The sequence below is a fragment of the Rhamphochromis longiceps genome, linkage group LG15 (assembly GCF_057381845.1).
Source record: "Rhamphochromis longiceps isolate RC_006_pf linkage group LG15, R_longiceps_female_GT1.1, whole genome shotgun sequence".
Lineage (NCBI taxonomy): Eukaryota > Metazoa > Chordata > Actinopteri > Cichliformes > Cichlidae > Rhamphochromis > Rhamphochromis longiceps.
The window spans coordinates 34,278,584-34,350,672 of NC_140571.1; the positions used below are offsets into that span (position 1 = coordinate 34,278,584).

Below are 72,089 nucleotides of genomic sequence, written 5' to 3' on the forward strand. Positions count from 1 at the left end.
CCAGTCAAACCACTCTACCAAATTTCAACTGCCCTTCACTCAGCCCTCACACATCTGGATACTAGTGACTCACTTCAGATCAGAATTCAACAAGATCATTCCCCAGCAACTCATTCACAAAACTGGATCTGCTGGGGATCAGCACCTTGCTGAATTTCCTGATAGGATGACAGCACCAGCATAAGAACACTGAATATGGAGGCTCCCTGTGGATATGTGTTAAGCCCCCTTCTCTTCACTCTGCTGACCCATGACTGCACACCATCACAAAGCTCCAACCAATTCATCAAATTTGCAGATGGCACAACTGTGGTAGGTCACATCAGCAACTATGATGAGACCTACTACAGGAGTAAAGTTAACCATCTGGTCGAGTGTTGCAGCAACAACAACCTGTCCATGAATGTGAAAAGGACCAAGGAGATCATCATAGACTTCAGGAGGATTCATTCCCTGCACACCCCACCAACCATCAATGGTGCTGCTGTTGAGAGGGTAAGCAGCACCAAGTTCCTGGGTGTGCACATCTCAGAAGAGATCTCCTGGTCAAAAAACACAACATCACTGGTCAATAAAGCCCAACTGTGACTCTACTTCCTCCGCAAACTGAGGAGAGCAAGAGCCTTAACCCCCATTATGAGCACCTTCTACAGATGCACCGTTGAGAGTATCCTTACCAGCTGCATCACTGTGTGGTATGGCTCCTGCACTGGGACCTACTGATAAAAGTTACTACTGCATCTGCTTCTGCATAAAAAAAGCCCTTTGCATTCACCTGTTCCCTCTAAACCCCCACCCCCTAGACATACAAAACTCTGAACCTCCAACATTGCCCTTTCACTGACTCCCGTACCCCACTTGCACACGAGCTTCTTACCCTTTTTATCTTTATGTTGTTTCGTGAGGGCCGTGAGAGCACTGCAATTTCAAATTCCTGTGTATGAGCGGTTTTTGACAAGAAAGCTGACTTTGATCACATGCTGCATCTTGTCCTGCACAGAAACTAAACATTTGACAGTATTTCCTGAACACCTCCTTTTGTTTATACTTTTTGATAACATTCACTTTTACAATAACGAATTACACAGCACTGGACAATAAATTTACTTAAATTAAATGTCTTTCTGAAAGTGCTGTACCTACGTTACAGAAGCAATTCCTCCACTGTTGTCATCTTCAGTGCAGAACAGCAACTTAAACTCTCACATAGGATAATTATCTTGTTAACAGAGTCGTATGCATACGACTCTGGGTACTGCAGCTTCTATTAAAAAGCTATTCATTACTAATCAAAGAATATGACCACAAGTTTGTTTTCAGCACTGTTGCCGAGCTGTCAAAATTTCACAAGTACTCCTTTTACCATAACTAGCAATGACTTTATGATTTTCTTCACAAATACAATTTTAACTCTTGGAGAAAACATTATTCACAACTGTCCCACAGAGCTATCATAAGCATAGCAACTTAAATAACCGCTGACATTTACTGACTCTTTCTCTCTTTATGTTAAGAAAGTTAACTTCAAATAATTTCTTCCTCCAAACTGTCAATGTGTCTTTTAGACACCATTTCTAAAAGACTGCTCAAAGAAGTTCACCATTAATAAATGTTTCAAATTTTAATACAAATAATCTCTCTTTATTAACAGGTTTAATACCACATGCTTTTAAGGTAGAAATAATTACACCATTACTTAGAAAGCTCTTACTTAGTCCAGATATCTTAACTAATCATGCACTGATTTCTAACCTTTCTTCTATTCCAAAAATGCTTGAAAGAGTAGTTTCCAAACAAGGAAATGATGATTTGCAAAATAATGGTTTGTTTAAACAGTTTCAGTATCCTGGTCTGTGTGCAACAGGCAGGAATGGAGGACCCAAGTGCAGGACTCAAGACGGCAAAATTATACTCAGAACTCAACTTTATTAGTTGGACAGCAAAAAGACCTGAAAACCAAATAGACTGGGAACTATAACAAGGCTTAACAGGCAGACAGAACAGACAGCTGGGTATGAGGGTACGACGCGACACAAAGCAAGGGCTTAAATAAACACTGGAGCAATCAGGAAATGGGAGATAGGAGGGAAACACAACTGGGACAGACCTAACGAGACAAGGGAAGCAGAACCAGACACACTGCACAAAAGTCAGGGACTATCAAAATAAAACAGGAAACACATGACAAAGCACAGAGGCATGGATTTGACACTTAACGGAGGGAACACAGACACAAAACCTAAGGACTAGAAATCACAGAAAAGAGAACTACTAGAGCTAGAAATACAAAACCATAAACCAAAAGACTAGTAACGATAAACCATGATGAAATCAAAGCTCAACAGTAATACAAAAATCAAAACACTGGGTCACTGATCCAGGAAAGTAACATTCAGTCAGGGTTTATAATGTATTTTAGCACAGAAACAGCTCTAGTTAGGACCTTCTTAAGTCTCTGACAGTCGTTGTTCGCGCTTGTTCTGCTCAGTGCAGCAGGAGTGGTATTGCTGCCCAGGTTAGTGCATGCAAGGTAGTGATGTCAGTTCTCCTTCTCATGTTTAGCATGAACATGCTGTTTACATGCTGTCTGGAGCATACACACACACACACAGGCATTATACTGCCCAGCTTACACACACATAGATACGCACACACACCACTGACAAAATGACAAAGTCATAAAAAACTGAAATGATAGAACACCTGTCAGACATGACATAACTCTGGGGTTGGTAGAATGGGGTTTAATTTTGACTCTGCAATATGTACATTCTGTTAGGTGATGGCAGAAATTCACACATAAAATATCACACATAAAAATTAAACAGATCAATTCAAATTAATCTGTGAAGTATGTCTGTTTCATAGACTGCCATAAGAAAGCCTTAATATCAGTCATAACTAAGTTGACTGTTCCCAACAATTTTTGTTACCAAGCTAAGGTTAACTAGTCTGGATATTAAAGCTTTACCAACAGACACATAAAACTGCTCTTAAGCTTGAGAATAGGAAGATTGTCAAAGATGGTTTGTCTGCTGGCCTGTGTAAAGTTAATCCATTTTTTATGAGATTACAATACTGGCAGCTCAATCAGCATGCAGCACAGCATGCAGGAATGCAGGCTGCTGATCATGCTGCTATTTCTGCTTTTGTGATGCATCTAAAGCTGGCTTTCTAAAGAACACTATATGTTCTGTTTACGTCTGTGGCAGTATTGACTGATAACGTGTTCAAGCGTATTAAATCCAGTGACAGTTCCTGAGGTCAAGGGTTGGAGAATTCACTGCATCCTTGTCAGAGTGGATGATAACCATTTTAAAACTAATATGTTCCAACAGTATGTTTGCATGCAAGTGTTGTGGATAGGTTTGTTACTGAACAAAGCAATGCCATGAACGACATCAAGGAATGTTTGCAAACTAAAGAGAAATCAAGTCTGACTTACTTTGCGGTGTAGGGCTAGTTTTATCTAAAGAACTTCTCTACCCTGCTGTACTGTTTAAGGAGTCAGTATATGTTGCTTTAATAGACTCCCATTAAAGGCAGAGCAGTTTCATTCAAGTAAGTGCTAAAATACTGCGAGGCTAGTGTGCCAAAAAGACTTCTGGAGATATAGTGAAAAGGAATCTGTCATTTTTTTTCTCAAAGACCTTCATTGGATGCACATGATTTGTTCTGGTTACAAATGCTAATTGCATTTTAATGTGTCATTAAAAATAAACCCATAGATCAAATGGTAGGATAGTAATTGGGGTTTAGAGACTTAGTGGCCCCTTAGGATACATAATCTGACTTTCAGAAGTAAGGATGGAGCGTTCTTAACAGTGCTGGATTTTAGTACAAACACTGATAAAAGACTAGTGTTTTCTGTCTAACCACAGTATATCTAGTCAGGTGCTATTCAGCTCAGAGGTCCCAAGCTTATGAAGGCAATACATGATGCAAGCAGAACGGAGGGGATGCAGGATCCTCTGTGACTAAATGCAGACAATAAGAATGCTTCCACTAGTGGAGGTGAGCCAAAATTGTAGGAGCTTTGAGTTAAAATATGTATGCAATCTGTTAAACCAACAGAGCATGTGCAGGTTAAGCTGGGCAGTATAAGCTCTGCGGGTGTGTGTGTACATGTTTCGACATCTTTCTGAGGACAGAAAATTGGCATGCTACTATATTTGTGGAGACCAACAGTCACTTATGGGGACAAAGTGCCCGTGTTTTAAGGCAATTTTGAGGCTTAAAATGTGGTTTTATTGTCAGGTTTACAATTAAGTTATGGTTAGGTTTAGGAAGTGAGGACTGAGCCTGTCTCCAGCCAGAGACAGGAAGGGCACTGTCCGTGCCCCCAATGGGTTGCCCCGTCAAAACCCCAGAAAAAGTTCTGGGAAGAGTTCTTCCCTTGGCAGACCGTGGTCCACTGTGAGGCGCTCATCTCCTCCTGATGAGCCCTGTTTTTTGTTAGTTTTTGTATTGTGTTGTTTCTTGTAGACTTTAGGGTGAGGGCTAGGATTAGGCATTCATTTTTGATGGTTAGGGTTAAGGTAAGTGGCTAGGGAAAGCATTATGTCAATGACATGCCTTGTTCACTGTAATCAGAAGGTCAGTGATTTGATCCTTGGTTTCTCCTGTTCATATCCAAGGGAATTCTTACACGAAATATCCCTAAATTGTTCCTGATGCATCAACCAAAATTTGAATGTGTATGACAATTCAAAAAAGCACTTAAAGCCATACTAAAATAATGAATTGGTCAATTTGGTGTAGCAAACATGTTTTGAGTGTTTAGTTCAGAGTACCAAAGAACTAATATCAGTCAGTTTGTTTTTTAGATAAAGAAATCAAAAACGTCACCAGAAATGAATGGAATGAACACTAAAATGCTCTGTGTCCAGTATACATGTGAACAGACCATTCTTTTTTTAAAGTTACGGAAATATAATAAATTTACACTTTGACAGTATCTAAGTCTGATGTCACAGTCACATTATTTGCCTAACAAAGAAAACAAAAGATACGTATGAGTCACCTGCAGCTGAGTACTGACTAAACAGAGTATTCCTTAAAGAAACTCCCACAGAAAAGCATGTAAACTGAACTGAATGTATGCAGTACTTTCAGACACCATACACAAGTGTTCACAAACAGACATACATAATCAAAAAATCCCATATAGAGAAGAATATATTTTTTCTTTTGCTGGAAAGGTGGGAGATAAGCTTCTGAAATCTTCCCGTCAGACGTGGCTGCCCTGATCTGTTGTTTTAACAGAATTAGGAGGATCTGAGGTGGATTATTGTTGGGGCTGAACCAACACTGTGTAGGACTGCTGGGCTGTACTTAGATGTTTCCATGCATTTTATACTGTTGTCAGAGTGATGTGACAGGCTATGAAAGGCTTTTCTGTGCACACAGGCTGAGATGTGGGGAGGAGGAATGCAGCTTGCTATTGGACTCTGCTGGAGACACAATGATTAAGGAAAAGACATATTACTATTCGCCCTATGAATCCAGGATTAAATAAATTCCAAACTGATTACATTTTGGCAAGAGAAACTTTTTCACTGAAAACTCATGTTCTGTCAATGCCAAGTTGAACTAACTCTGTCATGCAACTGTTGACTGATTGGTCACACAGAGTTCATTTGACAGGGTTGAAATGGAATTAAAACTTTATCCAACAACTTACCTCTTTTTCACACAGATACTTACATTCTGCTGGAACTAAAGGAAAACTCTCCACAAGGAGTTGTGCTGCTCTTACAAACAGCAAATTAGGATTGATGTCTTTTTAAAAATGTTTTTTGTTTAACACTTCCAAATATTATTCTCTTTTCTTTGGCTGTTCAACTGGTATAACTTATTATGTTCCTAGATTAAAGAGAGACCCTGTGGGTATTGCCAAAAATCATTTTGAGAAATGGAGGACTTCACCACCCGAGGTCAATCCAAGAAGAGAGCAGTCATTCCAACAAAAGTAAGTAACTGTACGTTGTATCTGTAAAATAGCATATAATGCTCAAATGTACAATGACTACTAAAGTCATTGTACAGTACTAAATGAGTATGAAAATCATTTAGTAATTTTAGTCATTTAGCAAAGGCAAACATTTTTTTCCTACTAGCCAGAGAGGGTGAACTTCTGTGACAGGAAAAATAAGTCATCTTGTGTTGAAGTCTCAGCTCCCTTGCTCTGTGACTGCTGAAAAGACTTACTGGATGAGTTCATGATTGCTAGTATAATCTCAGTGTGAATGCAACATGATATTCATTTACAGAGTCAAAAAGGATAATAACACACCGTATGATCTATTAAAGCGGTCCCCAACCCCTAGGAGTCGTTCGGTGCTGGGCCATGAGAGTTGAGGGTCGGGTGTGAAATTTATGGTTTTCAGGGGTTTTATTGTTTTTTATCATTATTTTTTTTAAAACGTTTTTTATCATTAACTTGGTTTCCCTTGGGTTTTTTCCTGTGTGTTATGAATTAATCTTCTTTTTTGTTGGTACCGGTACTGGTTTTATTTTGTTGTATTTATCCGCGACACCTTAAAGGCTGGTCCATGAAAATATTTTCAGACATAAACTGGTTTGTGGCGCTTTTAGAACTGAAGAAGCTTTAAAGATGAAAGGTGGACCATCCTCATGAAACTTAAAGAAATCCAGACTCCTTAGACTGCGAGAACAGAGAACCTTCACAGACAACAAATACATACTAGACTCCAAAATGCCAACCATCCACTTAACTCATTAGTGTCCCTCCTCTTGGTCCCATTTGTGTGACCCATAGACTCAGCATTGAGACAATTTTACCCAGATTTGAATCTAACTTCTACAACTTCTAATACAGTCTTACAAACGACCATTTAATTTCAAAAATGGATCGAGATCTTTTTTTCTCAATTTTCACTTTGCTTGATTTGACATCGATTTTACGCAGCCACCTCCCACTAAATGGACAGCAGTTTTCTTTCTCTCTAAGGATGATAGTTAACTCTAATAAAATTTTAAAATAATTAAGTATTAGCATGCTGAGCAGGAAGCACAAGCAAGTTTCCAGTAAAGGACGGGTATATGAACTTTTTTTTAAGACTGACAAAAAGACTTAAAAAAATTACTTGTTACACAAATACTGTTTGAAAAGTTGTCTGTATAAGAATTATCTGGTGTTTACTCTCTGTCAGCTCTCTGTCACTGTGTAGATGACCGTATCAGTTAAAGTGCATACTGTTAGTGTAGCAGGTTGGAAAAGGCTACATGTTTATCTTTGTAAGGAAACCAAATACCCCCTTATTTTTTGTTTATTATTGTGACTTATTTTGACATTGTTATGCATTGCCAAACCAAGGTTATATCTCATTATGCCAGTAGATGGTGCTCTTGCATTGCTGTGGAACTACCAGAGAGACTCTAGCTATAGGCTCTGTGCATAGAAGTACGTAAGTAAGCTATTAAGACTAGGCTGTACACTTTTTTCGTGTTTTCCACCAAAGCAATAAGTTCCATTAGAGCAGCCTTTCAACGCCTCTCTCTATCCCTCACTAACAAAGTTGACCCAGACAACAAAGTAAAGCTAGTTTTCGGCTACGAGCCCGACACATAACCCAACACATTAGCCAGAGGTCCCTTTACTACGGTTCAAAGCCACGGACCTGTTATATACACGCGGAATAGTTTTCTACATAAGATCGCTGCAAAACGTGCAGCCTTACCTAATGTCCACTCTACTGTTACTCATTTTATATTAAGATTTAAAACTCTAGTTTAGGACTGCCACAAACAATTATTTTGATAGTCGACTAGTCACCGATTATTTTTGCGATTAGTTGGCTAATCAGATCATGCATTCATTGGACGTAAAACGTACAGCTTATATTCCCCAGCATGCATCTGCTCTTATACAACTGTCATTAGCTTACAGCTTTAAGTGTTTAAGGTATGTACTAACTAAAAATAAAGATAAGATGATAGTTTATTAAGTTTTAATGAAATTTGCAGATTGTTTCGGTGAAGTTTAATAAACTCAGCCGTCTGGTCCTTGCTATCTTGCTACCTCGTATTGTGGATGGATTATCTCAGTTGTTTTCCTGACTAAGTTTGGTCCGTTTATAGCATCCTGCCATGCAATTACATTTGTCCCTAACCACGAGAAACCCTCACGTTAACTTTTATATATTTTAACCATATTAAAATAAATAAATAAATAAATAAAAGGGAGTTTTCCCTTCCCACTGTCGCCAAAGTGCTTGCTCATAGGGGGTCATATGATTGTTGGGTTTTTCTCTGTATCTATGAAGCGCCTTGAGGCGACTTTTGTTGTGATTTGGCGCTATATAAATAAAATTGAATTGAATTGAAAAAAAAAAAAAACTTTTATCAAGTGCAAAAGGGTTAGCGGCCATCCTTTAGCTTCACTGTTCTAATGTTATGCTAACATGGCTGTTTTGCTAGCAATCACGTAGCACATCATTATATATATAGCTCAACTTCAGTAACCCTACAAATGTCACTGCTGTTCAGTCTTCTGTCTTCATTTATGTTGGAAGTGACAGCAGAGCTGTACTTTTTAATTTTTTCAGAAATCTCTCAGTCAGAACATGGCATATCATGTTTAGGTGGAAACTAGCAAGCTAACTTTCTGCTAACTTCTAACTCCGTTAAATTTAATAAATTCTGTTTTCATGGATGCCTGGATGTTAAACTTAATTGTTACACCTGGTGAAGCAGCAACGTTGATCATTTTATTAAAGATGAAAGAATTTAGACAGTTTTCAACTCTCAGTGATGCCGCAGTGTTCGTTTGACTTTGGGACCTGAAACAGATGGAGTTTTGGACCTATATTACTCCGCAAGACTCCTGACTACCTTAGCTGTAATGCTCCGGCAATCCGTCAAACGGTGCACCTTCATATCTTACCAAAGTCATACTGAAACATGTTGGACAGATTTCTGCGAGCGGTGTACTACATAAAATCGGTTAGTAAGCACAACCAGAATTCACAAATAAGGCGCACTGTCGATTTTTGAGAAAATTAAAGGCTTTTAAGTGTGCCTTATAGTGTGTAAAATACGTTATACAGAATAAAAGAATATTCCATGAAAATGGCACAATTTGAGTCCCTCTCACCTCTTATGGTGTATTTCATCTATTGGGTCACCAAACTTTCTATTTAAACAGCTTTACATATATATTGAAATTTACCCTTTAATACAGTGTAAAAAAACTGAACTAATTTTTATCTTTTCATGGGAAATAATACAGTTTTTTCATTTGACACCACCTATTTTGTCATGTCCCTCATGGCCTTGATGAAAGTTTACTTTGAAAATACCAAATAAAACAATTTAAAAAGTCAATAAATTTTGGTATCAACCTAAACATCTATTTGTGCTCTTTTGCTGTTGATATTTCTTTTTTTCAAATTAATTGTTAATTATTCATTAAAATCACAATTATTCCTGTACCTGACTAACCCTTCAACCCCATTACATGAATGATCCCACCCCCATAAATACAATGGTGTGATCCAGAATTTCATATACATCAGGAAGTGACATCACTGAAGTCTTTTGGACAACAGGACCACAGAGACAGGGAAGTTGCTCCCATCTTTTCCTTTATTTTAGTCATTTATCTTGTGATATTGTGGTCGTCAACCTCAATGACTCAACACCGTAACATGAAAAAAAGATATAAAACTATTATTAAAATGCATCACTTTAATATCAAGCAGCGGTATGCCTTCTGCCGTGCGCTGAAGAACAACATGTCAGGGGAGGAGACTTTGATACCTGTTGACTTCTCAGAAAACTACAGCTGTAAATACAGTTTTCAAGTTCAGGTGGTCCACTTTAGGGCTTCACATCAGCAGGCCACCCGTCATACTGGTGTGTTGTATGTTGGTGGACTCTCAGAGCCTGTGTGCTTTAGCACCATCTCCCCCAGTAGACTTAAAGACCCTCCAGCAATATGGCAGCACCTAAATCCTGGGCTAGATTACCTTCAAGGCCAACATCCACAAGTGTCTGTGCTGCACTTTTAAGCCTGTACGCAATACAAACAATGAAGAAACTTCTACCTTTTCACTACAGAAGAGGATTCAAGGCTGGTTCTTGAAATTTTTTCGAGGCCAGTCATGGAAAAGGAGCACCAGATGGTGTCGGGGGAGCCTTAAAAAGAGCAGCTGACATGATGGTAGCAAAGGGGCATGACATCCCAGATGCAGAAGAGTTATTCAGGGCCTTGTCTGAAACAAACACAAGTGTGAAACTGTTCTTTGTGAAAAGTGAAGATGATGAGGAAGCTATGAAGAAAATGCCAAAGCAGATACCAGCTGTTCTTGGAACCATGACAATTCACCAGGTCGTTACTGTAGCTCCAGGAGAACTGATGGTTCGTGATGTAAGCTGCATTTGCACAACACGGAAGCAGTTTAACTGCAAGTGCTTCAACACAGCTGTATTACAGACAGGCAGTGGGGGCGGGGGGGGGGGATCCGGAAAAAGAAATCCAGTGGGAAAGTCCAGAGCTGGTTGGTAAATGGTGTATTCTCAGATATGATGATGATTTGTATTGTGGAGCAGGGAAATTATTTTACTGCTATTGTTAAATAATCATCATTATTACCATTGCATTAATAATATAATCTGGAGTTTATATTGCATTCACGGGTTGAACAGTGTGTGTCTTTCAGAAAGACTAAGTGGCAGGCTGACAGGAAGTTGCAGAGAGTTTGCAGAAGTGAAAGCAGGAAGTTATTTTGAGCAGCAGGCTAAGACGATCATTGCTTTAACAATGTAACAGATAGCTTTAAGATGGCCTTAAGATGTTTATGATGATGTTAAATTTGTATTTCAGGTGCAGTTATGGCTATTTTATACATATTGCATATCTGTGCTTATTTGAGTTGATGTTCAGGTTCATTAATGGTCTAAAGCTTCACTAGTGAGAGTGTCTAGATGATCCATGCTGAGGGAAAACTAGAACATAGAAGGAATTGCAATACATGCTTACACAACAGTTCATTTTAATATCTTTTATATGTTCACATTCTTGTATTAAGCTTTTAGTAGAGGTTCTTGGTTAAAACATTTATTTAGTAGAAGACATACACATAGTCTCAGTGAGCCTCTGGTCTGGTAAAAGGTCAGAAGTGCGAGAGGTGACATAGAGGCTGAGTGAGGTCGTGACACACACACATGAGTTAGAATTATTTATAGGAAAAAGGTTCGTCATGTCTGGTTGGAACTGCGAAAGTGTCTCGGTAAAAGAGGAACCGTCCTTGTTGTCTCGGCAAGAAAGAGGAACTGAAAGGTAGAAAGGAAGTGCCGGCTATGAAAATAGAAGATGATGTTCTTTCAAATTGGGTTAAAAGTCATTGTGGTGTTGATCTGATCTATGTATAAAATGTATCTGTGACGTTAAAGGGGCGTCATTAAATTTAAGCCCTGACAGTATAAAAATCTGTGTATGCTTTGATTAAGTTGAAGACCACTTGCTGTCTGCGTACAGAGTTGTCTTCCCACACGTGTGTGTTCATTAAAATCATTGTTTGACCAAGAGCTTCTGGACCATGGGTGGTTTGTACTCTCCTTCCTCAATTTTGAACCTTAACATTTGGGGGCTCGTCCGGTGGTTGAGGAGGGAGGATTGGAGGTGTAGATGGAGAAATTTGGTCTTAGGTGGTCTGACGGGCAGACATGAATTCCAGTGGTCGAAGTGAGTGGGCATAAGCCGGCTTATCCAAAGGTAAGGCACTACCTGTTGAATTATTTCCAAAGTGTGCCAAATTGGATATGATAAAATTTAAGTCTACTCACTGAAATTACTGGTGGATGTCTGTTTTGATTTTGATGAAAAATCTCATGAGTTGAAGCAGTTAGAGTTCTGCTAAGAAGAAATGAAAGCAGTTAAAGTCTGCTAAAGCAGTTAGAGTCTGCCAGGAAAAGTTTAAATACTGGGTTGAAGTCCCAAAGAAATTGAGTTAGAGTCTCAAGTAGTTTGGTAGGGAATTTGGTCATTTTGTGGGTTAAAGTCCCGGTTGGTCATTAGGTCAGACCTTTGTTGGTCATTTTGTGGGTTAGAGTCCCCATTGTCCATCAGGGTAGATCTGCCTCAGTCATACACTTGTTTTGGGTGTTGATTGTTGTTTCAAAATATTATAAATTATTTTAGGACGGCAGTTAGAGTCTGCTAGGAAGCGCAGTTCTCGGAGGTAACGCTCCCTCCCGGCCTAGGACGCTTGGCCCTGACCTATCGGCGAATAGGGTTAGTACGGTCGGCAACCGGGAAGAACTTGGGAACCTTCAAAATAGCTAGGAGTTAGAGTCTCCTTACCGTTTGGAACGGTAGTCTGCGCTTTTTTGGCCAGCAGAAACCGGGTTTCGGGCGTGAAATCTTAACTTAAAACTTCAGGGTAAGCCTTGGCTGTGTAATGCCAAAAATAGAGCTTCAGGCAAAGTTTGGGTTGGTTAACGCTTATAAATTTATTAAGGAAATAGAAATCGGGCCACGGTCCGGGACCGAGACTGGTTAATTGGTCGCAAAAAACTCAGGGAGTTTATCCGCTGGGCGGTTATTTTAAATTTGTCGAAATTGTGTAGGCGCTAAAGCTGACAGATCTGACAGTGGTTGTAAATATAAGATGTCTTTGTAATATAAAATAAGAGATCTCTGTGTGAAAGGAGTCTGAGGCAATGCTGGAGCTATTTTTAGACGGTGTGTGTGTGAGTGAAAATGCAAATGAGTAAGCAGTGAACTGTTTAAACCACAGTTGGTTTCACAAATACTGCTGCAAACATTGTTGAGTGTGTTTAAAATGCCATTTATGTTTATTAGAGGACTATAAATAAAGTATTGAGTTGCCGTAGTGGATGTATAGTAATTGACTGAGTTTGGATGTAGATATATAAATATATTGAGTGCACTGTATATACTTAAGATTAACATATTACTTTCAGTAGTAACTTTTCTCCAGCATTAGTTGCTGGTGTGGTTTATTTTTTCAATTTCTTGTGTGTGCGGTGAGAATCAATGGAGGTTTCAATTTTTCATTTGTTTGTTTTTGACTTTCTCTTTCTGATTATGACAAGCATGTCTAAAATACTCTTAGGAAAGTGTGTTTTGAGTTATATTCCTCAACTCTAGTCACAGTTTAAGTGTGTGAATGCGGTGACTAGAAGGTTTTGAATGAGGAATAAAGGTGTGAGAGGTATTTCTTTGGTGATGTAAAGTAGGATGTTTTAAAGTTTGAAAGTGTTTTTAATTTGAGAGAGGCATGAGTAATGTTATAAGAGTTTGAGTTTCTTTTTCTTTCAGTTCAAGAACGCATAAGTACATACACTTGGTACACCCGTTTACTCTTTGACTTTATTAAAACAGACGGTGTATTTGAGTCTGAATTTCAGTAATTGTATGTTGATATGGTAATTTAGTTTATGTTAGGTGAAGGAGATGTCCATCTCTGCGTCTTGCAGGATTGAAAGTGAGCACGTTGAAGGTTGTGATGTGAATGCTGTGAGTACTCGATTTGAATGATTCTGTGTGATGTGTACAAAATAATAAATAATAATAACACTATGAAAGATTATAGTAGAGTGAGTGCAAGGCGGTGTGTGAACAGAGGAAGTCTGCAGAGTGTGTGTGCGTGAAATAAGGGTGTATTGTTTTTACATCAAGATTTAGTAGAACTAAAGTAGAACGTTACAAACAAACAGATAAAAAAGTAGAATGAAGAGAGAAAATAACTGACAATTACATTAATGAATAGAAAACACACATACACAAAGTGCCATATGTGAAATTATTCTAGGAAGGAATCAGAAGTGAGATAGTTTAATATAAGATGCAATGAAGGAAGCAGCTTACACTCCTTTAATTTCCAGAGCCAGTGTGTTCCCTCCCCTGCCCACTTGGCCCCCGTATCAGGCGAGTATGGAAGGCTGGATAGCCCATGACGGGTAAGATCCCACCTCGAAACCCTGGGACAACCTAAGGCAGGCACAGTCACGATTACTCGGCCTCACTCAGTCCCTGTGAGCTCAGACTCATGGGTGAGATGAAGTGAAGAAGATGGGACCTCAAGGGTAAAGCCGCTGGGCTAAGGCGAAGGGGGTAAGTGGCAAGTGGAGCCCTACCTTCTGGCTGAGGACAAGGAATGCTGCTATTTAAGGTGGGAAATCAGAATTTGGGTTAGCAAAGTTGGGAAGGAGTAAATTGACTGTTTAAAGGTAAAATTATGAAGGAGTCTGACACACTGCAAAAGCAACATATGCAAATTGACATACACAAACATAAAATACACTTGAGTTTGAAGCTGAGGAAAGTGAGTTATGAAAACAAACGGTGATTAAAGTAGTTTTAAAAGAGTGACTTAGGAGTGCTCTCTCGTACTGAGTGATCAAAACCAGTGATCACTGTAGAAAGAAATAAAATAATTTAATAAGGTGGTAATGTTTAAACATATGTTTCTGTTGTTACAGCAACACATTGAGAGATGACTCAGTATGCAAATTAGTTGAAGTGAGTGGTGACGAAGGAGTTTCCTGTGTGTGTGTGTGTGTGTGTGTGTGTGTGTGTGTGTGTGTGTGACTGAGGCTTTCAGAAGAGGAAGCATAGCAGACAGAAGAGAAGTGCAGATTGGGGTAGGAAATTTATAGTTTAGTGATTATATGTTGTCGTAAGGGGGTCTTATGCTGAATTTAAGTATGTTAAAGAGCATAAGGGGGTGATTTTCTTGTGCAAATTGTGTGGTTTTAACAAGACTTTCGGTGTATTGAGGAGGTGAAATTATGTGGTGGCAAAACTTTTGTGTGTTTAAGGTTGTTGAGGTTGTTGTGGTGATGGGTTGATTCGGTCAGTTAGGTTTGGGTTGTTGTTTTTGTTTTTAATAGAGGGAGTTTTAGGAAACATGGACATGTCTAAGAATTGGCCCATTATTTTGTAACAGTGCACTTAAAGAAAACCTGCCAGGTGATTTTGTTTTGTGTTTTGTGAGCTAATAATCAGCTCTATTTTTTTTTCATTTCTGTTTTAAGCAGGCCTGCAACAGTGAATAACGGCGCTGAAAATTCTCGGGAAGAGCAAATATAAGGGGGCTTTCCAGATTACAATTGGCTGAGGAGAAAGCTACCTGTGGGGACTATTCAGGTCGTAAGTCCCTGTAAAAAGGATTTTATGCGAGTCAATCCAGTCCAAAAGCATAAAGAAATATTTTCCTATGGAAAATAAAAAATGACTGAGCTCATTTTGCCGAGGGTGGAGAATCTGATCTGAAGCTCCACTATTGGCAAATATATGGTGTGACTGCATGTGAATGTGTGGCTGGATGACGGGGGATGAATAAATGTGGACAAACAATTGGCTTTTACTAGAGAAATTTTTTGTTTTATTAAGTGGGGTTAGATTATGGGATTATAGTATATGGTTGGGAGAATGCCAAATGTTAAAGGGGAAACATTTTCTTAATTGGAGGAACACATGACTGATAATTGTTCTGTTTTAAGTTTATTTTTATGACATAGATTGGAGCATGAGTGGGGAAAACTGAGCATTTTAAGTTTTGTATAGTATTGTGACACATGGAATGTGTCAAAATAAAAGGGGGAATTTAGGGTTTAATAATTTAGGATTATTTCAGGACTTTTTGGGGTTTTTGGTCATTTGGATATGCTAAAACTGAAACTGTTATTTTTATGTTAAGGTTAAAGGATTAAAGTGAACTGAATCCTGTTTAGAAGATACAATACCAGGGTTTTAAAGCTGTGTACAAATCTTAGAGGGAAATTGTGGGACACGTTGACAAAAAGATATCCTTTGGGGAAAATTAGTGAGGGTTGAAGGAGGAGAACAGGTTTGATTTCTTTTGATTTCTAGAAGTAGTGGTTATAATGTAGGCTTACACAGACAGATATTACACAGAAACACACATGACAGTATTGATTCCAGGCAAAAGGCCTCAAATTCATTTAGCTTTTAACTGAACTTAAAGAAGGACCAAAGAGGAAGGAAAGCATATATTTTGGTTAAGTCTGATAAACTAGAATTAGAAGGTATTGTTACATTAAAAGGAGCAAAATGAAATAAAAAGGCTATACCAAAAACGGGTTATAACATAGGAAATGTGAGGTTAAAATGAAGTTAGTGTTAACACACAGGAGTTGTTTCAAGGCAGCATTTAGCTATGATGAAATGTATGCAGGAGTAATTGCTTATATGCTTAAACTTAATTGATTAAAGTGGTTATTTTCTTTTGGAGCTTTTAGTAGAATAGGCGCTTATAATGATTTTCTTGTTAAAAAGGTGACTTAAGATTAGAGTGAAGGAACTTGACAGGATGTTGATGATCAGATAAGGGAAAATAGAGCAAGCAACCGGACGTGAAAGCAGCGCTTAAAGGTTTTAAAGTGATGAGTAACGTTGAAGAATATATAAATACAAGTCAATAAGTTAAGAACATAATTAGGATCAGGCTTTTGATTACAGAAGTCCCAAATATGATAAGTTAGGGAGGTGCAGGAAAAGGTGTTTTGTTTCCTTTGCAGAACATCTCGGCGACCACAGGAGGGGCGAGGATCCTGGAGATGTCGAGGCCTCATGGACCACAAGAGAGGGACCGAGAAAACCTAAGCTTACACATGGAGTGTTCTCGAAGGGGAGCTGGTGTTTATTACCGGACCAATTAGATGACATGAGGTTGTCTGATTTGCTGAGCGAGGACACAATGTATTGCGACCTCTGGTGTTCCAGAGGTCGAGAGAGGGAGTGTGGAGCAGGGAAATTATTTTACTGCTATTGTTAAATAATCATCATTATTACCATTGCATTAATAATATAATCTGGAGTTTATATTGCATTCACGGGTTGAACAGTGTGTGTCTTTCAGAAAGACTAAGTGGCAGGCTGACAGGAAGTTGCAGAGAGTTTGCAGAAGTGAAAGCAGGAAGTTATTTTGAGCAGCAGGCTAAGACGATCATTGCTTTAACAATGTAACAGATAGCTTTAAGATGGCCTTAAGATGTTTATGATGATGTTAAATTTGTATTTCAGGTGCAGTTATGGCTATTTTATACATATTGCATATCTGTGCTTATTTGAGTTGATGTTCAGGTTCATTAATGGTCTAAAGCTTCACTAGTGAGAGTGTCTAGATGATCCATGCTGAGGGAAAACTAGAACATAGAAGGAATTGCAATACATGCTTACACAACAGTTCATTTTAATATCTTTTATATGTTCACATTCTTGTATTAAGCTTTTAGTAGAGGTTCTTGGTTAAAACATTTATTTAGTAGAAGACATACACATAGTCTCAGTGAGCCTCTGGTCTGGTAAAAGGTCAGAAGTGCGAGAGGTGACATAGAGGCTGAGTGAGGTCGTGACACACACACATGAGTTAGAATTATTTATAGGAAAAAGGTTCGTCATGTCTGGTTGGAACTGCGAAAGTGTCTCGGTAAAAGAGGAACCGTCCTTGTCGTCTCGGCAAGAAAGAGGAACTGAAAGGTAGAAAGGAAGTGCCGGCTATGAAAATAGAAGATGATGTTCTTTCAAATTGGGTTAAAAGTCATTGTGGTGTTGATCTGATCTATGTATAAAATGTATCTGTGACGTTAAAGGGGCGTCATTAAATTTAAGCCCTGACAGTATAAAAATCTGTGTATGCTTTGATTAAGTTGAAGACCACTTGCTGTCTGCGTACAGAGTTGTCTTCCCACACGTGTGTGTTCATTAAAATCATTGTTTGACCAAGAGCTTCTGGACCATGGGTGGTTTGTACTCTCCTTCCTCAATTTTGAACCTTAACAGTATCCAGGCATCATTCTAAACATACAAACAACACAAGTCCAGGTCAAATGCATGCATCGTGTTGGGTCAAACCGATTGTTCTGGCCGCATCAGGATGATATCTTCTGGTACCTGTTTGATGATGTCCTTGAACTCATTCCACCCCCATGGGCTGTGACAAAGTGTGGAAGTCTTGAAAGAGGTGTGGAACTGACTCAAAAGATGAATTCATGAAACAAAAGGCACATTCATGCATATATACAGACACACACACTGATGCAGGCACACACATGCAAAAACACTCTGACACAGACACATTGAAATCGTTAACTGATTATTATTGTTATTACTTCAACCAGTTCATCAAGTTTAATTGTAACCCTGTTACCATCTTCAACCCTGTTATGCTAGTCTCAACCCTGTCACACCTACATTTTCATATATTATTTTGTTAAAATGTTGAAAAAATAATTTAATGTTTGGGGATTTCTGTCTAAAATATTGAGCACTATCATCTGATCATTGATTTTGATTACAATTCTTAGTTAAACAAAATTTTTGATGAAAAATGACAAGATTGCTTTCATTCATTAGTTACATTTCAGGATTTAAGAGAGTAAAAATGTGTGATTTTATGTCATTTTTCTATGTAAAATTATTGAATTGGTATGGGGGACATCTAATTACTGTAAACATATTGATTTCTTTAGAAATACATTTTAAGATAATATTCAGAGAGCCTCCAAACTCATGAAAGTGGCCACTTTCATGAGTAAATCATATATAAATAATATAAGGCTTACATGATTTACTCATGAAAGTGGCCACTTTCTCATTACTTTCATATATTTTTTTAGTATGTATACAAAACATACAAGTTTCATTATATAATTTTTCAAGGGATCTTATATGTGTTTTCACTCTTGTATGCTTTTCATACAAGTTTCATACAAGACAGATGCAAACTTTATAAGATTTATATATATCTTTTCCATATGGGATCGCCCAGCCCTATTCTCGAGCATCTCACACTTCTGATAATCAGTTGTCTGCTTGACATTTATTCATCTGTGTAAAAACTATAAATTTAATCTCAGCAAAAAAAAGCAAAACAGTAACATTTTTATGTTATTTAAGGGACTTATATTACATGTTTAACCTGAGTAGCGAGAGACGGCGGTGGGTTTCATAATGATTTGCCGGGAGTCCGGTGTTCTCACCGGCTCTAGTGAGTAGTGATGGGATTTCCGGCTCTTTTTAGAGAACCGGCTCTTTCGGCTCGGCTCACTAAAAAGAGCCGGCTTTCGGCTTCCAACCAGCTCTTCAGGTTGTTTTGTTGCTTTAATTAATTTATTATTAACAATAATATAAAATTATGCACAAAAGGAATTACTAATGTAAAAAAAAAGTGGTTTTATTTATATATGTTTATATAAATATATGCGGTGGCCCCTAGAGACAAAACATGTACAAACTCCAAAAAGCACATACAAATTCCAAAGCATGTACAAACACATTTCTAGCATTAACTGAACTTCCAAAACAGAGCTACCTAGATCACTTAAATTACACAATTGAAAGCATGTGTATTGTTTGTTTATTTATACACAAGCACTCATATATATTCAAATGATTAAAAAGAAATCTTCATTTACCTGCCAACTTTTTGATCGTGGCTCAAAGAGTTGGCAGTTCGTCTTGTAACCGGAAGGTTGCCAGTTTGAGCCCCGGCTCGGACAGTCGCGGTCGTTGTGTCCTTGGGCAAGACACTTCACCTACCGCCAACTGGTGATGGCCAGAGGGGCCAATGGCGCGATATAGCAGCCTCGCTTCTGTCAGTCTGCTCCAGGGCAGCTGTGGCTACAACTGTAGCTTGCCTACACCAGTGTGTGAATGCGAGAGTGAATGAATAGTGGAATTGTAAAGCGATTTGAGGGCCCCGAAAAGTGCTATATAAATGCAATCCATTATTATTATTATTATTATTGTTACTACCACACACCAAATCTGGTCGTTGGTACTGGCTGGCTTGTGTAGCCACTAGGTAACAAAAGCTCAACACTGCGCCTAGCATTCTGGTCTTTTGTACATGTTTTGAGTTTTTATGTGCTTCTGATTTTTTACGTGTTTTGGAGTTTTTACGTGTTTTGGAGTTTGAAGCACGTACAGACCCTGAAGCACGTACAAACCCTGAAGCACGTACTTTTACAAATTTAAAGTGAAACAACACAAAACACTGCAAACCACAACACAATTAAATATAAATTAAAATATGAAAACAAAAAGAACATTCATATTCTCTGTCATATGGGCCTGCATGAATAAACTTTCTGAATCCTTTATCATCTGCAACTGAAAATAGTTGTGGATGATTACTATACCTTTCTAATGTGACGTTGTTGTCCCTGGCTCTCTTTCTCTGTTTCTCCCTCCCGCTCTGTTCCTGTGCTACTGCGAGTGTAACTACCGCTCCTCCCCCCTCTTCCCAGCGCAAAGCACAAGGGTTGCATGCGGAGTGAAGCGGAAAAAATGTGCGAGAGAGAGGGTGAGAGAAAGAAAAAAACCAAACAAACCCACAGCTCGCGATAAGGAGCTGGCTCGCGTCGTTCACGTCAAAGAGCCATTTTATTCGCGACCGACACATCACTACTAGTGAGCCTTGAACCCCGGCTAGCTATCGAGCTGGTGGGTAACAGACGCGTTTGGAAATATGTGGTGTCTTGATAAACTGAGCAGATATTTGAAGTTTACACAGCTACATTCTTGCCTGAAAATATGTTAAACGTTTATTTTGTGACCCAGAAAGAATAATAAGAGTAATATTAAAACTAACTAGCAGCCCGCCATTGTTGGAAACTGAGCAGGGCCACGCCATGAATTCTGGGATAGGTTGGGCCACGAAGTATACACCCGACCCATCCTTCAAATCTGGGGAAACAAAGGGTGCATTTGTCGGAGTCTTCGAATACAAATGCGGGCACAGGAGGATGCGGTTCCTGAATTTGGACACAGCTACGATACTGGACACTGCTTCTTCTTCTTCTTCGGTGTTTAACGGCAGCTGGCATCCTTGTACATGCAGTGCTGCCATCTTCTGTTTCAGTCTGTTTTTACATTCTTAAATCCTACTACTTATTCCTGCGTCTTTTGGGATCTTACAAAGCTTCAATAGACATGTCGACTATTAAATTAGTCGTCGACGATTTTGATAGTCGACGTAATCGTGACTAGTTGACTAATCGTGGCAGCCCTACTGTAGTTGGTATTGGTATGGCGAGTAGCCTTCAGTAATAGTAATAAATCACACAGCAATAGTACATTCATGTGGTTGTAAAAAAGCATGATAATATATTAAGTAATCCAATGTATTCAGAATACCTTACTCTCATTGAGTAACGGAACGGAACACGTTACAAAATACATTTTGGGGCATGTATTCTGTAATGGAATACATTTTAAAAGTAACCTTCCCAACAATGGTACTGTGTATATGTTGCAGAAATAAATGAACTCTGGCCTGAGCAAGACGCTAACTTCGGTGTCCTCTCTATTAATCCACAGTTTGTTCAAACTTGGCTACGCAGTGCTCTCTAGCCTGTGTGCCACTTGCTGCCGGTCCAGATTCCCGTAGGTCTGGTGCCGGTAACATCAGCAACAGCCCTCAAGCCATATGAAGCATTTTTGGTCCTCCCATTAATAGATGGCTGTATGGCTGTATTCATCCTTGATTAACTGCTGGCATCAGTCAAACTGATCCTATTTGAAAAGGTACTCTGGGGCCTCATTTACAACTGTTATGTGTGAATGCACTACAGTCATGGCCAAAAGTTTTGGCAGTGGCAAAAAGTTTGTTTTTCATGTATTTTGCTGCTTCTTTTTCCATTTCCATTTTAATCGTTTTTACATGCTTCTGTGACATAGTGAAAACAATCACAATGATTGCGTATGTTTAAAGAAAATTGTTTTAGTTTTGTCACAGCCAGAGAAATGGCAGTGATGTACTGCCCACACAAAAGTTGGGAACTTTTAAACCAGACTTAAGGGGAAAATGTGTGCACCTAGAGAGAAGACATCCCATCTGATTGCTGTAAATATATAAATGCTCCACTGACAATAATACGTAATCCTGCATGACAGGTTTGCATGCATAGCCAGAGAAACTAATTGGAAAAGTCACTAATCAGGGGTTTTGCATTGACCATTCATATGAGTGTGTTAAGGGTAGGGTATAAGGATGATCAACATTTTCAGTTAGACTGGGAATGGGGGCTGTTACCTGCAAATGTATCCAGTAATGGTAAACTTAGAAGTTCCTGTTTTTTAATGTGATCAAATTCCTTATAACACCGCATAAGTTAATATACATATTATATATAACAGGGCTCTAGACTAACTTTTTGACATGGGCGCACCGGTACGCCTAACTTTTTTAAGTTAGGCGTACCGGCACAAAAGTTAGGCACACTCAAATTTTTCAACTGCATCGCTTATCACTGCACTTTTACATGTGCACTTTCTTTGGGGGGGAAGTCCATACAGACAATATTCATTTCTAAATTATTAAGTAACAAACTTGTGCTTAAAGTGCTTTGTCAATATTGTAGAAAATGTTAAAGTTAATCATCATCTCGGCCTCCTCTGACGACCTGTTTGCTGCTGTCTGTTGCTGAAAGGCATTGGGGAGAGGGGACATGCACTTGGGCAGTGCATTTATTGCAGCATATAATGTGTTTTCTGGATATATTGTGCTTTTTCAGCTTTCAAAGATTGATGGCACTGTGTCAGAGCACTGGCTATGAATTTCAGATGGTTCAGGCCTTAACAAAAAAGTTATCAATCGTTCTTTTCTCATTACCCACAGCTACATCCACTTCTGTCGGGCGTAGGCTGCTCACTAGGGATGGGTATCATCACTGATTTCTATAATCCATTCGATTCCGGTTCTCAAAGTCCTGATTAGATTCAATTTAGCCTCAGACAGTCAGAAATATTATAATTCTGATCATTTGTCGGTACTGATACTGAGACTTCATCAGAATTGTGAACATCACAGCAGATGCCTTTGTGTGAAAGTAACTGAGAATAAAACACAGAAAAACATGAAGGAGATTTTCCTGGTCTGGCTTTTTATAGCAGATAACCTTAAAAATATTCTGCAATTTTGCATAATTTTAAGAAGTTTAAATTTCTTCAGTATTGAACAGCAAAAATTAGGCTTTCTTGTCCCGAGATCATGTAAGTGAAAAAAGAAAAAGACAGCGCTGTAAACAACGATAGACTGGTGGGTAATAAGCGATTTGAGACAGGACACTGTTCTTGAAGTACACACAGAGAGCTGTGTATGAAGTGTAATTTTTATCGTGGTGGAAGCAAAACCGCAAAAGTCAGAGGGAATTCATGACGACATTGATCAAGTGAAGCGCAGTTTGCTGCTTCTTTTGCTGCTGGCTCTGCGAATTTTGGTTGGAGAGAGACAAAACCTGCAACTCAGCGTGTCCGTGTCCGGGCCGTCGGGTGAGAAAGCCGAGAAAGACAAAGCTGATTCTGATGCGTCGGGTCCACTCTGTGTTTACGTCTTTGTGTGGAATCCGTTAATGAATTGATATCGCCTTATTCAAACTACTCACCTCTCTCTTCCACCTGCACTTCCAACTGGACCACGGCCAATCAGAGAGGTCCCGCCCCTGACTATTTCTGATTGGTTTAGTCCACGATAGGGGCATAATGTGTGTCTGTTGTTGACCACACGGAGAGTTGCAGAGATTTTTTTTTTTTTGTTACCCGAACAGTTCGACAAAATATTTTTTTTTAGTTGCACCACTGAAAAATTTGGTCACACTCTAGAGCCCTGTATAATATACACATACTATAGAATTTATTTGCACTTGTAAATTGTTGGTTCAGTGTTGTTGTTTGGTACTGTGTCTTTGCCTAGTGATGATATAAAATGTCTTAATTTGGTAAGTTCCAGTGCAAGTTTACCCATAGTTAATAGTGGTTGTAGTTTGTTAATATGCGACAAAATAAGGCTTGTAAATTAGAATTTTATGTTTCATTAAATTCACAATTATATGCATTTGGAAAGGCAGGCTATCTAAAAGAGACAATACGATTGCACTAGTATTTAGTCTAGTTCTTCTCTCTATTCAATTACCAAGCATCATTTGAAGCCGATACTCAGTGCTGTGTAGCAGATGACACTTTGAAAGTAACCTTCCCAACCCTCATTGTGACTGTTGTCTTAAATAGAAGAACCCAGGTAATGTGAGTCTTTAATTTGCAGTGTTACTTCTAGTCATGTCTAGTGGTGAGATTATTTCAAAGAGTGGAATATAACCTCAATAAAGAGCATTTGGATGATCAATAATTGGAGAATTTATGGAGGGTGAATGAGTGTAAAGTAGTTTTCCCTGAAAGAAAATCAGGCAAATTATGTCTGTGAGAGGAAACGAGGATGGAATAATTCACACAGACAGACCCTTAATGTCAGTCCCTTTATGTGATTTCCTTTCTTCTCCACTTATTTATGTAAAATCAAGTGAGAGCAAAGTGACTCAAAGGAGCTGGTGAGGATAAGAGCGAGAGGGAAGGGATAATAGTGGGAATAGACAAAGTGTGTTTTAAAATTCTAGTCATTTTTGTTGTCATCGCATAGCAATGTGTCACTGTCAAATGCTTTATCTGTCAGCTGCACTCTTGCCCGTGGACAGCCCTGGGCCCCGTGGGAAACTTCACAGTGGCTTTTTCCCCCCTCTTTCCATCCACATCTGCCTATGGCAGGTGTGGAGTGGTATGGCGTCATCACAACTCTATTACTCTGTCTCTGGCTATTTTTGTATGTGTCTCTGTCACATACAAATATACATACATACATACATATTAGTGCTGAAAAAATACTAGAATTTTGCTAGGCACACTTCTTTAATGGTACTGGCCACAACAGAAGCCACAATATTAGTCAGATAATTCAATGAAAACATTTCACTTTCCTTCCCTTTCCTAAATTACGGAGCCTCACAATGGACATTGGGGAAAAAAAGAAGTACTTTGGAGCAATCCTGAAAAGGTTTGCCAGACCCTGAGAAAGATCTTTTCCCCTGCATTTATCATACTTCCATCTGAAACCTGTGAAGCTGTCCAGGGTACTGCAGCTGGTTGTCACTGAATTCAACCAAAACCACCATGTCAGAATACGCCTTCCATGAGTGTGTCCCCTTACACCAAGAACGCTCTTCTGATGTCTGTCACTTATGTAAAAACCATTTGCACTGCAAAACATTGTTTCAATGTCTTCATACTTCAGGCCAAGCTCAAAATAAAAATCTATGAATCTCTCTCGCAGGTGAGCTATGGTTGTTTCGAGGGTTGTACTAGGACAAAAAATGGCCTTGGGCTTGACGTTTTTGGTCCAGATGACCCACCATGATTGATCAAATAAATAAACAACATGTCGGTTAATTTGACACATTTTTTGCATTTATTTTTTGTTTCTTTTTCTCTTTTAGCTTTTCAGCACCACCTTTTTATCACTTCTTCCACATTAAACAGTGTTCCCTTGCAGGGCTCCTTACTAAATTATTAAATACATATTTTAAAATAAAAAAATCATAAAAAGTTCTTATGAAGAGAAATACTATCCACAAAAGCTTATCTTTAATAATGTTTAGTTTGTTTTAACTAAAAGGGTGCTTTTGTTTCTTTCTAGTTAGTGTTTTGTTTTTTGTTATGTACCTGAGGTGGTTGGGGGTGGGGGGAGGGGGTTGAAGCTCATCTAGTAATTGGAAGGTTTGAGGTTCTATTCCTGGCTTCTCCAGTCTGCATGCAAAAGTATCTTTGGGCAATATATTGTTCCCCCAGTTGTTCTCTGATTAGGTCGTTAGAGTCTCATGGTTAGACTGCATTAAGGGTTAGAAAAAAAAGAGCTTGTGTAAAATGATGCAAGTTTTAAAGAGTGATCAAGTAGAATAGAAATGTGCAATATAAGAATTAGTCCATTTACCTTGCCTTACCCTTGTGTTTCTGTCTGGCTCTGGTCAGTAGTGATGTGTTGGTCGCGAACGAAACGGATCTTCGACGTGAATGACGCGAGCCGGCTCCTTATTGGGAGCCATGGTTTTTTTTTCTTTCTCTCACCCTCTCTCTCGCACATTTTTTTGCTTCACTCCGCACGTGAGCCTTGTGCTTGTGCTGAGCAGAGGGGGGAGAGAAAGAGAGAGAAAGAGAGCCAGGGACAACAACAAGAGACAACATCGTCACATTAGAAAGGTATAGTAATCTACAACTGTTTTTAGTTGTAGATGATAAAGGATTCAGAAAGTTTATTCATGCAGTGAATCCTATGTATGCAATTCCAAGCAGGAAAACACTCCCCAGGGCTCACAAAATCACTAGCCCGACGTCCTGGGGCTAGCGATTTTTCCAGTCGGTCTACCAAAATCTATCTCTGCCCTGCCCGTCGGGCTATCGTAGGAATGAAAAATATATGTCAATGCTTTTGCATTCTTTCGGAAATGTAGCTGGGTAATTATGTCATTGGCATCGGTGAGCCACTGTCAATATATTTTTTGCTCTCATTTTGCAATCGTGCGAACTGTGTATAGAGAGCGACAGTACTGATTGGTGAGTGACGATAATTTGCGCACCGATTCCTCTGACATCGTCTTATCAATCGTTAGCTTACTATGCAAACATGACAAGTGAAATCTCCCGCAGCAAGCTTAAACATGTGAGAGGTTGATCGCACAGAGGATCGCTGAGTGCGTGTGTAAAAGCAGCAGGATATATATTTTAGTTCTGCTGAGCCAAATAAGACAGGTCAGGGTGAAGAAGGGACAGCCAAAGAAAAGCTTACCACAAAACGGAAAAGTTATGACAAATCAGACTATAAGGCAAAAAGAAAGTGCAGCTTTATGGTTTCATGGACAAAAGAATTTCTGTGGCTGCAATATGACAAGCTACAGGGAGTGCAGAATTATTAGGCAAGTTGTATTTTTGAGGAATAATTTTATTATTGAACAACAATGTTCTCAATGAACCCGAAAAACTCATTAATATCAAAGCTGAATGTTTTTGGAAGTAGTTTTTAGTTTGTTTTTAGTTTTAGCTATTTTAGGGGGATATCTGTGTGTGCAGGTGACTATTACTGTGCATAATTATTAGGCAACTTAACAAAAAACAAATATATACCCATTTCAATTATTTATTTTTACCAGTGAAACCAATATAACATCTCCACATTCACAAATATACATTTCTGACATTCAAAAACAAAACAAAAACAAATCAGCGACCAATATAGCCACCTTTCTTTGCAAGGACACTCAAAAGCCTGCCATCCATGGATTCTGTCAGTGTTTTGATCTGTTCACCATCAACATTGCGTGCAGCAGCAACCACAGCCTCCCTGACACTGTTCAGAGAGGTGTACTGTTTTCCCTCCTTGTAAATCTCACATTTGATGATGGACCACAGGTTCTCAATGGGGTTCAGATCAGGTGAACAAGGTGGCCATGTCATTAGTTTTTCTTCTTTTATACCCTTTCTTGCCAGCCACGCTGTGGAGTACTTGGACGCGTGTGATGGAGCATTGTCCTGCATGAAAATCATGTTTTTCTTGAAGGATGCAGACTTCTTCCTGTACCACTGCTTGAAGAAGGTGTCTTCCAGAAACTGGCAGTAGGACTGGGAGTTGAGCTTGACTCCATCCTCAACCCGAAAAGGCCCCACAAGCTCATCTTTGATGATACCAGCCCAAACCAGTACTCCACCTCCACCTTGCTGGCATCTGAGTCGGACTGGAGCTCTCTGCCCTTTACCAATCCAGCCACGGGCCCATCCATCTGGCCCATCAAGACTCACTCTCATTTCATCAGTCCATAAAACCTTAGAAAATCAGTCTTGAGATATTTCTTGGCCCAGTCTTGACATTTCAGCTTGTGTGTCTTGTTCAGTGGTGGTCGTCTTTCAGTCTTTCTTACCTTGGCCATGTCTCTGAGTATTGCACACCTTGTGCTTTTGGGCACTCCAGTGATGTTGCAGCTCTGAAATAAGGCCAAACTGGTGGCAAGTGGCATCTTGGCAGCTGCACGCTTGACTTTTCTCAGTTCATGGGCAGTTATTTTGCGCCTTGGTTTTTCCACACGCTTCTTGCGACCCTGTTGACTATTTTGAATTAAACGCTTGATTGTTCGATGATCACGCTTCAGAAGCTTTGCAATTTTGAGACTGCTGCATCCCTCTGCAAGATATCTCACTATTTTTGACTTTTCTGAGTCTGTCAAGTCCTTCTTTTGACCCATTTTGCCAAAGGAAAGGAAGTTGCCTAATAATTATGCACACCTGATATAGGGTGTTGATGTCATTAGACCACACCCCTTCTCATTACAGAGATGCACATCACCTAATATGCTTAATTGGTAGTAGGCTTTCGAGCCTATACAGCTTGGAATAAGACAACATGCATGAAGAGGATGATGTGGGCAAAATACTCATTTGCCTAATAATTCTGCACTCCCTGTATATCACCAGGGGTGCACATAAGTGGTCCGCAGGTGCGCATTCGCTGTCAAAATAAAAAACGCGCACAAGATAAGAAGATGCAACGCGTGTTTGTGTACATAGGATTATTGGAGGAGGACAGACATTTGGTTAGAACTCTTAAAGATGTCGAAGGAGCAAGCTCCTTTAAGCAATTACTTTGGTTTTCCTCCACCTCCAAAGAAATGTCAGAAGGAGTCTGAACCACAAAAGAAGCGCGTATTCTCGGAAAAATGGTTGCAGGAGGTGAGCTGGCTTCAAACAAATGATGAACGCACAGAGATTTGGTGCGGAATGTGCAATGAAAATCCCACTCTAGCGGACAAAAACACTGCCTTTTATATGGATGCAAACACGCGTTGCAACTTCTTATCTTGGGTGCATTTTTTATTTTGACAGCGAATGCGCACCTGCGGACCACTTATGTGCACCCGTGTAAATAACATAATGTTCTGCCGGGTGTGTTGTTGGTTTTCCCTCGATTTCTGAGTCGACAAGCGACTTTGTTACTGGGACCAGTAATTTTAAGAAAGGCCCCCATTAGAACCCATGAGAAATGCAAGAAATGCATTATTGCTCAGTCTGCAATATCTTTCCCAGAACAAACACCAATTGCAAATAACATACTAAAAATAAACCTGAAAAATCTGTTTAGAACAGCGTACTATGTTGCAAAGAGTGAACTACCACTGGCAAAATTTTTTGCAAACTTCAAAAAGCAAATGTCCTAGATCTTGGTTCAACTTGCCTCTTACCCGTGACTTCAGTGGAAATTTCAAATTCAGGATCTGACACAGACTGATTCATGTCCTACACAGTTCTTACAAGTTCATAGAAATTTCTGTTCAATTAGAACCAAGTATTTGAGTTGATGATTGTAATTTTCATACAATGTTGTAATTTGTGTTTCAACAATTTTTTGATTAATGTTTTGTTTCCTTTACAATATTATACTTTAATGTATAATATTGTAAAGGAAACAAAACAGGAAACAAAACATCAATCAAAAAATTGCTCTCTTTTTTATTCGGGCTACTTAAATTTATTTTGGGCTACCAAATACTGAAGAGTCCCTGCCCGAAGGGCTACCAGGGATTGTGAAATTTTGCGAGCCCTGCTCCCAAAAAATCATCCCAGGCTATATGACAGAGAATGTGCATCTTCTTTTTGTTTTGCATATTTTAATTTATATTGTATTGTGTTGTGGTTTGCAGTGTTTTGTGTTGTTTCACTTTAAATTTGTTTAAAAGGAAAAAGCTGAAAATTTAAATAGTTAAAAGTTGAAATGTAAATTGTTGGTTTGCAGTGTTTTATAGTTTATTTATTACATTTTATGTGGAGTGAATAAATAAAAGTATATTTACAGTGGCCCCTTGAGACAAAACACGTACAAACTCCGAAGCACAACAGAAGTGCTCCAGGATGCTAGGGGCAGTGTCGAGCTTTTGTTACCTAGTGGCTACAAAAGGTACCAACGACAGGATTTGGTGTGTAGTAGTCAGAGATGGGCAGTAACGCGTTACTTGTAATGCGTTACTGTAATCCGATTACTTTTTTCAAGTAACGAGTAAAGTAAGGGATTACTATTGCAAAAACGGTAATTAGATTACCGTTACTTTCCCGTAGGAACGCTGCGTTACTGCGTTACTAAAACCGTGATTTTTTTGCGAGACTGTCTCATGACAGTGACATAAGCGAGTGCGCCATTCATGACAACAGCTGTGTGCAGATCAACAGTGGATCATATATCGAGTGCGGGAGAGAGTATGGGCGTGCAGCGTTTAAAGCGTGGAAGTACTGACCTTACTTTAAGTTTGATTCCATAAAAGGTGACAAAAACATTAGCGTCCATTAGCGTTGTGCATGGGAAGAAAACTTCTTTTTACAGCGAAAAAAACCCCCTAAACTTCCAAGCAAGCACCGAGTGCGCTTTGACGTAATGGGAAATTCACAGAGAAACTCGCGGATTCTTCAACTGACCGCAGCACACCTGCACCAGGGTAAACCTTTGCCTACGCTACTCCTGCTTTACAGGTGAAAATAGAGCAACAGGACCGCTAGTCTTTGACTTTATTTATTTTCTGCTGTGTTTTACTTTCATCTATTTGAAAGAGTGAGTGTAAACACACCAAAAAAATATATTTTATGTGCTGGAATGTGCAGAAAATAGGTTTAAATATTAAACAAATTTCTTCCAGTCAGAGAATGTTGCATATAATTAAATGTTTGCTTGATGCATAAAGTTAAAAGATTAAAACTAATAAAACAAGTTTGAAAAAGGGACTTTTCCATTTCATTACATTTTGTATGATGGATTATACAGGGAGTGCAGAATTATTAAGCAACGTCCTTTCTTTTTGCAAAATGGGTCAAAAGAAGGACTTGACAGGCTCAGAAAAGTAAAAAACAGTGAGATATCTTGCAGAGGGATGCAGCAGTCTCAAAATTGCAAAGCTTCTGAAGCGTGATCATCGAACAATCAAGCGTTTCATTCAAAATAGTCAACAGGGTCGCAAGAAGCGTGTGGAAAAACCAAGGCGCAAAATAACTGCCCATGAACTTGAAAAGTCAAGCGTGCAGCTGCCAAGATGCCACTTGCCACCAGTTTGGCCATATTTCAGAGCTGCAACATCACTGGAGTGCCCAAGAGCACAAGGTGTGCAATACTCAGAGACATGGCCAAGGTAAGAAAGGCTGAAAGACGACCACCACTGAACAAGACACACAAGCTGAAACGTCAAGACTGGGCCAAGAAATATCTCAAGACTGATTTTTCTAAGGTTTTATGGACTGATGAAATGAGAGTGAGTCTTGATGGGCCAGATGGATGGGCCCGTGGCTGGATTGGTAAAGGGCAGAGAGCTCCAGTCCGACTCAGACGCCAGCAAGGTGGAGGTGGAGTACTGGTTTGGGCTGGTATCATCAAAGATGAGCTTGTGGGGCCTTTTCGGGTTGAGGATGGAGTCAAGCTCAACTCCCAGTCCTACTGCCAGTTTCTGGAACACACCTTCTTCAAGCAGTGGTACAGGAAGAAGTCTGCATCCTTCAAGAAAAACATGATTTTCATGCAGGACAATGCTCCATCACATGCGTCCAAGTACTCCACAGCGTGGCTGGCAAGAAAGGGTATAAAAGAAGAAAAACTAATGACATGGCCACCTTGTTCACCTGATCTGAACCCCATTGAGAACCTGTGGTCCATCATCAAATGTGAGATTTCAACCCGTTCTCACTCCCAACGCGTAAAATAATGACGATTTGTCACGTCCCTTAACTTCTCATGCTGACGCCTAAGGTACCCTTCCACATTTTTATGTGACGCTGTGGGTTGTCAATTCATTCCAATATGAACCCGCTCGCGGCGATCAGAGACGCTTCGAGCAGAGGCTCCAGCCATCCATTTACTCCAATAATAACCCCGTCATGGCGAAACATGACGCCGTGAAGCACAATCTAACTGGAGAACCGGGGACCCTCTCCGCGAACGGGTTTTTCTCCCTAATTTAATGCTTTCTTTTAATGACATCGTTAACATTTCTCAACAAAAACACGAAAGTATCACTGATAATTCAACAATAAAATCGCTTCATGTTGTGGCCATCACACAGTGTTTTCCAAACTGATTCACGACCTGAAAGTGCGCAGATTTAACGTACATAATCCTTCGTTAGGTTTATTATTTTCATTTCACACGTAAAACACATTTATAGATTCATTCACCACTCCTGCTAGTTTTGGATGCGCTCGGCTCCAACCAATCAGACCAATTTACGCAGACGCACTAATCCCGTAACTGCACACTACCCATAATCCTCAACCGCCGTCGCTATGGAAATGAAGATAACAACAGCTTGGTGCTACCCATTATTCCTTTATTTACTCTAAAATAATAACCAGCGATAATACGAAATTAAACTGGCCCAGTGTTTAATTATGTAATTAAAAAATGCAAATTGTAGTATTTTATTTTTTACAAATTGCAATATTTATCTACAGCGCGCCTTTAGCGACACGTCAACAGATCTTAAGCAAGGCGATTGGATGGTTTTTACTGCAATGCATCTTGGGAGTCGTAGTAAATGTATCTTTCAACTCACGGTCCTGCAGCGAAGTTTTCGACTGGACACGAGGCAGATCCTAGCTAAGTAAGTTGTGATAAACTGTGGGTAATTTGCATGTTCACTGAAATATTAATTTCAGTGATATTAAACTGATATTAAACTTGAAATGTTTTCACAGAGCAGTCTGTGTACCAAGAGAACTACTTCTGCAAAAGTTTATTTAAATTTTTTTGTGATGTATTCTCATGTGTAAGACACTTGCTTGGCCACCCAGCTAATGTTAGTACTGCTCTATTTTAGCAATGTATCTTTTCTGTAATCAATTCAGGGTTTTTTTTAACCCTATTCACGTAATTAACTCAATATTAATGACTTTAATCTCGTAATTGATTTTTTTTTCTAAATATGGTGTAATACTGCCTCGTAATATAAGTTATTTCTTTGGTCATAAATTATTTTTGTAATCGTTTCACCAAAACAGACCTGAAATAATCCCTACATGTTCCATTTTCATTTGCAGAAATGACAAAGCCAAAAACCAAACCATGCCCTTCCTGTCAGGCCCCAAACACCTGCAACAGGAAGACATGCAGTGGATGCCTGGGCAGCCTGAACCTAAAGGAGGGATTGAAAAAAAAAACAAGAACAGTTTAAAAACAGTAACTGGGCTGCCTCTGTTAAAAAAAACAGAAATGCGAGCAGGGTGGTTAATTCAGCCCAGTTGTCAGTAAGTTTAAAAGTTCTGATCTAATAAGTGGTTAGTCTGGTAGACAATTCTTTATTAATCACAGTTGTCAATGTTTTCTTGTATATCATGAAGTAAGAAACTAACAAGACATGTATATACACATAAAATATTAATTTATAAAAGAGCATAAATAAAAAAGTTATTCACATCAGAATAACATCACCACACTAAAGACATCCAACTAGAAAAAACTTGTTAAAAACTATTTTTAGTCAAGCTACTTCTGATTTTTAATTTAATCGGCTATTAACTGAGAGACAAAACATTTCAAGATGGATTTTATCATACATTTACAGGTTTGGTCACCATAAATACTTTTTAACTATCGACAACAATAAAACAACAAAGATGTGAAACTTAAAGGTTTGTTATACATCAATTTGCTTACATGAAAGACTGGCTGCATGTTTTTCTTTGTTGTTCTTGCAGGTTTCAAAGCTACATGCCCTGGGCTACCAACCAATTCTGTTTCTTGGACAGTTTGACCGTAAGGGCCGTATAGTAGGGGACGTGATCACTCAGATCGAACCAGCGGAAGGTGCTGCACGTGACATCCTCATGAAGATGAGTAAGCTTTATGAACACCTTCTGAGAAGTAAGATATGCTTTGTCCATTATCTGTAACCAGGTGTCCTTATCAGGTAGCCTATCCTAGCTGTCTTTGGGTGATACTCATGGTACACCCTAGATAAGAAGGCAGATCATCACGGGGTACATAGAGACAAACAAGATGGTGAGGATGAGGATAGTTAACAGTCACCAGCTATTCTGTTCTACTCTACTCTATTCTGTTCTATTCTATTATTCAGCCAAGGTTCAGACCAGTAACCTTCTTGCTGTGAGGTGACAGCTGCCCTACATGTCCTGTTGCTAACATGAAAATAGTGTTATATCTGCCTTATTACCTCCCCATGTGTCGGTCACATCACCAAAGCTAGCCATACTGAACCTCTGGTGTTACCCACCTGAACAATTTTGTATGTGTGTGTGTATAGTATGGTCTTTCACACTCATGTATATACAAATGTAATTTTAAAAATCTTCACGAAAACCAGACCTGATAATTCTCTTCGAGACTTTCTAGTATAACAAATGTTATATAATGTTACCAATATGAACACCAAGATTCTTAAATAACTTATATACTTCTTAAGAGGTTACCTGATTACCTCCCTGAGGTAGTTAGCATCACCATTGTACAAAACTCCTAAGTCACAGTACTAGCTTGAAGTGTCAAATGTTATTCACTACAAAGTCAGGAAAGTAGCGTCATCAGAGGAAAAAGTCATTATCTATCTGGATTTATAGTCACACTCATTAATTTTTTAATGTACAATGTAGAAAAGCACTACAGATGTCACACTACCCTAGAGGGCACTTGTACTGAATTATTTGGGTCAGTGAGTGTGCGAGATGACTTATTTGATGCCAATATTTACCAGTTGTATCTTTAGTAAAAACTTAACTGAAAACATGCAAATCACTACTTATTATGTGTTTATGTGTACTGTACATTTTTTCAACCCATTTTAATGAATGTTTAATATTTAAAATTTTTCAGAATTACAAGCTTCACCTCCTGCTAAAAGTTCTACACCAGCAGCTGGACCATCCTCTGCTGACAGTGTCGATGCTGGACCAGTCCCAGACCCAGAGGCTCTAAACGAGGAATTTATTCTTCATTTAGAGCCTGTACCAACATCTTCCCTCTGTCAGCCTCCTGCATCCTCCTCTTCATCTCTGCTTCCTCCTGCATCCTCCTCTCCATCTCTGCTTCCTCCTGCATCCTCCTCTCCATCTCTGCTTCCTCCTGCATATTCCTCTCTGTCTCTGCTTCCTCCTGCATCCTCCTCTCCATCTCTGCTTCCTCCTGCATCCTCCTCTCCATCTCTGCTTCCTCCTGCATCCTCCTCTCCATCTCTGCTTCCTCCTGCATCCTCCTCTTCATCTCTGCTTCATCCTGCATCCTCCTCTCCATCTCTGCTTCCTCCTGCATCCTCCTCTCCATCTCTGCTTCCTCCTGCATCCTCCTCTTCATCTCTGCTTTCTCCTGCATCCTCCTCTCCATCTCCACATCCTGCATCTCCCTCAATTTCTACGGTGTACACCTCGGATGTCCCAAACAAAAAAAGGACAAGGAAAGGTTAGACGTTATGGTATTGTAAATGTACGAAACACATGACATGTTCGTTAAGTTTGTTAAGATTTCTTTTTCTTAATTTTTGCATTTTTTCCAGTTTTACAGAACTCATGTAAATATTTCATTTGTTATTTTTCAGAATGCCGAAAACACCGTACACAGAAGATTTTCAAATATGAAGAGATAGTAGACAGGAGAGTTGTAAATGTAAGTAATTTAGCCTGCTGTTGTGCAGATTTGTTTGCGTCTTTGGACTTCCCGGATTTGAACTGTGCCTGACTGAATATCCATAAGCTTTTGTATTTGATGAATCTACACTAATTCAGCCACTGAGTCAGGATTTCACTCCAAATAGGACATTAAATAAGAACAGACCACCTGATACGACCTGGTCATGCTGCCTTCCTGATGTTTACGTTCTTTAAAGTCCTCCTGACATCATGCTCAGAAGGAGTGATTGATGTGGAGGTGCTCCTTCCCATTCAGTAACATCTGCTTCAGTTAGTTTTGCTTGTGAGCCACAATGTAAGCAGTGTTGCTTTGCTGACATGCACTCGATGCTGGCAGTACAAGCATTGTAGTGGTTCTTATGTTTTTGTAAACTAATTGTATAATATATTGAGCCATTCAATAGTACACAAATGTTTATAAGCTCCTTTTTGTATGCAACTTGCATGTCTTTCTTAATTAATTGTTTGTTTATATCATGTTTTTCAGGAAAAAGAAGAAGTTAAAGTCAAGTGGAAGCCTTGCTCAACATGGTATGTAGTAACAACTTTGTTGGACGGGAACAGACATTCATATTGTTGATAAATAGTTATCAACTCAATTTGAATTCATGTATTTGGACTAAAGTAAATTGGGAGCTTTTAGCTATCGAGCTCCTCTTCTGTGAGGAGCTTGATAGCTGTCCACCTCCAAAGTCCATTATGAGTTTTGGAGGTGGACATGGTCAACACTTTTAAGAGTAGGCATAAGACTTTACTTCTTTATAGAGCTTATAGTTAGGGCTGGTTCAGCTCAGCCCTTAGTTATGCTGTAATAGGACCAGACTGCTGGGGGTTAGTGTCCCCCCCCTCTCTCTCTGTCTCTTTCAGGGTTATGCAGGCTCAGTATTGGTTGAAGATGCAGTCACGTCTCCTTTTACTGAAAACTCTCCCCCTCTCCCTCACCACCATCTGTAAACATACATGTCTCAGTAATGCAGTTCATGCATGTTACTAACTAAACTTCTTCCCTGGAGTTTCTGTGCTCTCTCATCCAGCAGGTTCCAATGGATCGTGGCTGCTGCTGTGGTCCTGCTTGACATCTACTACATATATTAATACTCTCTGACTTGATTTGATTAATTTATATTACAATGAAGGTGTATAAAGCATGACATGAATATAGAAGATATTTCATCCTAAAAAATTGTCATATGTCACAACCTAAATTGTCCTATTTTGTGTGTGGTTGTCGTTGTTGTTTGTTATGTTTTTCTCCTGACAGTGGCAAAGTGTGGGATGACACATGGGAACCTGCGCAGTTTTACACACAGTAAACCAGGCACCACAGGTCGCAGAGATCGCACAGTTCACAGCTTGTAGTTCAGCATAAAAGTTCAAAATAAAATATTTACTATACATTTCAACCAGTGTCAGTCTCTGTTTCACTCTCTAATTGTGGCTTAAGTACCTAACATATTCATGAATCTGATCGATCAATAATATCTTCCCTGCACTCGACATCTCATAGTTTTACATATCAGCCAACATTATTGTCTACATCCTCATAAATATAGAAGTGACTTGCTTATTATAACATATTACAAGGTAAAGTAATACTGCACTGCACGTATAGTAAGTAACACCTACTGTGTATGGGAGCCTAAAGCAAAGTTAACTGCACCAGTACCAGCTTCAGAACATATTGTATATTATATGTTTCTACCTTTTTGTAATATGTCATGTTTAGATGCAGTGACAATTGCACATTTGGAGTTGTGGTCATATGTGGTCTTTATATACAGGGTATTAAAAAAAATTGACATTTTTTGCTATTTTTCTTGTTTGTTTGCACAATATTATTGTGTACATATTACATATGTAACATTATTGTTAATATTATTATTAGATATCAAAGATACAATTTGATTGAGGGTTTTCCTGTCATAATTTCAATAAAAATGCAATTACACAGGTAAACAATAGGATCAAAATAAACTTTTAAAAAGTCTGTTGATCAAATGCTGATTTTCAAAACATTCTAGAGGAAAACAGAGATAAAATAATCTGAACAGTAACAGTGATTGTGGATGATGATGGAGGCTTCAATGGATTATTCTGTTTCAATCAATAGGTTTGTATCTATGACAATAATTTGATAAGTTTAACAGGTTGGTTTAGGCCTGGCAATACAGCAAATATTCACAAACTTTTGTTTTTGAAGAATGTTTATCTTTTTTGGGATGAAGCTATCTGGCAAAATGAGACAACCCTTTTAACCTAATCTTTATGTCTTTTTTGTGGCTATGATACTGGATTTTGGTTTGATGCATATGCAGGTTACAGCTGGGGAATGGCAGTATGTTGTGGATTGATTTGGCATGTTCAACCACTGTTACACCAAACTCTCTCACTTATAACATGATAAAGGCCTCTTACTCAGTGTCATGGATTTTCTATACTTTTGGGGACACAGGGCCAAAGTCTGAGGCAATAAGTCAGATCAAAGAAGGCAATGATTCTAAAATGGGAGTTTACTTATGTCATTATATATATCCAGGAATATGTGCCAGAGGATAGTTGTCATGAAATCAATATTAAATCAAAGTATTCCTTAATTACCACAGCTGACACGAGTTCTCCATAGCTGCCTGCTGTCTCAGGATCTGTCTCCAAAAAGGACCAGGGAGCGCTAACATGTTATGTTCTAAACTGATGAAGAAAATGCACATTAAACATAGTATAAACTTACTGAGTGAAGTAATGTCAAGAGGATTCCTTTAGCTCCTATTGGGTTGGTTCCTTGATCAATGCAATACAGAATCATTAATCTGGTTTTATGTAATGTCCTCAAAACATGTCAAAATGAGGCTCACTAGTCTGTGTGGCCTCCACATGCCTGTATGACCTCCCTACAACACCTGGGCATGCTCCTGATGAAGTGGCAGATGCTCTCCTGATGGATCTCCTCCCAGACTCCAGGACTAAAGCATCTGCCCACTCCTGGACATTTTGTGGTGCAGTTGGTGGATGGAGCGAGACATAATGTCCCAGATGTCCTCAATTGGATTCAGTTCTGGGGAATGGGCGGGCCAGTCCACAGCATCAATGCCTTCGTCTTGCAGGAACTGCTGACACACTCCAGCCACATGAGGTCTAGGATTGTCTTGCATTAGGAGGAACCCGGGGCCAACCGCACCAGCATATGGTCTCACAAGGGGTCTGAGGATCTCATCTCAGTACCTAATGGCAGTCAGGCTACCTCTGCCGAACACATGGAGGGCTGTGCAGCTCCCCAAAGAAATGCCACCCCACACCAAAACTGACCCACTGCCAAACTCATGCTGGAGGATGTTGCAGGAAGCAGAAGGTTCTCCACGCCGTCTCCAGACTGTCACAAGTGCTCAGTGTGAACCTGCTTTCATCTGTGAGGAGCACAGGGCGCCAGTGGCAAAGTTGCCAATCTTTGTGTTGTCTGGCAAATGCCAAACATACGGCACTGTGTTGGGCTGTAAGCACAACCCCACCTGTGGACGTCGGGCCCTCATACCACCCTCATGGAGTCCATTTCTGACCGTTTGAGCAGACGTGCACATTTGTGGCCTGCTGGAGGTCATTTTGCACAGCTCTGGCCTTTCTTTCCTACCCCACAGTACCTTCCCTTACCATTTGTTTCCTACTCTTTTACTTCTTCTTTGATGACGGTTGTCTTTCTAGATAAGCAATTTCATTTGCTCTGGGGCGAGTCAATGGCACGGGTGCATTCTGGGACTGTCAGTTCACCAGTGTGCTGGCATGCTTCTTAACAAACACACCACTACAGCAAACATCTCAGTTGTACTTGTTGATTTCTTCGACAAAACATTGAACAAAAAATTTACTTGTGAGTGTGCTGCCTGGTGCTTTTAAATTTTGTGATTATTTGAGCAGCCCAGAAAGCATCCCATAAATTAAATTATGTTATCGTATCTGAACATGTACACTAGTCATTAAATTAGATGGGAAATAATGATTCAGGGTAAACAACTGCACCAAGGAAATTCCATTTTTCTTCTCAAAATGTAAAATGTCTGTTGAAAAATCACATTGAACAGAGATGTGATTAACTTTTTATTTTACCAAACATAACATCAATGATGACACAATCAGTCTTCATCAGAAGTGCTCAAATCACTCTCAGTGGCATCGTCTGGAATGTCCTCCTCCTCCGAGTCCATTTCCAGGAGTGGTTGGTGGCTGAGGATTCTCTTGTACACGTCCTTTACTTTGAGCATTTCAGCTTTCAGTTCACTTTGTTTTTTAAAACCAGGCTACAGAGTCCCTTCTGTGCATCCTCCGACATGCCAACAAAGGAGGCTGTAAAAAGAACAAAACAAATAAATATGAGAAAAGTAAAAAAAACAAACAACAAAAAAAAATCACCTCATAAACACAAGGAATTAGGATGCTGTAATTAAACATTTTTTTAAAAGGGAGAAGGCAGTGTTAGCTAGCAATCTAGATATAGGTAAAAGATCCAGTAAGACTTTAGCATCTGCTCTTATTTTCAATCGATTCATCAAAAAATTAATAAATAAATAAAGTGCTTACAGTCTGAGGAGATTGTCCCCAACACCACAGAACGCATTCGCAACACTGTCCAGTGATGCCGCATCTCCCTGCAAAGGATCATCTCCTCCTCTCTCAGGCGCCTCACAGCCATCACCTTCTCAAAGACCTTTCTCTTTGTCCGGAGGTCAGCAGCAGCTACAGTTTAACAACATCAGATGGGAAAACATAGCAGCATATTATGATTCAAGAACAAAACATTCAACTACTGCTCAGATACTGGGAGCTTGTTTAAAAAGGATATTTATAAATCAAGAGCTTACGTTCACTTGTGCTCTGCCAGGGCCAAATATCGGTCTGCATGAGGGCATCACTGGATACGATTTGCTTTGTTGGTTCAGCGAGCTTGTTGTAGTCGTCAACAGCAGCCGCCAAGCGTTTCTTCTCAACTAAGATGACCTTGCGAATTCTGTGTCGCCTCTTGTTGCTATCTGTAAATAATCATAAAAAATTCACACCTTCACATAATGTATATAGTTTCATTTTAATCTACACTCATCAATTTGTTTGCTAGAACAAATCACATCCAGCTTAAACAAACCTGGATCTGATTTGATTCTGTTTACAAAGTAGCTGCACAAGCTGTACAAACTGAGCATCAAACGGTCCGTTTCAAAGAAACTGGGACGTACCATTTTGTCTGTGAAGACTTTGTGTTCGCACTCTGATGATGACGACAAGCTCCTCTATTCGTGCCTGCAACGCTCCAAGGCTGCCATCAGTTTGATCACTTTCTAAGTGAGAGGAATATTAATCAGAATACAGGATGAGTAACAGTCACCAAACTACAGTGGACTCTGTAATCACTGACTTGATGACATTCATTATAAGACATCTGGAGCCTTCATGTGCTGCTATCTCATGATAATCATGAGATAACAAGTATGTTGGTGTTCAGGTTTATAAAACCAACTAGTACGACATCATTTCAACCCAGGTTCTATCCAATTTGATGAAACGCAACAACTCTGCCATAAATTTGCTTTTCCAAGGCTTATTTTTCATTGTTTGTTGACACTGTCAGAAAGATCTTAACTCTAAGTTCTTTAATGAGGCCATGGTGGGTCCTATTGTTATACATGAGTGCATTATATTGAGACTCACCTTCAGCCCATTTCTGCACATCGGCCACCCATTGCTGCAGTGTGTCGTCATCCACACCCAGCTCATTTCTGGTCGCATTCAGGCTCTCCACTTGTTCTCTAAGGATCCTTATGATCTAAGAATGCATTCATAAATGTCATTCATATTGACATTAAAAGAGTACTGGTGTTTTCCCCCATTACCACACACATTAAAATGGGTGTTGAAAAAATGACCTTTAGATATCGCTGGCTCAAAGTGCGGCCCAGTTGTTCCACTTTCCTTTTGTTCCACCCCAAAGCCAGGAGGGTCAGCATGTCTGTTCGCCCTGCATTTCAGTTAGTATACAAATTAGAATTAATGAGCAGGAGACTGAGTGGAATCTCAGACACGGACACACACCTGCTTTAGACATGTACTTCGTTGTGATGGCCGCCCTAGACAGGAAACTGTTTACTTGTTCCACCTCTTCTCCAACTGTTGAACCGGCCCCATCCTGAAACGCACCTCCCCATTTGATCTATAGAAAGGAGGTCACAATACATGACTGCTGAATTCATTCAACCTTATAACAAAATGTCTCAAACTAATCCAAAACTACAAGCTGCAGTATACCTCGCATTTCCAAGTGTGAGCCTTTGCATGCATGACGGAGAGAAAAGGACGCATTGACAAGAGGTTCCTCAGCTCAGGGCACTGCTGAGCCACCTTGGTTAAATAGGGGAAATATTTACAGGCCACATCGGAGCAAAGGAACGTAATATGTCCTGGGATGCTAGCTGCCAACTTCCTCTGGAGAAAAAGGGGGTAAGCAAAGATCTCCCCTCGAAACATGTTCAATGCAGCTAAGAGGACTCCGTGGCGACAAACAGCTATTTCCATGCCCTCCTCATCCAACTTCCCAGTGGACTTTTTGGACGACTCCTTTGCTGCAGTCCAAGATGAAGATCCGCACAACCCTTTCCCCGGGACCTATACACTCAAAGATTTTAACATAAAAGACATGACATGATTAAGCCCTATCAGGGACAAACTTTTTAAAACAAATGCATAACAATTAGCTGAATTAGCCTCGAGTCACACAAGACCTCAGATCTCCCCAGGACAGCACTGATAACACAAAATAAAAATCATGTTGTTTTTTTTAAATACACATGGTGACAAAATTAAGTAAACATTAAGATAAAGTAAAGTAAATAGTATTACGACAACACCAAGAGAAAAATAAAAAAAATATCGACCCATCCATACATCTACACACACACACACACACACACACACACACACACACACACACACACACACGTATGTGTATATGGTTACGGCATTAACGTCATTTTAACAAGATTAACGCTAACAGCACTAATATATATATGTGTATCTTACATGATTTGTGTGTCTCTGGATGTATTTCACAAACTCAGCAACTTCCTCATCTTTTTCAATGAAGACACCTTCAAAGTTCCCCTGCTCTGAAGTGCTGAACGAACACAGTGACAGTTGTTTGAAAAGAAACATTAAAATACATTTTTCTACAAATCCATATTTGACTTATGTACACAATGCATAACGTACCTTGCATTAGACTGAAAGCGATAAAGCTTGCGGTTTCCATCAACTGAGACGGCAAGCATGTCTGGAGTGCAGGCAGGGCAGCTAAAGCATGGCTCCTTGCACATCCTGTCCACCTCAAACTTTACAGCACTCCACTCCAAGAAACTTTTACTGAAGGCATCAGCTGATATTCGGCCATTCTTTTACATAGAGGACATACAACAGAATATTCAAGGACAGTCATCATAAACATTGATTTGCACAATTTCCTTAAACTTAGCAAATTTAGAAACTCACCCTTCCAAAATGGGCTGTTCGTTCATCCAGCATTTTGACAAATGCCTTAAGTGACATCCCTGGTGCAGCCTTCTTAATGTCATAGAAAGACTGAAAGACATCCATTGAAAACAGGGTGCAGAAATTTAAGGTGCCAGGCCAATATCCACTACCCAGGATGTCCTTAACTGAGGGGGACCACATTAGGCCACAGCTGGTGCAGCTCACCACTGGCAGTGCAAGGTTATAACGGCCTTTAGAAAGGATAAGGATAAATTCAGTCATGGCTCAAAGCATTCATTTTTTTCATGTTGTTTTCAAATCGGTCTGGTAAATCCAAATGACCTTTGACAGGTGCCCACATATACTGCGGGCCGAGGGTAATTAAAACCAAGATAGCAATGCACAATTTGCAATAAAACCTCCAAACACATCTATTGTGTATGTAGTGTGTGACAAAAGGGCAACTTACCATTTATGGTTACAAGAGCCACAATTGCGCCGGGTGAAACCTCAACGTTACCTGCTGGGCAGTCACACACATGGTCTGGCCTTTGCACAGGCAACAGCCGAACTAACATTAAAACACACAATATATATAAAAAGAATTAGAAATTAACTGATACACAATAAATATACAATAACAGCACCCACTCATACTCATACATAGCAAGAAATGCATAAGACTTAAAAACTGTACCTATTGGCTTGTGAAACTCTGATGAAGGCTGCAAAAACCCTCCTGTTACTGCCTCTCTGTTGTGCAGGACAAAGCGTGTGTGAACTGCAATATCACAGTCAGCACAAAGGAATGGAAGAGGCAGGCAGTCCAGACACCTCACAACTACTTGTTTGCCACACTGACACACACGGTGTGACTGTGGATCCAGAGTAGCTAACATATTGTCTATAAGACAAGGCCTGGCCTCTTTCCACTTTTGCGAGGACACCATATTTCTGATCGCCCAGTGAGTAGCAGCTGACTCAGACGACGTCTCACAAGTCATGGCTGCGTCCTCTTCTCCATCCTCCAACAACTGAAGGAGCTCCTGACGAAGCACCTCAGTTCCATACACTAACAGAAAAAAAATAAAGAAAGGAAGAAACTCTGAAAAACACTCTAGGCAGTATGTTTCTTAGGACTCCACAAAAGCCCTGCATAACTCAACTATAACAACAAATATAAAAGTAAACAGAAATCACAATATATACAAGAAGGTAAAGTACCTTTTGTTGGGTTGACACTGGCAACATAACTAGGTTCTTCACGTGGACATTGATGCTGCTCTCTGGACAAGGGGGGGGGGGAATGAAGAATATTTACTTACTGAAATTCTTTGGTGAAAACAAGTTGTGAGATAAAATCAATGGTTGTGTGAACACTGACCACGTGGCATGCAACTAGTACTTTGACTGGTTGATGGTCTTTGAGGAATAAAAGCTCCCTGTCTGTCACGTTTTTTCCAGCGCACTGGTCTTGGCTGAGGTTCACTCTGTGCATCATTCTACGCAATTAACAAGGAAAAAAGGGAACACCTAAAATACAGTCTATGATTAAAGCAAAGATTATCAAACATCTTAAGTTAACCAACTTAATTTGACATAAACTTTAAAAAAAATTCAAATAACATAACATTTACTCCGTACAAAATATTAGACAAGCGTGTTCCCTCTTTAACAACTGTTTCCACTAAAAATGTTACCTGCATATCTTGAAGGAGTTCGTCAGCAGCCTGAAGCTCTTCCTCCAGCTCGGGATCCTCTGAATCACTCATTTTCAAGCTAAAGAGGAAAGAGATTTTTGCAGAACTCAGTGACATAAACACATAACTAACGCAATTCAAATGATTTTCAGTCTTGGCGCTCCGGTTAATGTTAGCAATTAACGTTAGCATCATCAGTTTGTAAAGAGCTAGCAGAACTCTTAGCGCAAAAACTGCTTTACGCACCATGTGAGGGTATTTTGCAGCACACAAGTCCTTTAACGTTTGTAATAGATTTAATCCATCATCGTTGGATTAAATGGCTAATGCTGCAGTAGACACGTGTAGTCGTTACCTAGCAAGCATGCTGACGGTAGCTGTAGCCATTTTTAAATACATTACACCGTTTCCGAGATCAGTCACCTCTGTTTGTTTGAAGCTTTTATGAAAAAACAAACTTTGAAACACACATCAAGGTATTACTTTAAATATATGTATTTTTTACATACCTGCATTAGAATCAATCAGTTCCGCCTCATTTTCTTATTCTTATAAATGGGTCTCTCCGTTCTCCCATCAGCCTTTGCTTACACAGGTTGCGTCTGATTGGCTGGAGCCGAGCGCGTCCAAAACTAACAGGAGTGGTGAATGAATCTATAAATGTGTTTTACGTGTGAAATGAAAATAATAAACCTAACAAAGGATTATGTACGTTAAATCTGCGCACTTTCAGATCGTGAATCAGTTTGGAAAACACTGTGTGATGGCCACAACATGAAGCGATTTTATTGTTGAATTATCAGTGATACTTTCGTGTTTTTGTTGAGAAATGTTAACGATGTCATTAAAAGAAAGCATTAAATTAGGGAGAAAAACCCGTTCGCGGAGAGGGTCCCCGGTTCTCCAGTTAGACTGTGCTTCACGGCGTCATGTTTCGCCGTGACGGGGTTATTATTGGAGTAAATGGATGGCTGGAGCCTCTGCTCGAAGCGTCTCTGATCGCCGCGAGCGGGTTCATATTGGAATGAATTGACAACCCACAGCGTCACATAAAAACGTGGAAGGGTACCTTAGGCGTCAGCATGAGAAGTTAAGGGACGTGACAAATCGTCATTATTTTACGCGTCGGGAGTGAGAACGGGTTGGAGATTTACAAGGAGGGAAAACAGTACACCTCTCTGAACAGTGTCTGGGAGGCTGTGGTTGCTGCTGCACGCAATGTTGATGGTGAACAGATCAAAACACTGACAGAATCCATGGATGGCAGGCTTTTGAGTGTCCTTGCAAAGAAAGGTGGCTATATTGGTCGCTGATTTGTTTTTGTTTTGTTTTTGAATGTCAGAAACGTATATTTGTGAATGTGGAGATGTTATATTGGTTTCACTGGTAAAAATAAATAATTGAAATGGGTATATATTTGTTTTTTGTTAAGTTGCCTAATAATTATGCACAGTAATAGTCACCTGCACACACAGATATCCCCCTAAAACAGCTAAAACTAAAAACAAACTAAAAACTACTTCCAAAAACATTCAGCTTTGATATTAATGAGTTTTTCGGGTTCATTGAGAACATGGTTGTTGTTCAATAATAAAATTATTCCTCAAAAATACAACTTGCCTAATAATTCTGCACTCCCTGTATGTAGAAAAAGTAGAATTGGGCTGAAAGATCTGTCGCTTTATCACCTATTCAGGTTGTAAATCGTGTTTTTAAAAAGTAACTAAGTAATTAATTACTTTTGAAAATAAGTAATCAGTAAAGTAACGGGATTACTTTTTTGGGGAAGTAATCAGTAATTAGTTACTGATAACTTTTTTCAAGTAACTTGACCAACACTGGTAGTAGTAACAGGTAAATGAGGATTTTTTTTAAATTATTTGAATATACCCATATGGAAAAGATATATATAAATCTTATAAAGTTTGTGTCTGTCTTGTGTGAAACTTGTATGAAAAGCATATAAGAGTGAAAACAGATATAAGATCCCTTGAAAAATTATATAATGAAACTTGTATGTTTTGGATACTTACTAAAACAATGTATGAAAGTAATGAGAAAGTGGCCACTTTCATATGGGTATATATGAGTGTTTGTGTATAAATACACAAACAATAGACATATACTTTCAATTGTGTAATTTAAGTGATCTAGGTAGCTCTGTTTTGGAAGTTCAGTTAACGCTGGCAATGTGTTTTGGAGTTTGTATGTGCTTTGTCTCTAGGGGCCACCGTATATATTTATATATAAACATATATAAATAAAACCACCCTTTTTTTACATTAGTAATTTCTTTTGTGCATATTTTTATATTGTTGTTGATAATAAATTAACTAAAGCGACAAGTGAGCCGAGCCGAAAGTGCTGGTTCTCTAAAAAGAGCCGGAATTCCTATCACTAATTCCTGTCATAGGGTCAAGAAGAAGGATACACTATGGACAGGTCACCAGTCTATCACTTGGCCAACACACAGAAAACAGATAATCCTTCATGCTCACATTCATATCTCCCGACCTCCTTGGACCTTCTTGCTTTGACTTGATACTGTTAACCAGCGTACTATCTTGCTGCCCCTACTTTATTTTTACCTTTTGGAAATAGTTTCATCCCTTTGGGTAAAATAAAAATAATTTCAAATATTTCTCTTGTGTTGTGAATGTCTCATGAGCTCAGTCACTCTTGTAGCTGAACAGTGGCTGTAAAAAGGATCATAAACAATTGTGAATTATTGAGACAGATGTGCATTATCCAGTTTTGTAAGCCATCCTCAGCAGAAATATGGACAGCAATTTTAATATTAACGCAAATAGCTCTCTTGTAATTTTGCTCCCTGAAAATGTGCCCACTGACGGTGTTTCGGAACTTTGGGTAAAAAAGCAGCACCAAAGTTACTGAAACTTCCTCACCGCTACTGATACTACCCACCTCTAAGCACAGTACTTCATTCCCCACCCATTCAAGAATCACATTAACGTAGAGGAAGGCTGTTTTATTGCTTTTAGCTTTTCAATTAGGGTTGGATAATTTGTGTCCACCTCTTTTAGATTAGATTTTAAATGAGAAACATTGTGTGCCATTAATTATCACGATTCACATTTGTGGATAAAACTATTTGATGTCTTGCTGAAAAAGGAAAACAAAGTGGTAAAGAATGTCGAGAGATGGAAAGCTGATCAACAGCATAGTGGAGCGCTAGGTGGTGGACAGGCTAAGTGATTAGCGCAGTAACGGTGAGAAGAGCTATGACAGTGACAGGCCTTCACAGAGTACACTGCTGGGCCCAGCAGTGCGTCTGTCAGACTATCTGACACCCCGACGTTTTCCATGCCAAGCTCAGATGTGGTTGCACATGTGTTTGGATGTGACCTGAGGGGATGTTGGTGAACTACAGATGACATTTGTTCCTTTATCCAGCACTCAGCACCCCTTCTTCCCATCCAGATGAGAAGCAAACACTGCACTCCCACTCAGTTCTAAAAGTGGGTCAGTCTATGCAGCTTCTGCTGCTGCTGCAGTTTGCAGCAGGATGTGCTTCTGCAGCAAAATGCACCTGAGATAATGCAGACAGGTATACAAGCAGACTCTCTACTCGTTATACATATTTATAATGTGTGTTTTTGGATCAAAATCTAGAAAGGACTTAACTGGAAATGAGTAGAGGAAAAAGCTAATGAAACTTTATGAGTTAACTTCTGTTATTACTTTCTCCAAACCATCACATGTCTTTTAGACTCCATTCCTACAAGACTGTTTGAGTCATACCATTAATTAATGCTTCAATATTAAATATGATGAATGCAGCTTCAGAACTCATCACTGTACAGAAACAACATTGGAAAAAGTCACAAATAAGGTTTTTAAGGCCTCTAACAGTGGACAAATCTCTGTACTTGTCTTGCTAGACTTCTGTGCAGCATTTAATTCTGTTGACTATATTATTTTTAAACCATTTTTACCAATCCTGCAGTTTAACCAATTAGTTAAACTTCAGAAATGTCTTAAAGACATTTCCTGCCTCTAAATTTAGAAACATGGTGCCTAACCAGATACTTGTGCTCCAGTAACACTGTGAGCCAATCTGGGTGAGCACCTCCTATTACCAGTAGTGATGTGCGGATCAATACTGAAATATCGATTCCTCCGATACCAGTCATTTATGTTCTGGAATCGATTCTCACATTAAAATATCGATATTTTAGTAATTTAGGGTAAATTTGTAGTTTATCATTAACAGGAACACAGTGGAAAGAAACTATGTCATTCGGATTGTCTACATTGGAATGAACTACTTCCTCTTCCACCTTTCATAGTCATGTGCAAAATACGGCTGTATAAATGTGTCGCAGCCCCTTGGCATGCGCACTCACAACAATGGCTGAGCGTAATTGGAGTCATGTGCTGACGTAGTTTACATCCACAAACAGCCGAGACGTGGTTTGCAATACATGTGGCAAGAAAGTGAGGTGTTGTGGCAACACCACTAACCTTGTCAAACATCTCAGAGTAAATCATATCACAGAAAATGACAAGCGTATGTTGAGGTGAACTGAAGAGGAGGAGTGGACAGGGACAGGTGCTGCTAGGGCGAGACAGACGTCTCTCACGGAGTCCTTTAGTGCTGCAGGCAGGCAACATGCTCAAATAGCGCACAACTTCAGTTTTTTTATTTCTATATGATGAATTCTGCATTATTAAGTGATGAGAACAAGTAATCTGATGTCCTGTAACCATTATGATGCTACAATTTGAGATACAATAAAAGATACTTTGTACAAAAACTTATTTTATTTATTGTATTGTATCAGATCAGTATCATTGATACCACCCTGAATTTTACTTGGTATCGGATCGGAAAGGAAATCAGTGGTATCGCACATCACTAATTACCAATTGCTCTATTTGTGCTGCCAGTCATTCATGGAGTGCCATTAGTTTCTTCTTCCATAGGTGTGGATCATGTCACTTCTTGCTCCTGTCCAGCTCTTAATTCCAAAGACTAGTGGTCGGACACCTGCTTTTGTCAAGTTGACTGGGTCCTTTTCTGGGAGATTGTTTGTTTACATGCATCCTTGAGCTCATACTGTTTCTGAGTATGCATTGTTTCTAAGATTACTGGGGAAGAGGCATATGTGATTCTTTTTAGAGATATTGGGATGGTGGCTAGAGCTGTGTTCATGTCTTGTAAGCAACTCTTCTGATGAGACTTCTTCAGTGAACCGGTTGAGATGCATTCTTTTTTTTACCAGGTGCAATCTTTCAGAATATTTTTTAATCATTTTATTGATGAGTCCCAATATATCCAGGAAATGTGGTTATTGGTTATGGTTATGAGGCATGACAAGTTGACCACTTTAGAATGAATGTAACTACACTGCTTAGTTTAGTTTAGATTAGGGTTTTGTTGGTTGTTTGTTTGTTTTTGTAAATAATTACATTGTGTACTGTATTATAGCAGTTACACTTTTTGGCTGAAATTATACTTTTTCAACTTTATATTTAAGCTTGTAACAGACATTTATGCAATATAATAAAGTAAATGGAGAATAAACACAAAGAATGTATGCTTAAATTCAAAGAGAATTAGAATAGTTTTCTTCGGGCTCTTCAACTGGTGGGGGGGATGGTCACATCTGGCAGGAGCTTTCTTCTCTCAGGAACTCTCTGCAGGAGGGGGAGATACAGGAGAGGTGGAGGAAGATCTCAGCCTGGGCGTTTACCGTCTTATGTAGTCTGGAAGATGTGTGGTTGGTGGGGTGGGTGCAGTTTTCTCTGTGGTGGGGTTGGGTGGACTGTCCAGGGCTCTGTGGAGCCGGGGGGCGCTACTGCACTGGGCCCCGGTCTGATGGGCCTGGGCCCCCCTTCCCTGGCGGGTCGCGGAGGGTGGGAGTGCCTACTGGGGTCAGCGGGGGAGCTGGCCCCAGGGAGGGGTTACCTGCCCCTCCCTTCCTTCCCTCCCCATCTCCAGCTGCCTCCCTCTTCCCGCTCCTCCACAACCACCCACACATGCAGGGCCTTGGAGTGGGGGTATGTCACCAGGGTGCAGAGGAGGCTACCCCCCCCCCTGTCCCCTTCTGGCTGCCTCTGCCTCAATTTTATCCCACATCTTAGACATTCACATTATTCACACTCTCATTACACATACATATAGGATCTTGGGGGTGGGCACAATCACGGAGTCCAAATCACCATCAGGGTGTATACCTCACCCCTGACGTCGTTGCCCACCTCTCAATTTTAAATACACTTAGTCATTGAGGGCTAGCAGGAGGGACTATGCGCTTACCTGCTGCTCCTTGGCAGGTAGCTCCATGCCCTCCTGGGTTTTAATTGCACCTTAGAACACATATGCATCAACACTACAATGAGCGGGTGGAGGGAGGTTTGGAGTCTTCTCCCACCCCCATTCTCTGCGGCCTGCTGGAGCGGGAGGGCTAGTAGGAGGAGTTGGCCGTCCGACTGCGGTCTGGGGTGTGGGGCCTCCCTGCTGCTGCGGAGTCGGGGTGGTCTGCCTCTCCCCACCGCAGGGAAAAGGGTAACACCACCTGGGTCTGGGTGCAATTCCCCCCTCCAGGGGCAAGGGTACCTAGACCCGGATTGTAGAGTACGCTTGGGGAGTGTGATTGTGTGTACAGCGTCTCTTTATGTCTGTCTCCACGTTGGTTGAGTGTGGAGTGAGTGCATATGAGAGCATGAGGGTGGGAATGGATGTTTGTGTCTGTGTGTGCCTGTATGTCTGTGTCTATATGTCAGGTTGGGTATCAGACGCCACCTCTCTGGGGACACCTCAGGCCCTCCAAGGTTTGGAGGCCTATCTCCACCCACCACCACTTCCCCTGCCGGTGGCGGACTCCCTCAGGTGTCGGTGTGTTGGTGGTTCTTTGTGTCTGGGGGTGGGCGTCCGGGTACACACCGGCTCACTCCTTGGCGGCCGCTTGTCGGGGCCTGGGGCCTGGGGCTCGCTCGGGCCCCCTTTGGAGGTGGGGTGCCCCCGGCCTCTCGGCCTAGGGCTCGGTCACTCAGGCGCAGCTGGGGGCCGGCGGAGCTCACGGGCGCGTCACTGCAACCCCCCCTGGCTTCTGCTCCGCGGCTGCTGAGTGAGCCCTCATCTGGGACTCTCCTCAGCTCTTACTGGAACAGTGGCGCGGCTGCCCCTCTGTTGGTCTTCCATGGTCTTTTGTGTTCTGGGGGCCTCTGGATGTCTGGAGTTTTGATCTCCTCCATACCCGCTTCACACCCTGGAGGACGGGGCTGAGGCCCCCCCACACTCCCTAGCAGATCATTACATGGAGAAACCTTTGGAATGCAAGCATGCTGATCCACACAGGTATGCACACATGGGTATTCACAGACGCGGACTAAAGCTTTCTTGGCTGCTGCCTCAAAGCACACTGTGCGCTGTCTATCTTGCGTGCTGCACAATATTGTTTATTACTTAGTAAATACTGATATCTATGACTAGCTAGTTTATTGTGATGGTGCTTTGTTTTCTCTATTATTATGTTGCTCTTTGTTGTTTGCTGTCTCCTCTGTTTGTTTGTTTGTTTGTTTGTTTTTTTTTCTCCATACAGGTGACCCAGGAGTTTTTTTTTTTTTTTTTTTTTTTTGTCTCTCTTCCCCCCCCTTCTCACCGTCTCTTCTCCCCTTTGGTTTTCTTTCTTTCTCTCCCCCTCTCTCTCATTCATTCCCCCTGTCCTATTTATTAAAAAAAAAAAAAAAAAAAAAAAAAAAAAAAAAAAATGACAAAGGATGAACTGAAGCTCTGCCATCACGTAATGTCGCATACTGCTGTTTCTGATGTCATTTAGGAAAAGAAAAAAAAAAAAAAAAAAAAAAAAAAAAAAAGAATAGTTTTCTTCAATCTTTAGCACAGGTTCTCTCCTGTGAAATGCAACTTTAACAAAAAAACCTATATACTAATAGGTAAGTATACACTAATATATTAGTGCTGTCAAACAATTACAATTTTAATCAGATTCATCACAGGGTTACTGTGGATTAATCACAATTAAAAATAATTCAAAAATTATATCAATCACATTTTATTTAGCATGAGCAAACAGACTCGGAAAAAAGGGAAAATATACGCACTTAACATGCTTATTGAACATTATGGTAAGAACAAATCAGCTAAGTAAAGCAAAACAAAAGTCCATCATTACTTTAAGAACTGAAAGTCATTCAGTCCAGAAAATTGCTAAAACTTTGAAGTACAGGTGCAAAAACCATCAAGCGCCACGACAAGATTGCTCACATGAGGACCGCCCCAGGAAAGGAAGACCAAGACTTACCTCTGCTGCTGAGGATAAATTCATCCAAGTCACAAGTATGGAATCAGAACGATGCCACCTTGAAACGAAACCGAAAAATGGATTGAAACCGAAAAAAAATATTGTAACTGAAATAAATGTACTGAAAAATCTTGTATTGAAACCGAAAAAAAATTGATAGTGAAAAACAATTAATTGAAACTGTAATTTTTTTGTTTTCGCTTACAATTTTTTTTTTTCGGTTTCAAACCATTTTTCAGTTTCAAACCATTTTTCGGTTTCAAACCATTTTTCAGTTTCAATCTGCTGGCACTGTTTTGGCGTCCGGGGGCGCGCTGGGGGGGGGGGGGGGTTTCCGCATACATTATAGAGGCCACTAGTGCTGACCAAGCTGCCATCTTTCTCTCTTCCCGTCTTTCAATGGCTGCTTCAATTTCAGCTTGAACCTCCAAACCGCAAGTAAGTAATCATTTTTTGTCATCTTTTCTTGCTGTCCCACATTAGTTTAGTTTTTTTAGCTACATCTGGTGAAGTTGTGGTAAAATGCTGGTATTAGCCTATTCGTCGTAGCAAGCTAGCCTGAAGCTAATATTTGCTAAATTTAGGGACACCCGTGTCTCTTCAGGAGTTGGAGGCCGGTGTTCTAGGAGCGGATCTCAGGATCTCAACAGGCAGTGTTGGGCAGTAACATAATACATGCACCGGCGTTACATATTTAAAATACAAAATATGAGTAAATGTATCCGTTACAATTACTGTTCAATAGGTGATATTGAGAATACAGTTAGTTTGTTGAAATAAATGGATTACATGGCGGTATTTACCTGTTTCATATGTTAGGCTATGGTCTCTCTATTTTTTGGTAATTCCACGCCGGTGGAAACCCAAACAAAACACACAATAAGAGCCTCTAAAAATTATTATACAAAAATGATTTAATATGAAGGCAATAGCAGAGTGTTACAGGCATCGCCCTAAACAATGTAGCCTCATGGGCAGTGTAGTCCGTGCTGCAGGGAGAATGGACTGCCATACCCGTTATGTGTCTGTGAGCGAGGAGGGAGAAAAAGGAAAAGTACGAGCTGTCACGGAGCAGAAACGGGAGCTGGAAGCATGTAAATATAATAATAACCACTAAAGCCAAAAAGAGTGCCTGACGAGCCCAGCTGTAAGTAAGCTGTTAAGACTCGACTGTACACTGTGTTCGTGTTTTCCTCCGAAACAATAAGCAGCCTTTCAACGCCTCTCTCTGTCTCTCGCTAGCAAACTTGACCCAGACAACAAAGTAAAGCTAGTTTTCAGCTATGAGCCCGACACGAACTGGACGTATTAGCCAGAGGTCCCTTTACTACGGTTCGGAGCCGCTGACCTGTTTTATATACGCGCTGAATAGTTTTCTATACGAGATCGCTGCAGCCTTACCTAATGTCCACCTACTGTTACTCATTTATATTAAGATTTTAACATCTAGTTGGTGTTGGTATGGCAAGTAGCCTTCAGTAATAGTAATAAATCACACAGCAATAGCACATTCATGTAGTTGTAAAGTATTCAGAATACATTACTTCTATAATCTTTGGTGGAATACATTTTAAAATTAACCTTCCCAACACTGTCAACAGGTTAGCACCTCATACCACAGTGCATCAAAGCAGTCTCATGAGCGCTGGGAAGGAGGAGCCCAGAGTCCAAAACAGACAGTGCAGGAGATGACAAGGTTAGTAATTGTATGGTGAAAATTATATTTTGTTATCTTGATTGGCAAAAGAAAAGTAAATACAAAATCTGCTTCTCACATATAGGGCATTTCCAAAACTTCAATTTCTTTCATTACAGCTGTCCTGTGCCAGAAGTTCTGTTGACCCACAGTGAGAGGCATCATTTCAGAAACACCAGGAAGACTAAAACTCATCGCCGCGATCAAGCAGGGCTCGTGATCTTCACCAGCAGCTCCCTCACAAGAAGGATAAACCCAGCATTTCATGAACACTGATGGAGACCTTTGCTTTGTGTAATGTTAGAAGTACTCAGATAATCCTCAGAGGGTCTGGACTTTTACATAATATAATAGAATAGAATTCAACTTTGTTGTCATTGCACATGCACAGGGCAACGAAATGCAGTTTGCATCCATCCAGAAGTGCCTTTAGCCATGATATAGATATATTACAATATATATTAGCAATAGTATAGATATGTAAGTATATTACAGAAATGGGTCTATTATGGTATGTTACAATGTACACGGTATGAAGTATGTTGTGAATATTCTATAACTATAAGTATGTACAGGCTGTAGTGAGTACAAACTATGTACAGGATATAAATATGAAAAACTACAGAAATCTGAGATATACAGTTATACAGAAATGTGAACTATGCAAATTATAAACAGTTGTAGGATTAAAAATCATCATATGTACAGAATGATTATTTACACAGAACTATACAGTAGTGCAGTTAAGTAATAGCTATAAGCTATAGTAATAGCTTTGAGTCCTGTAGAAAGTTAAATATATGTTGTGCTCACTGGTTACTCTGGTATGAATGACTGAATTACTTTATGATAAATAACACACTATTGTCAAAAAACAGTGAAAGAATTCCAGATCACAAGTTTTTAGTTCAAATACAAGTAACAACCTTTGACTTTTAATCAGGTTTTATTTAATTGTGTCAGAGAAAACATCATGTGCTCTTCATGTAGCTGAATACATTCAGTGTTTAAAACAGAAGTTGTGCAGGTCTGAGATCAGCAGTTTTCTGAAACACCAAACTGAGGTACTGTTAATGCTGATGTATAGTGACACAGTTACAGGGGTGATTAATCCTTTTGACTTTTTGTCTTTAAATTTATCAATAAAACAGCTGCAGCTTTCACTGACAGCACATGTGGTACTTTAACCTTTGTACTGTTTTCTTCAGTTAATTTTGGAGTTACTACAAAGATTGAAGATATAGGATGATCTGTCTGCTGTCACTGGGTGGTGCTGAGGTCTGAATCTGAGGACAGCTCCTGTAATCACAAACAGAACAGAATCATCACAAACTGAAATATAAAGTTTATCTCTCAAATCTGAAATACAGCTGATCCTTCTCCGGCCTCACACACTCGGGATCTGAAGTTGTTCAGTCCTACAGTTCTGCCGACAGCTGTTTATTTTTTTATTTGTTTTAAAGGCTTTACTAACACATTTTCTAATATCATGTTTACCTTTGAGTTGTTGATGCTTTATAAATGGACATCTGCAAAGATGAGATGATGGAGCAGGTTTCAGTCGAGGTTCAGTCTGCTGCTGCATCCTGGTCACAACATACAGAGGTGTTATCAGCTCAGTATTGAACAAGAAATATTAACGTTTCAAATTATTTGTCCTAAAGAATGCAAGCTGTACAGAGTACTGAACATGTGACTTTGTGAACATAATTCATTAAAAATAATTTGGACAGTTTTTTAACCTGAATATTTGTAACAAACTCAGTAAAAAAACAAAAACAAAAAAAAGCTAAAAAATAATCAGAGGAAAAATGTAACATTTTAACTTAAGCTGACAAGCGGAAGTAGTTGGTTTCAGTACATAAGTATCGGGCTTTGCTATTTAATCCGTAGCTATTGACTAATGAGGGGAATTTAAAAGTTGGCTTTAATGTCCTTCCACATGTGGAAAGCGACAGAAAACATGCTGCTGTTTGCACATATTTAATAATCAGCTCTGCACAGGAGCAGAAGCAGAGTCCAGCCTGTTGCTCTTACAGTATAATACTCATAATAAAAGTACAGTAACCGTGGTTAGTCACTGAGCAGCCCGGTGCGTTTCTCTTGATTTCTTTAGTCAGGGTAAATTCATTCACCTGCACGGGGTAGCTAAACGAACTTTACAAAACATGTTTCCCCGACAGCCGAGTGCTCATTTTAGCTAGCTAGGTCCTTAGGTAGCTAGCTAAGGACCTAAATTACGGATTAGCTTACAAACACATTTAACTTACCAAAAATAATGCGGTGGGGCCTCAGGTCCTCCTGTCCGGTAGTCCAATTTACTGAAGAACACCTCAGGCTGTCACTTTGAAATAGTCGGTAATGTAAACGCTGGACCTCTCAGCATCTGCCATTCCCGAACAGACACGTGCGAGTTTGTCCGTGACCGCAGCCGCGTCGTCAGTGTTTTCTCCAGTCATTGGTCAGCATTATAATATATGCAAATACATGCGGGTCGGAATCCCCGCCCCCCAGCGCGCCCCCGTACGCCAAAACAGTGCCAGCAGAGTGAAACTGAAAAATGGTTTGAAACCGAAAAGTGGATTGAAACCGAAAAGTGGATTGAAACCGAAAAATGGATTGAAACCGAAAACAAAAAAAAATTGTAAGTGAAAACAAAAAAATTACAGTTTCAATTAATTGTTTTTCACTATCAATTTTTTTTTCGGTTTCAATACAAGATTTTTCAGTACATTTATTTCAGTTACAATATTTTTTTTCGGTTTCAATCCATTTTTCGGTTTCGTTTCAAGGTGGCATCGTTCTGATTCCATAACAAGCCTTAGAAATTACACGTTAACAGCAGCTCAGATTAGACGGCTTAATCTGCGTTAACACAGATATGTACAAGGTGGGCCATTTATATGGATACACCATAATAAAATGGGAATGGTTGGTGATATTAAAGTCCTGTTTGTGGCACATTAGTATATGTGAGGGGGCACTGATAGCAACACCGCAGGAGAAATGCCAGCACAGGCATCCCGTATCCGTAGTTTCAGGTGCTGCACATCTCGTATCTTCACACCATAGACAATTGCCTTCAGATGACCCCAAAGATAAAAGTCTAAGGGGGTCAGATCGGGAGACCTTGGGGGCCATTCAACTGGCCCACGACGACCAATCCACTTTCCAGGAAACTGTTCATCTAGGAATGCTCGGACCTGGTACCCATAATGTGGTGGTGCACCATCTTGCTGGAAAAACTCAGGGAACGTGCCAGCTTAAGTGCATAAAGAGGGAAACACATCATCATGTAGCAATTTCAAATATCCAGTGGCCTTGAGGTTTCCATTGATGAAGAATGGACCCACTATCATTGTACCCCATATAGGCCTTTGGAGCGTGATGTCACGGGGGTGGGCGTCAAAAGGATTTTGGCCCAATCCGCCATTTTGGGGGTCTAAACAAAGCGCAAGCGAAAAAGGAGCGAAGGCACACACAACAGCCATGGTTCGTATTTGCTGTGTGGTCTGCTGCAATGTTCGATCGCAGCAAGAGAATAAGCTTGAAAAAGGTTTGTCTTTTCATTCTTTCCCAACCTGGAAGCAACATGAGGCAGCTCGTGTATCGATGTTACCAAACGAAGGCGTCTAGCCTGGATAGCAGCTGTGAGACAAGCTGATATCCAGTTCTCTTCCATCTCCTAATATCTGTTGGTGCTTCAGACATTTTCATTCCGGTAAGTTCTAAATATGTTCATATCACTCTTTATAGCCTATTAGTCTTATTTTCGATGCGCTCTGAGCTCATAGCAAATTAGAACAAACATCCTACTGAGTGATTTTGCAGAACTACCTTCTATTTATAGAGTTGCTAATTATTTAGCATTATTGCAGCAAACCAGCCTATGAAATGGATGAAACATCATGACTGGGTTCCAGCGCTACACAAGGGACCTGCTTCAAACATACCACCATGCCAATCAGATTACCGTAATTGTCGGCTTATAAGCCGCTACTTTTTGCACAAGCTTTAAACCCTGATCACCAACAGATTTCGAAGGGCTGGACTGCTGCATGATGGAGAGGAGGACACCGCCTTCAGAGGGTGTTCGACTCTGACACTGACAACCAGGATTTGTTTGGTTTTGAAAGTGACAACGAAGGAAAGAAGCTGAGAGTGAATGACGAAGCCATCCTGAGCCTGTTCATATCCGACACTGGAGAAGAGGACTTTGGTGGTTTTAGTGTGCAGGAAGAAGAGAAAGATGGTGGTGAATGACTGACTTTTCTTCTTGTTAAAGCCGTGTCACTGCACCTGAGCCTAAAAGGTAGTCCGAATCTATTTTTCTGGTGTGCCGTAGGTTATTGTTATGTACTAAATTTGTTACTCATTTATGAAGCACAGTACATGTTTCGTACTTGTAATTGCCGGTACTTGTACATATACCTAAAAAGTTATGCAAATATGTACCCATAACTTGTTTTTCAAAATATTAATAAAAGGGGTGTGTCTCCAAACAGCCATCTCTTTCCTGACAATTTCCTTTGTGCATATTCTCTTACATATGATAAGTCAACATTGAAACACCTGCGCCTTTTAGTCAGGTGCGGCTAATGTATGTACAAAACAGGATTTTCCCCTGATTTTAGCTTGTGCGGCTAATATTCAGGTGCGCTTTGTAGTCCGGGAAATACGGTACTTCTTCCATGTGAGGGTGAAGAGGTGACCCTTCAGGATAAGATGTTGAAGGTTTGCTGCGTTTGGTGAACAGTGTGATAATAAAACCAGGGAAAAATGAAACCTGTTCCTGTTAAATATTCTTAAGTCTTTTGCTGTATAAATAGCGGTATTTTTTTTCCCCAAAAGATACAGTAAATAAAGTAATGTTAGTAGTGGGTGATATCATGTAAACACTGTCATGATTTTATGTAAACATTTTGTCTTTTATAAACTATAAATGACATGGATTCTACACTGTAACTGATGTGATGTTCTATAAAGTGGTTTTAATAAAAAAAAAAAAGAGGCAAAAATTAGTTTGTTTCTTTATTCAACTTTTGAACAGTGGGACTCAGTCAGTACATATTCAGTAAATGCAAATTATTTACACGGCAGTGCACTACAGGCATAAATCTAGACCCCTAGATAAAACATTATGGCATTATAGCAGTGACAACTCCTCCACAGTAGCAGGTGGGATTTTTTCGTTTTTGAGGACGGCTCCTTTTACCTTTCAATATGGATGTCTGTTTATGTTTTGATCGAGAGCCTTTTTTTGGGCAGCTGAAGAGGAGACGTCTATCTTATGGCCAACCGTCACATTACCCAGCAAAACCCAGTATGCAGGTTCATCTGTAACAGTCCTTGTGCCACAGATCAACACTGTTGCTTCTACATTAAACAGAAGAGCAGTAACGTGGGTGCAGGTCTCCGCGACTCCGGCCTTACAGGTGCAGTGGGTGGCTTCAACCTTCCCTGTGATGCTCACAGTGACCCATGGCTGCAATGCTGTTTCATTCAGTCTTTGAGAGTGCAGGACCTGAAACACACACAAAGTTCCTTTAAAGACAAGAACTATGAGCCAAGGCCGACATAAATGTGTTTTATCTACTTTATCATAAATGTAACAAAGTGTTTAGAAAGTTAGCACATACATGTAATTTTTCATTTCTTTATGTGTCCATCTATAGAACGCTGCATGTTATAGTGTAAATCTGCCTGTTCTCTGTCAGAAACCTGCCTGCAGAAAATGAACCTAAAGTATGTAATGCAAGGATGTCATCACTTTAAAAAAGCAACATTTTACAACTTCAACCTAAAGCGCTCCATCTATGCAAGATAGCATGGTTGCTGTGTAGTTTCAGTCCACAAAGTCAGTTTCAGTCCACTTCTGTCAGGCCACAGGGTCTCCACAACTACAGTGCAATAGGCTTTGCATCTGCACAAATATCAGCCAAGTATATGTATGAGGACATGAACGTAGAGGCTGTTCTGAAACAGAAAAGACTGAGATCTACAAAACGGCACTTCTCTTTATGTATCATTTGATGAGCCATTGAGTGATGCCCCAAAGAAGCTGGACGTTACCTTTTTTAATGTTGTTGTTGATACTGCAGTGTTTTCCATCCAAGAGAGATTCACCACGTTGAAAAATGTGGGAGTACTGACACATATCTCTTAAATGATAACCTCACTGAACAGTGCAAGGCCCTCAGTGCTACTTTGCTTTTTCAGGACCAGTCCGACTGGGATGCCAGAGAGCTTGCACAGGAGAATTTGCCTGACTTGCCATCAAAATCTATGACTCCTCTGGAACTGCTGAGCTTTGTGCGTCACAGTGAACTCTCAGAAATATAGCCACATTTGTGGACTGCTCTGAGAATTTCAGTCACTCTACCTGCAACTGTGGCTTCAGCAGAGAGGAGCTTTTCAAAGCTGAAACTTGTGAAGAGATATCTGAGGTCCACTATGTCTTAAGAAACGCCTCAGTGGCCTTCCCATCATCAGCATCAATCATGCAATTGCTGGCCAGATTTCATATGATGACATTATTGATGACTTTGGATCAACGGAGGCAAGAAAAGTCCTTCTTCTGACTTAGCAGCTGGATAGTATAGTGGTAAGACTACACATCTTTAGAGCTGGAGTTGCAAGTTCAATTCTCTCCTGGTATCCAGTGAGGGTCCTGGCTAGACCCCCTCATACTAAAAAACCAAGCCCTGGAATGGCTCGGATGCAAGCATTTCATTATATATAAGTTGTACAATCATGTTAATTCTGCAATTTAGGAATGCCTTATTTTAATTGTATATTCCTTTTATACTTATTTAATATAATAATTGTTATATGTATGTCTTATGTGTGTGAATGTGTGTGTGAATGGGTGGATGACTGGATATGTAAAGCGCTTTGGGGTCCTTAGGGACTAGTAAAGCGCTATATAAATACAGGCCATTTACCATTTATTGACTTCTATTACTTGTTTTATATTTGAAGTTCTATTTTTTCCAAATTATATGTAAGTTACTATGTTGTTCATTTGTACACAGACGAGATTAATGCTGACAGCACTAATACATCGGTCGTCCGACACCGAAACATTGTGCAAGAACAAATTTTCTTTTCACCGAAGCACTTCCAGCTTAAAATATAACATTGATGCGAAGCATACTGTACGTTAGTTGGGGATGCTGCTAGCACTTTGGCTAACACGTCACCCAGCTTGCTACAAACCACTCACGGAGCATCGGGGGCTCAGTAAGTCTACCTCGGACATATTGACTGACACAATTGCCAAGTGGATTGCAACAAACTGCAGACCTATTAATATCGTTGAGAACACCCGGTTTACATAGCTTTGGTTCCGTGCTTCAAGGACTTGAACTGCCTCCCCATACGTGACAGAGAGAGAGTGGATAAATGTTTACAGAGTTTTTTGTTAACATGAATGTACAATGAGCGTTCACCATTTAGACCAATAAGTCTGATGGGGGTTGACACTAAAATACTTTGTAAAGTTTTAGCAAGGAGATTAGACCCCTATATATCACATTTAGTTCATAATGATCAAAATGCCTTTGTGCCAAAACGTCAAGGGTTTCACAATATAAGAATGGTTCTAAATATAATTCACGAGAAATTTGATGCTAAAGATACAGCATTATTATCACTTGACGCTTGTCAAGCTTTTGACAGGATAGAGTGGTCATATTTATTTACTGTTCTCCCAAGATATGGATTTGGAAACAATTTTCTCAAATGGGTTAAACTTTTGTATACAAATCCCAAAGCTAGTGTTTTAACAAATAACATAGTTTCTAACCCTATTACATTGGAGCGTTCCACTCGCCAGGGGTGTCCATTATCTCCAATGCTATTTATCTTAGCTATAGAACCCCTGGCGATGACAATTAGAATGAGAACTGACATATTTGGTGTCCAGTTTGGAGATCAGGAGCATATATTGGCTCTGTATGCTGATGACCTGATAGTGTTTCTGACTAGGCTGTCCATTAGTATACCAAAATTAATGCAACAAATGGAGTTATTCGGACAATTCTCTGGCTATAATATAAACGATTCAAAATCCTCCATCCTATTTCTGAACAAGGATGAAAGGCTAAATCCTATTATACAAACCCTGTTTATTAATGCAAAAGAAGGATTTGTGTACCTTGGAGTTAAAATCACCCCAGACATTGATACCATTGTAGCAACAAACTATGATCCTCTGATTAGTGAAGTGGAGGAATCTTTAAATAAATGGATGACAATGCCCATATCAGTGATTGGCCATATAAACATGATTAAAATGAATATATTGCCCACATTTTTATATCTCTTCCAGTCACTTCCTCTGCCTCTTCCAAAAGAATTCTTTGATAAACTAAACGGTATCTTTAATAGATTTATTAATAGACTAAGACTTCGCTTGTTGTACCTACCATATGAAAGAGGGGGGTTACAACTCCCTAATCTTAGACTGTATTACTGGTCTGCACAGCTGCGCTTAGCCATGTTCTGCTTTTCCACTGAGTCACCCCCGACCTGGTTACAAATTGAACAAACATCAGTAACAAATCTTCAGTTAAATCTGTATTTATATTCTGCAAGCCTGAGCAATTAAAAAAAATGACAAATAACCCTTTTTTACAAAACACAATAGATGTTTGGTATAGGGCCCATCAGTATATGGGAGATAAGTCTTCTATCTCTCGTTTTTCACCTATTTGGGGCAACACATGTTTTAAAGCAGGAAGAGCGGATGGGGGTTTCAAAATCTGGGCAGATAAAGGTGTACAGAAGGTGGCAGATCTTTATAAGGATGGCAACCTTCTTACATTTGATCAGCTATGCCAAATATACAGCATCCCCAAAAAACATTTTTTTAAATATCTACAAGTTAAACATTTCATTATGTCAAAATATAAACAGATTGTATCTGAGCCACCATTATCACACTTGGAGAATGTCGTACTTCAAAAGCCAGTGGGCAGAGGTCATATCTCTTTAGTTTATACAGCTCTGTTAACACATGATGGGGATTCTGCCACTGACAAGTTGGAGGGCTGACATCCAAGAGGAGATACACGAGGTGGACTGGGAAACTGCATGTTTAAAAGCCCAAAGACAATCAATTAATACAAGGATGAAACTCCTCCAATATAAGTGGTTGATGAGAACTTACATAACCCCAGTCAAACTGAATCGCTGGTCGCCTGTCATCCCAGATAGCTGCAGTAAATGTTTAGACGAGAAGGGCACTCTGCTCCACTGTGTATGAAGCTGTCCAAAATTACAACAGTACTGGAAATTAATCACGCAAACTTTATCTAAGATTGTTGGAGTAAATATACCTGTTGAAGCAAAAATGTGTGTGTTGGGTATATATCCAAAGAACTGTGACTTTAGCACCAGACAGCTAAAATTAATTGACTTTGGCCTCCTGCAAGCTAGGTGCTTAATATCTTTGTATTGGAAGAAAGTGGATGTACCCTCAAGTCATATGTGGGTGAAGGAGATGGCATCATGTATTGTATTGGAACGACTTACTTATATTGTCAGAGGAAAGGGAGTAGATTTTGAAGAAATATGGTTACCTTTAACTGAGTTTCTGAGACATTATGAAGGGAATTAATTTAGAAAGTGATACTTGGTGCTGAGTTTTGGGTTTCTTTGTGTGTGTGTGGTTTTCTTTTTGTTTGTTTTGTTTTTTTGTTGTTGTTTTTTTTGTTATCTTTTTTGTTGTTTTTATTTTTCGTTCGCGTCCTGCTTTGTTTGTTTTACCCATGCTGTGCATCGGTTTTGTTTTATTTTATTATTTATTTATTTTTATTATTATTATTATTATTGTTGTTTCTTTTAATTTATATTTGTTTATTTTGGGGACTATGTTCTTTAATATAAATCTCATGTTAACTGTACTATTATTCTTTGCTTGTTCTGTAATATAAAAGTCAATAAACAAATTTCCCACGTGTGGGACTAATAAAGGTTATCTTATCTTATCTTATCTTATGTTTTAAAAAAAAACATGAATGTACAAAATGTTCAATAAACATGTTAAGTGCGTATATTTTCCTTTTTTCTTGAGTCTGTTTGCTCATGCAAAATGAAATGTGATTGATATAGAATAAAAATGAATGATATTTAATTGTGATTAATCCACAGTAATCCTGTGATGAATCTGATTAAACATTTTAATTGTTTGACAGCACTAATATATTATTGTATACTTATCTATTAGTATATAGATTTTTTAAAAAGTTGTATTTCACAGGAGAAAACCTGTGTTTAAAGTTTGAAGAAAACTAATCAAATTCTCTTTGAATTTAAGCATACATTCTTTGTGTTTATTAATTACAGATTAATTACAGAAAATTGTGAGATGAATTAGTTAATTTTTTTAATCTATTGACAGCACTAATATATATAACAGTTGATGGAGAGATGTGTCTGCTACTGTGTGGTATTTATCTGGGCTCTAATCTGAAGTGCTTTTAACTTGTAATTTCTGAGGCTGGTGACTTGGATGAATTTATCCTTAGCAGCAGAGGTGACTCTTGGTCTTCCTTTCCTGGGGTGGTCCTCATGTGAGCAGTTTTATTGTGGCACTTGATGGTTTTTGCATCTGCACTTCAGAGTTTTAGCAATTTTCTGGACTGACTGACCTTCAGTTCTTAAAGTAATGATGGACTGTTGTTTCTCTTTACTTAGCTGATTTGTTCTTACTATAATATTCAATTCAATTCAATTTTATTTATATAGCGCCAAATCACAACAAAAGTCGCCTCAAGGCGCTTCATAGATACAGAGAAAAACCCAACAATCATATGACCCCCTATGAGCAAGCACTTTGGCGACAGTGGGAAGGAAAAACTCCCTTTTAACAGGAAGAAACCTCCGGCAGAACCTGGCTCAGGGAGGGGCGGCCATCTGCTGCGACCGGTTGGGGTGAGAGAAGGAAGACAGGATAAAGACATGCTGTGGAAGAGAGACAGAGGTTAATAACAGATATGATTCAATGCAGAGAGGTATATTAATACATAGTGAGTGAGAAAGGTGGCTGGAAAGGAAAAACTCAATGCATCATGGGAATCCCCCGGCAGCCTACATCTATTGCAGCATAACTAAGGGAGGATTCAGGGTCACCTGGTCCAGCCCTAACTATATGCTTTAGCAAAAAGGAAAGTTTTAAGCCTAATCTTAAAAGTAGAGATAGTGTCTGTCTCCCGAATCCAAACTGGAAGCTGGTTCCACAGAAGAGGGGCCTGAAAACTGAAGGCTCTCCCTCCCATTCTACTTTTAAATACTCTAGGAACAACAAGTAGGCCTGCAGAGCGAGAGCGAAGTGCTCTAATAGGGTGATATGGTACTACAAGGTCATTAAGATAAGATGGGGACTGATTATTTAAGACCTTGTATGTGAGGAGCAGGATTTTGAATTCAATTCTGGATTTAACAGGAAGCCAATGAAGGGAAGCCAAAACAGGAGAAATATGCTCTCTCTTTCTAGTCCCTGTCAGGACTCTTGCTGCAGCATTATGGATTAGTTGAAGGCTTTTCAGCGAGTTTTTTGGACATCCTGATAATAATGAATTACAGTAGTCCAGCCTGGAAGTAATAAATGCATGAACTAGTTTTTCAGCGTCACTCTGAGACAGGATATTTCTAATTTTAGAGATGTTGCGCAAATGGAAGAAAGCAGTCTTACATATTTGTTTAATATGTGCGTTGAAGGACATGTCCTGGTCAAAAATGACTCCAAGGTTCCTCACCGCGTTACTGGAGGCCAAGGTAATGCCATCCAGAGTAAGAATCTGGTTAGATACCATATTTCTAAGATTTTCAGGGCCGAGTACAATAACCTCAGTTTTATCTGAATTAAGAAGCAGAAAGTTAGCGGCCATCCAGGTCTTTATGTCTTTAAGACATTCCTGCAGTTTAACTAATTGGTGTGTGTCATCTGGCTTCATGGACAGATAGAGCTGGGTGTCATCAGCATAGCAGTGAAAATGTATGCTATGTCTTCTAATGATACTGCCTAAGGGAAGCATGTATAATGTAAACAGAATTGGTCCTAGCACTGAACCCTGTGGAACTCCATAATTAACCTCAGTGTGTGAAGAGGACTCTCCATTTACATGCACAAACTGGAGTCTATTAGATAGATATGATACAAACCACTGCAGCGCATTACCTGTAATACCTACAGCATGTTCTAATCGCTCTAATAGGATATTATGGTCGACAGTATCGAATGCTGCACTAAGGTCTAGCAGGACAACCACAGAGATGAGTCCACTGTCAGAGGCCATAAGAAGATCATTTGTAACCTTCACTAAAGCTGTTTCTGCGCTGTGCTGAGCTCTGAAACCTGACTGAAACTCTTCAAATAAACCATTCCTCTGCAGATGATCTGTTAGCTGTTTGACAACTACTCTTTCAAGGATTTTTGATATGAAAGGAAGGTTGGAGATTGGCCTATAATTAGCTAAGACTGCTGGGTCTAGAGATGGCTTTTTGAGTAAAGGTTTAACTACAGCCAGCTTGAAGGCCTGTGGTACATAGCCGATCATTAGAGATAGGTTGATCATATTTAAGATCGAAGAATTAATTAATGGCAGGACTTCTTTGAGCAGTTTTGTAGGAATGGGGTCTAAAAGACAGGTTGATGGTTTGGAGGAAGTAATTATTGAAGTTAACTCAGAAAGATCAATTGGAGAAAAAGAGTCTAACTTAACATCAATGGTACTAAGAGTAGCTGTAGATAATATTACATCTGTGGGATGATTATTGGTAATTTTTTCTCTAATGATAAAAATTTTATTTGTGAAGAAGTTCATGAAGTCATTACTAGTTAACGTTAAAGGGATGGTTGGCTCAAAAGAGCTCTGACTTTTTGTCAGCCTGGCTACAGTGCTGAAGAGAAACCTGGGGTTGTTCTTATTTACTTCAATCAGTGATGAATAGTAAGATGTTCTGGCTTTGCGGAGGGCTTTCTTATAAAGCAGCAAACTATTTCTCCAGGCTAAATGATGATCCTCTAGATTTGTGACACGCCATTTCCTCTCCAGATTACGAGTCATCTGCTTTAGGGTACGTGTTTGAGAATTATACCACGGAGTCAGGTACTTCTGATTTGAGGCCTTAGTTTTCACAGGAGCTACAGTATCCAGAGTCGTACGTAGTGAGGAGGTGAAATTATTAACAAGATAATCGACCTCTGTTGGGGTAGCATTCAGATAGCTGCTCTGCTCTGTGTTGGTACAGGGCATTGGAGATGATAACAGTGGGTGGATTATATTCTTAAACTTAGTTACAGCACTTTCAGAAAGACATCTACTTTGATAAAGTCTACTCTTCACCGCTGTGTAATAAATTATTGTAAAAGTAAATGTTATCAGGAAATGATCAGACAGGAGAGGGTTTTCAGGAAACACTGTTAAATGTTCAGTTTCTATGCCATATGTTAAAACAAGATCTAGAGTGTGATTAAAGTGGTGGGTGGGTTCTTTTACATTTTGAGAGAAGCCAATTGAGTCTAATAACAGATTAAATGCCATGTTGAGGCTGTCATTTTTAGCATCTACATGGATGTTAAAATCACCCACAATAATTATTTTATCTGAGCTCAGAACTAAATTAGATATAAAGTCTGAGAAATCAGACAGAAACTCTGTGTAAGGCCCAGGTGGACGATAGATGATAACAAGTAAGACTGGTTTCTGAGTTTCACAGCTGGGGTGGACGAGGCTAAGCATCAGGCTTTCAAATGAATTAAAAGTCTGTCTTGGTCTTTCATTAATTAATAGGCTGGTGTGAAAAATTGCTGCCACACCGCCCCCTCGGCCTGTACTTCGAGATTTCTGGTAGTTAGAATGACTCGGGGGTGTTGATTCATTTAAACTAACATAATCATCCTGCTGCAACCAGGTTTCTGTAAGGCAGAGTAAATCAATTTGTTGATCAATTATTAAGTCATGTACTAACAGAGACTTGGAGGAGAGAGACCTAATATTTAATAATCCACATTTCACTGTTTTACTCTTTGGTTCAGAATCAGAATCAGAATCAGAATACTTTATTGATCCCTGGGGGAAATTATTTTTTGTTACAGTGCTCCATTTTAAACCAACATTAAGACAAGACAGACAATACGCTAACTAAGAATAGTACAATATATACATATATATACATACATACATACATAAGTCACTTATAAATAAATATTTGGAAAAGAAACATGTGTAGCTGTAGCAGCAAACAGTGTGTTAAGTGGATGCGTTGTACAGGGAGATGGCCACAGGCAGGAATGATTTCCTGTGTCGTTCAGTGGTGCTTTTCGGTAATCTCAGTCTCTCACTGAACGAGCTCCTGTGACTGACCAACATGTCATGGAGTGGGTGGGAGGTGTTATCCAACATTGTCTTTATCTTGGACAGCATCCGCCTCTCCGACACCACCTTGAGGGAGTCCAGCTCCATCCCCACAACATTGCTGGCCTTACGGATCAGTTTATTAAGTCTGTTGGCATCTGCGACCCTCAGCCTGCTCCCCCAGCATGCAACAGCATAGAGGATCGCACTGGCCACCACAGACTCATAGAAAATCCTCAGCATTTTCTGGCAGATGTTGAAGGACCTCAGTCGCCTCAAAAAATAGAGACGACTCTGGCCCTTCCTGTAAAGTGCTGTGGTGTTTTTAGCCCAGTCCAGTTTATTGTCAATGTGTACTCCAAGGTATTTATAGTCCTCCACAATGTCAACACTGACCCCCTGGATTGAAACAGGGGTCAAGTGTTTCCTGGTCTTCCTGAAGTCCACGATCAGTTCCTTGGTCTTTGCCACGTTGAGCTGCAGATGATTCTGCTCACACCACGTGACAAAGGAGTCGACCACAGCCCGGTACTCTGTCTCATCATCCCTGCTGATGCATCCAACCACCGCAGAGTCATCAGAAAACTTCTGAAGATGGCAGGTCTCTGTGCAGTGGCTGAAGTCTGTGGTGTAGAGGGTGAAGAGGAAGGGGGAGAGGACAGTCCCCTGTGGTGCCCCTGTGTTGCTAATCACCTTGTCAGACACACACTGTGGGAGACGTACATATTGTGGTCTTCCTGTCAGGTAATCAACAATCCAGGACACCAGAGAAGCATCCACCAGATGTGGATACTGTATTGTTCTTTCTTTGTAATTGTTTATGTTTAAGTTGTTTGTTGCTGGTTTTTAGTTTGTTTTTTGTCTTTTTGGAAGCTGACACAGTCTCTATGGAGATGGGTTTTTGGGGGGGTAGCAGGAGGAGAGAAGCTGCAGAGAGGCGTGTAAGACTGCAACTCTGCTTCCTGGTCCCAACTCTGGATAGTCATATTTTGAATATATGAATTCTAAGAGTTGTCAAATAGGGCTGCCAGCTGTATACCAACCTGACTTCTGCACAGCTGATGGTCCCAACTCCATTAAGGCAAGAAATTCCACAAATGAACCCTGACAAGGCAAACCTGAAGTGAAAACCATTTCAGGTGACTACAATTAGCAATTTGGATATTTGTGAGTTGACTGACATATTGACTCGTATTGGACATATTGTGGTTTTACAGCATGCTTCATAGTAAATAGGCATGTACATGTACAGCTAAAGTCAACAGCAGACTGTCCGTCCAACTCACTACAGATTTATGGCACCCAGAGTTCTTTGTCCCACATCCACTATTATAGCAAGGACTATGAATTTGAATTTGGAGGGGTAATGTAAGAAGTGAAACATGGGTGTAACTGCTGTTTCTTGTAGGCAGAGTCAGGTGGGGTTTTTTTTATATTTATCAGCACAGGTGCAGGTAATTATCTCTTCTTTTTGATTGAACATCAAACTGTGTGTGGCAGTTCCTGCAGAGTGGTGTACTGAACCTTTTTTTTTCTAAAGGCAGATTGTAACGATCAGTGTCGTAGCCCCCTCTTGAAGAGATATCCACCTAGAGAAAAATATTTTACTTTGGTCAATGTGGACTTTGATACTGAGGGTTGTTTTTAACCTGTATGAGATTTATGCGTTAGAAGCTTGTAGTAGACCTTGTCAACTGTTCTTGTGATACCGAGCATTGGCCCGTACTTTGGAGACAAGTAACTAAAAATCTGTCTGGTAAAGTCTGGTAAAGTGACATATTCTAGGACAGATAACCAAGGAAGCATTTTCATTTAGTATATTTATGACTTGCTTTGGCAATGGAAGCGAGAAAGGTGTGGGGGTTGGATGAGGTGCTCTGGATTAGGGGTGCCACAAATGATTATTTTGATAGTTGACTAGTCACCGATTATTTTTGCGATTAGTCGACTAATCAGATCATGCATCCATTGGACGTAAAACGTACACCTTATTGCACTAGCATGCATCTGTACTTGTATAAATATCATTAGCTTACAGCTTGAAGTGTTTAAGGTATGTGCTAACTAAAAATAAAGACAAGATGATAGTTTATTAAATGTTTAATAAAATTTGTAGATTGTCTCGCTGGAGTTTAATAAACACAGCCGTCCGCTCCTTGCTATCTAAAATATAACATACAGGACACTGGAGTAAATTCTCGACCATCTCAGACTTATGTTTAGTCAGTTTTCTGTGTGACGTTTATTCAGCTGTGTGAAAACAATAACTTTAATATCACCCAAACCGATTTACTCAGAAACAAATAAAACACAGAAAAAAGGCAAACAATAACATGTTTAAGTTATCTGAGTGACTTATATATCATGTTTAACCTGAGTAGCCAAAGACCGCGGAGGTCTGAAAACAATGTGCCAGGAGTTCACTGTTCTTGCCGGCTCTAGTGAGCCTTGAACCCCCGGCTAGCTATTGAGCTGGTGGGTAACAGACGTCTCTGAAAACGTCGGAGCACTGTTGCACATATGTGATGTCTTGATAAATCAAGCAGATATTTGACATTTACACAGTTACATTCTTGCCTGAAAATATCTTGAAAGTTTATTTTGTGGACCAGAAAGAGTAATGTTGATGCAGCCCCTAAATTTGGACACAGCTACGATACCGGAGACCGCTTCTTCTTCTTTGGCATTTAACGGCAGTTGGCATCCTTGTACATGCATTGCTGCCATCTTTTTTTTTTTTTTGTCCCTTATTACACTCTTAAATCCTACTGCTTATTCCTCATCTTTCAGGATCTTACTAAGCTTCAAACGACGCGCCGTCTATTAAATTAGCCATTGATGATTTTTATAGTCGACGTAATCATGAATATTGGACTAATTGTGGCTGCCCTACTCTGGATAACTGTTTTTGTCATGTAACTGGATTGCAATTTTTTAGGCCACTACCCTAAGACCTGACAAACTTCGGTATCCCACCTGAAGGCTAGGCTTCTGCTGGTCTAGCTTTTATGGTCACTAAGGCACGCAAACCCCCTGACCAATGGCAATCCC

The 72,089-nt window shown here is 39.8% G+C and overlaps 2 protein-coding genes and 2 long non-coding RNA genes across 4 annotated transcripts; 1 reads left to right on the forward strand and 3 right to left on the reverse strand.

Annotated features, from left to right (window-relative positions):
- Positions 1 to 33,344: 33,344 nt before the first annotated feature.
- LOC146652987 (uncharacterized) lies at positions 33,345 to 36,894 on the forward strand. The gene is made up of 4 exons (XM_085383209.1): positions 33,345 to 33,716; positions 34,683 to 35,264; positions 35,401 to 35,468; positions 35,979 to 36,894. Exons 1-4 carry the CDS (start codon positions 33,680 to 33,682, stop codon positions 36,069 to 36,071), a joined length of 780 nt encoding a protein of 259 aa, XP_085239335.1. The 5' UTR covers positions 33,345 to 33,679; the 3' UTR covers positions 36,072 to 36,894.
- Positions 36,895 to 39,682: 2,788 nt separating this feature from the next.
- Positions 39,683 to 44,277, reverse strand: LOC146652988 (uncharacterized). Its single transcript, XM_085383125.1, has 14 exons — positions 44,216 to 44,277; positions 43,689 to 44,063; positions 43,461 to 43,562; positions 43,010 to 43,242; positions 42,734 to 42,912; positions 42,545 to 42,638; positions 41,774 to 42,130; positions 41,561 to 41,678; positions 41,395 to 41,486; positions 41,180 to 41,294; positions 40,708 to 40,809; positions 40,339 to 40,506; positions 40,058 to 40,213; positions 39,683 to 39,823 (listed from the first exon to the last, which is right to left on the reverse strand). The coding sequence occupies exons 2-14, from the start codon at positions 43,993 to 43,995 to the stop codon at positions 39,750 to 39,752; spliced, it is 2,097 nt and encodes a 698-aa protein (XP_085239251.1). The 5' UTR covers positions 43,996 to 44,063; positions 44,216 to 44,277; the 3' UTR covers positions 39,683 to 39,749.
- A 114-nt stretch (positions 44,278 to 44,391) lies between these two features.
- Positions 44,392 to 45,550, reverse strand: LOC146652989 (uncharacterized). The gene is made up of 3 exons (XR_014907704.1): positions 45,201 to 45,550; positions 44,692 to 44,770; positions 44,392 to 44,493 (listed from the first exon to the last, which is right to left on the reverse strand). It is a non-coding gene; the product is annotated as an uncharacterized LOC146652989 (long non-coding RNA).
- Positions 45,551 to 55,173: 9,623 nt separating this feature from the next.
- Positions 55,174 to 57,257, reverse strand: LOC146652990 (uncharacterized). Its single transcript, XR_014907645.1, has 3 exons — positions 56,946 to 57,257; positions 56,173 to 56,261; positions 55,174 to 55,974 (listed from the first exon to the last, which is right to left on the reverse strand). It is a non-coding gene; the product is annotated as an uncharacterized LOC146652990 (long non-coding RNA).
- Between the last annotated feature and the right edge of the window lie 14,832 nt (positions 57,258 to 72,089).

What these genes read in the sequence shown, in the direction of transcription:
- LOC146652987 (XM_085383209.1), top strand. Translation starts at nt 33,680, where the DNA reads ATGAAGATGAGTAAGCTTTATGAACACCTTCTGAGAA. An exon ending in CAAAAAAAGGACAAGGAAAG is followed by an intron (nt 35,265 to 35,400) that starts GTTAGACGTTAT and finishes GTTATTTTTCAG; the next exon opens with AATGCCGAAAACACCGTACA. An exon ending in TAGACAGGAGAGTTGTAAAT is followed by an intron (nt 35,469 to 35,978) that starts GTAAGTAATTTA and finishes CATGTTTTTCAG; the next exon opens with GAAAAAGAAGAAGTTAAAGT.
- LOC146652988 (XM_085383125.1), bottom strand. Translation starts at nt 43,995, where the DNA reads ATGACTTGTGAGACGTCGTCTGAGTCAGCTGCTACTCACTGGGCGATC. An exon ending in GAAGTACATGTCTAAAGCAG is followed by an intron (nt 41,487 to 41,560) that starts GTGTGTGTCCGT and finishes ACTGAAATGCAG; the next exon opens with GGCGAACAGACATGCTGACC. An exon ending in GGGGACAATCTCCTCAGACT is followed by an intron (nt 39,824 to 40,057) that starts GTAAGCACTTTA and finishes TTCTTTTTACAG; the next exon opens with CCTCCTTTGTTGGCATGTCG.